The sequence below is a fragment of the Zalophus californianus genome, chromosome 3 (genome assembly GCF_009762305.2).
Source record: "Zalophus californianus isolate mZalCal1 chromosome 3, mZalCal1.pri.v2, whole genome shotgun sequence".
Lineage (NCBI taxonomy): Eukaryota > Metazoa > Chordata > Mammalia > Carnivora > Otariidae > Zalophus > Zalophus californianus.
In genome coordinates this window covers 60,441,401-60,513,489 of record NC_045597.1, presented here as the reverse complement: position 1 = coordinate 60,513,489, position 72,089 = coordinate 60,441,401, and the positions used below count along the sequence as shown (strand labels likewise).

At 38.7% G+C, this 72,089-nt stretch overlaps 1 protein-coding gene across 1 annotated transcript; it reads left to right on the top strand.

Annotated features, from left to right (window-relative positions):
- The first annotated feature begins 24,302 nt into the window (after positions 1 to 24,302).
- On the top strand, positions 24,303 to 42,033 carry DLEU7 (deleted in lymphocytic leukemia 7). Its single transcript, XM_027590680.2, has 2 exons — positions 24,303 to 25,020; positions 41,119 to 42,033. Exons 1-2 carry the CDS (start codon positions 24,562 to 24,564, stop codon positions 41,323 to 41,325), a joined length of 666 nt encoding a protein of 221 aa, XP_027446481.1. The 5' UTR covers positions 24,303 to 24,561; the 3' UTR covers positions 41,326 to 42,033.
- The last annotated feature ends 30,056 nt before the right edge of the window (positions 42,034 to 72,089 follow it).

The following is a 72,089-nucleotide window of genomic DNA, read 5'->3' as shown; positions in this document are numbered from 1 at the left end:
CATGAGGCAAAAACGACTAAATTGACTAAATTTTAGAAAGAATCAAGTACTTTCTGGAAGAGTCCCATGCTGCTTTCATCTCTAGGACAGTTTGGAAGGGTCATAGAAAAGGAAGGAAGAGACCAGCCTACTTTTAAACACACCTTCAATGATTATATGTGGGCGGGCATAATGTTAAGAATCACGAGGTTCAAAAGAAAAAGAAGAAGATAGCAGGAGAGGAAGAATGAAGGGGAGTAAGTCAGAGGGGGAGACGAACCAGGAGAGATGATGGACTCTGAAAAACAAACTGAGGTTTCTGGAGGGGAGGAGGGTGGGGGGATGGGTTAGCCTGGTGATGGGTATTGAGGAGGGCACGTTCTGCATGGAGCACTGGGTGTTATATGCAAACAATGAATCATGGAACAGTACACCAAAACAAATTATGTAGTATATGGTGATTAACATAACAATAAAAAATTTAAAAAAAAAGAATCACGAGGTTCTCCATGAGAGACGATGGACTCTGAGAAACAAACTGAGGATTCTCGGGGGGAGGGGAGTGGGGCGATGGGTCAGCCCGGTGATGGGTATTCAGGAGGGCATGCTCTGCGTGGAGCACTGGGTGTTACGCGCAAACAATGAATCATGGAACACTACATCCAAAACTAATGATGTAATGTATGGGGATTAACATAACAATAAAAAATTTAAAGTACAAAAAAAAAAAAGAATCGCGAGGTTCTCATGAACAGTCTGCCCCCACTCAGCCTGCCCTGAGTACGTGGGAGTAGTACACTGAGAGTTGGTGCCAGGGCAGAAGGGCTGAAAAATATCCTCCAGAGGTCCATCAAGTCTTCCCCAATACAAGAAAAAACACCCGGGCACATCATAGTCAAACTGATGAAAACCAAAAATAAAAAGAAAATCCTAAAAATATCCCAAGAAAAAAATACATGTTACATTCAGAATATCAATAAGAATGATGACTGCTTTTCTTTAGAAAGAAAAATGGAGGCCAGAAGATAATAGAATAACATTTTTAAAAAGTGGAAAGAAAAGAAAAAACATCAACATAAAATTTGCTATATATTTCAACAGTGTCTAGTAGTTTTAACAATGTGTGTATGTGTAGGTATGCCCACTGCTGATATATACATATAAATTTATCTATATATTATCTACATATTAGCTAGCTATATATTTATCATATATATCATATTTATGTTTATCTATAAATTATATAAAAATTTATATATTTTTCTATGTAGATATTTATTATATATCATATATATAAGCAGCATTTGATAGTTTTAACAAAGTTTAAGATAGATACTGAGACCATGTTCATAGATGAAAGATTTAATACTAAAATACCATTATCTCCAAATTGATCTACAGATTCATCACAATCCCAATTGAAATCCCAAAAGGCTCTTTTGTAGGAAATCACAAACTAATTCTAAAGTGCATATAGGAAAAAAAATAATAAAGTACGTATAGGAATGCAAAGAGGCTAAAATAGCCAAAATAACTTTGAAAAAGAAGAACAAAGTTGGAGAATTAGCACTACTTTATTTCAAAGCTGAGTATGAAGCTGCATTAATCAAGACAGTAGTTCTGGCATAAAGATAGACAAAGAATAATAACACAGATCATTTTAGTATGTATTATACATATATACATGTTATGTATTATACATATACATATATGTATAATGTATGTGTATACATGTATGTAGATATGATGTGTAGATATATAGATCTATAAATTTATCTATAGATCTGTCTATTGAGCTATCTAGCTATCTAGCTATTCAATTGTTTCCTTTTACTCTGGAGAACTCAGACTAATACATACTCCTAGGTGTGTACCCAGGAAAAATAAAAACAAGTCTACACAAATATTATACAAAAATGATAACAGCAGAGCTTTTCACATTAGTCAAAAACTAGAAATGACCCTAATGTTCCAGCAGGTGAATACATAAATAGAATGTAGTGTATCTATGTGATTAGATACCACTCAGCAATAAAAAAAGAACTGCTTATATTACAACTACACAGATGAATCTCAAAACCATAATGATGAGTAAAATAAACTAAATACAAAGGACTATATACTGTATAATTTCATTTATATAAAGTTCTAGAAAAAGAAAATCTATGGTAACAAAAAAATGATTAGTGGAGGGACCATTGTGTCACAGAGGGACATGAACAAACCTTTGGGGGTGATAGGAATTTTTTATGTTTCGATTACAGTGCCAGTTTAATAGGGATGCACATCCGTCAAATTCATTAAACTGTACAATTTAAATAGATGCAGTTTATTGTATGTAACTTATACCTCAACAAAGTCATTTTAAAAATATGGATAGACACCTTTATGCATATGCAAGTACACAGAAAATGGTTTGGATAGTCACCTCCGTATAGGGACATAGGGTGGAAAATTTAACTTTTTACTCTACACAGTTCCAGATCTTTAAAACGTACTGTAAAATGTATAGCTTCATAACAAAGATTGGTGAAGTATAGAAACTTATCAGAAAAATTACAGATTACTCATAATCTCATGACTCAGAAAAAACCTTCTTGACATTTTGGTTCAATTTAAAATAGTATCATGTGTGTATATTCCTTGGGAGCATGATTGCACAGATGCACATAAAACTGAGATCATTCTGTATGTAATTTTTGCATCCTGCTTTTTCATTGAATATTATATCATAAGCATTTCCAAATGTTTTTAGCTGTTGTTTGAAAACATGATTTTTATGGAAGTGTAGCATTCCACTATAGGGAAGCGGCATAATTTATCTAACCAATTCCTTATTGTTGGATTATTGTGGATTATTTCCCATTTTTTATTATAAATAATGCCCCAATAAATATACTTATAGTTAATCTTTCCATGCATCCCTATTTAATATCTAAAAATAGATTCTTGGGAGTTGGGATTTTTTTATCTAAAGCAATACAGACACTATATGGTTCTCATATGATTTTCAGTTAAGCATGACCGCATGAAAAAGAGAGGGCCACCCGCATTTTTATGGCTAGATACATATGCCACATTGCCCTTCAAAAACTGTACCACTTTATGTTTCCATTAGCAACCTATGGTGCATCCTAGCCAAATTCCAATAATATCACTTAAAAATGTGATAATTTGAGAGGAAAAGACATGGTTTCTAATTTACAGTTTATTTTTCTTTTGTTATTAGAATACCTTAACTTCTGTCATATGTTTGTTTGTCAGTTGTATTTCTTCTTTTGGAAACTGCTTTAAATTTTGAAGTAAAATGCTCTGTAAGGGCAAAATGGAATTTTTAAGTAAACTTTATATCTCTATAATAATCCCTCTAGTCTCTATCAAACTTTCAAATCTTTACAATCACCACAATATAATATTAAAAACCTCTTGGATGGTATCAGCAAGGGTGGGAGCAGTAAGTCAATCATCCATGGCAGACAACTTGCCAGAGTAAAAATAGGCGAAAAAGGAATATAAATCTCATTATCTTTCTTCACTTTAATGGCAAAGCTTTCAAACCCATACGGTTTTATTGGACTCAGAATTCTAAATCAAATCATTTCTCAGATACACAATTTCTATTTCCTATGGAAATAAGCTACATCTTGTTTCACACTGTAGTTGCTGGGAAATACAAATGCTTCAGGTTAATAGTATATTTATAATATGTAACTTTCCACTATGGATGTAATAAAGACCTGTTTGAAAGTATAAAATTTGTCATTAAGGAAGGGAATATGTCTGGTTTGAAGCACATTTATCAGATAACAGGATAGAGAATGTCAAAACAAAAGGGTCTTCCAGTGTGAAGGCTCAGCATAGGGCTGGACAAATAGTAGACACTCATTTAACTACATTGAGAGTAAATGCTAACTAAATAAATACTCCCCCTGCCTCCTTAGGATTTTTTTTTCATTTTTAATGATACAATTGCCATATATAAATAATGCACAGAATTTAAGTACTCAGTGTAATAATTTTGGTGGTGGTGTTAATTTGAGTGTAATGCACAACATTACATTAGTTTCAAGTGTACAATTTAGTGATTTGACAAGTGCTATTAGTCTAACAATTATTAATTACTTACTCCTGTGTCATCATTACCCAAAACAAAATGTAGAATACTTCCATCACCCAAAAGTTTCTTTCTGATCCTTTTCCATTCATTACCCATCTCCCAAGCCCAGAGGCAACCATTCTCTGATTTTTATCACCATAGCTAGTTTTTACTGCTTGTGGACTTCACAAAAATTGAATCAACAGTAATCATTCTTTTGTGCAGAAATTATTTTGCTCAATATACCATTTTAAAGATTCATCCATGTTGCCATATCACTCTTTTTTGCGGCTGGGTAGACATTGTGTTCATGGTACGGATATACTACAAATTGTTTTTCCATTCTCCCGCTGGTGGACATTAGGTTATTTTTTCAATTTGGGGCTATTATGAATAAGATTATTTTGAACACTGTTGCACAAGTCTTTGTGTGGACATGGCTTTCAATTTTCTTAGATAAATTCCTATGAGTGGAATTGCTGGGTTATGGGGAGAATGTATCTTCAACTTTATGAGAAGTTGCCAAACATTCTCCAAATTGGTTGTACCATTTTTACTCTCGCCATCAATGCTCCACATTCTTGCCAACACTTGTCAGTGTTTTGTTTGTTTGGTTTTTGTTCTTTTTTTTTTTTTTTTTGAGCCATTCTAGTGGGCATTGTGTTTCTTTGTTGTTGATGGAGATATAAAGTTAATGAGTTTTGATAATTTTATAACCATACAATCACCATGTAAAACAACATACAGAACATTTCTTTTACCCCAGAAATTTTCCTTGTGCCCCTTTGAGTTATTCCTCTCTTTTTACAGGCAACTATTTTGTGACTTTTATTATTGTAGATTAGTTTTGCTCTTCTAGTAATTAAAATAAATGAAATCATACAGTGTATTAGTTATACCTATTTCTGCATAAAACTTTGCCACAAATGTAACAGCTGAAAACAGCAAACATTTATCATCTCACAGTTTCTGTAGGTAAGAAATCTGTTCTGGCATGGCTCAATTCTCTGCTCAAGGCCAAAATCAAGGCGTTGGCTGAGGGGGTTCTTATCTGGGTCTCAGGGTCCTTTTCCAAGCACCGGTTGTTGGCAGAATCCATTTCTTTATCACACTTTCCACATGGGCTCCTCCACCTTCAAACCACTCTGAGTTCCTCTCAAGCTTCAAATCTCTCTGACTTTCCCCTTCAGCCTCTGTTTTTAAGGGCTCATGTGATTAACTGAGCCTCCCAGGATAATCCCGAATCATCTCCTTATTTTAAAGTCAACTGATGAGTGACCTCAATCGCACCTGCTAAGTCCCTTTGCAAAGTAATGTAATATATTCTCAAGCATAACAATATGACCAAGGTCATGGAGCCAAAATTTTCTCACCTACAGTAAGGTTCTTTTTTTTGTTGTTCATTTGCTGCAATCAGATTAATATCTGTAAGATTTAGGCATATTTTGCAATTATCAATAATTTTAAACTTTTTTTTTCTTGAGAAGTATTCCATTCCATGAATATAACATAGTTTATTTATCCACTCTCCTAGTTGATTGACATGTGTGTGTTTTCAGTTTTTGGCTATTGTGAATAAGAATGCTGTGAATATTCTTTTACAAGTCCTTTAGTTAACATGTGTTTGCATTTCTCTTGGTAAGTACTTAGGAATGTAACTGCTGAGTCATAGGGGACATGTATGTTTAATTTTATAAGAAGCTGCCAAATATTTCTCCAAGTTGCTTGTACAAATTTTTACACTTCCACCAGCAATGTATGAGAGTTTCAACTGCTCCATATGCTTCCTACATTTGTTATTGCCAGTCTTTTTTTTTTTAAGCCATTCTAGTGAGTGTGAAATTGTAGCACGTTGTGGTTTTAATTTGCCTTTTCCAGATGACTAACGATGTTCAGCTACTTTTCTTGTGCTTGTCGGCTATTAATGTCTTCTTTTGTGAAATGTCTGTTCAAATTTTGTATCTATTTTAAAAATAGGATTTTCTCAATTGTTAATATGTATATATCAGGATACAAGTCTTTTGTTAGATATTAATTGTAAATATTTTCTCCAGTCTGTGACTTGCCTATTCATTTTCTCAATAATAGCTCTTGAATAGCAGAAAATTTAATTTTCATGAAGTCCAACTTATCAATATTTTTGCTATTACTGTTAGTGTTTTTGGAGCCCTAAGAATGTTTATTTTTTTCTAGAAGCTGTATAATTACATATTGTTTATATTTAAGGCTATGATTATCTTAAATTAATTTTCTTCTACTGAATGACATGTGGGTTGAAGTTTATTTTTAAAATATAGATATTAGTTTTTTCCTAGCACTTTCCTTTATTAGAAAGACTTTCCTGGGGTGCCTGGGTGGCTCAGTTGGTTGAGTGTCTGACTCTTGGCTTCTGCTCAGGTCATGATCTCAGGGTCATGGGATTGAGCCCTGCTTCAGGCTCTGTGCTCAGCTGGGAGTCTGCTTGGGATTCTCTCTCTCTCTCCTTCTATCTCTGCTCCTCCCCCTCCTCACACGTGCATGAGCACACTCTCTCTCTCTGAAATAAATAAATAAATCTTTTTCTTTAAAAAAAAAAAAAGACTTTCCTCTCCCCATCGATAGATTTTTGTAAAAAATCACCTGGAAAAAAAATATATAATACATATAGTAAAAGTTCTCTAGTTTCATTCTTCTTTTTCAGAATTCTCACTATTTTAAATCATTTGCAAGTATTCCAGCACCATTTGTTAAAATGATTTTCTTTCCCCACTTAATTACTTCAGCAATTTTGTCAAAAATCAATTGATTATATGTATAAGTCTATTTCTGGACTCTATTGTTTCATTGATCTATTTGCCTAGCTTATTTCAGCATCACACCATCTTGACTACTGTGACTTACAAAAAGTCTTGAAATCAACTTTATTCTTCATCAAAGTTGTTTTGACTATTTTAGGCCTTTATATTTCCATATAAATTTCAGTGTCAGTTTATCAATTTATACAAAAAAAGTAAATTCTGAATGAGATTGTGTTAAATCTGTATATCCATTTAGGATGAGTTGATATCTTAATAATATTTAATGCTTTCAATCAATGAACATGGTATGTCTCTCCATTTATTTGGATCTTCTTTAATTTCCTTGACCATTGTTTTATCATTTTCAGCATACAAGTAATGCATATATTTTGTTAATGTGCATTTTGTTAATTATCCCTAATTATTTCTTACTTTTTGTTGTATTATAGATGACACTTCTTTTAAAGTTTCAATTTCTAATTATTTGTTGCTAATGTATAGAAATACAATCGATTTTTGAATATTGACCTCTCTCCTGTAAACATGCTATATTCATGTTCTAGTGATTTTTTTTATAGGTTCCGACTGGATTTTCTACATAGATGATCATGTTGAATGCAAAAAGAAAGATAGTTTTACTTTTTCCTTTCCAATCTAGATGCATAATTTATCTTCTTGTCTTGTTAACACTGACCAAAATCTCTTAGAACAATATAGAATTGAAGTGGTAATAGTGAATATCCTTTCCTTATCTCAAATCTTAGTGAGAAAACATTCAGTCTTTTACCATTAGTATGGTGTAGCTGTAATTTTTTCATTTTCAGATTGAAGAAGTTCTTTTCCGCTCTTAGTTTGAGGCAAGTTTTATCAAGAATGGATGTTGGATACTGTCAAATGCCTTTTTTTCTATCTATTGATATAATCATATAGTTTTCCTTTTTTAGACTGGTAACATGGTGTGTTTCACTAAATGATTTTTAAATATTCAATCAACCTTGCATTCCTGAATAAACATCAATTGGCTATGATGTGTTACAATTTTTGTAGATTATATTGCTAAAATTTTTATTAGAATTATGAGGTTTATTTATGAAAGACATGGTCTGCAGTTTTCCTGTAATATCTTTGCCAGATTTTGTTATCAGGATAATAGTTGCCTCATAGAATGTATTAGAAAGTATTCTGTACTTTTTGATTTTCTGGAAGAATTTGTATAGAATTGATACTTTATATTCCTTAATTGCTTGGTGGACTATACCACCTGAACAAGGAGTTTTGTTTATGGATAAGTTTCTAATTATAGACTAATTTTCTGTAGTAAATATATATTAATTTTTTGAATACTTTTCTCTAAACAGGTTATCTGTTTCTTCTTATGCACTTCGGTAGTTTGTGTCTTTCAAGGAATTTATCCATTTTATCTAAGTTGTTAAAATTGTTGGCATAAAGTTGTTCATAATAATTTCTTGATATACTTTTTTAAAATATAGTTTTAATATTTGTAGAATCTGCAGTGGTATAATGGTGTAGTGGTTTTATTCAGGGCCGCCATTTTGATATTTGTTCTTTTGCCTCATCTATGTTTGTTTCTCTATTCTTTCTTCATTTTTATTTTAAAATCAGATATTCTATAGTATTCCACTTTTATTCTTTGTTTTCTAGCTATAACCCTTTGCTTCATTTTTATTTTTTACTTATGTATTACAATATTTAACATAATCCTGGCTACTTAGAGTTAATATTGACTGGCTTCAGGTACAATATAGGAATCTTACAACAGTATATTTCCACTTATTATCCCTCCATTTTTTTTAAAAGATTTTATTTATTTATTTGACAGAGAGAGAGAGAGAGTGAGGGAGAGCACAACCAGGGAGGTTGGGAGAGGGAGAAGCAGGCTCCCCAGTGAGCAAGGAGCACGACATGGGGCTCAATCCCAGGATCCTGGGATCATGACCTGAGCCAAACAAAGGCAGATACTTAACCGACTGAGCAACCCAGGTGCCCCAACCAGCCCTCCTTTGAGCTATTTTAGTCACATACATGACAGTTATGTGTTTTAACCCATCTACATATTATAATTAATTCTTTAAATAACTCTAGCTCTTTTAGTGACTTCTTTTTAACTTAGAGTAATTTTTATTTACCCACATATTTTTGTTGCTGGTGTTCTTCATTTTCTTCTATATATTTTAATTGTTATCTGGTGTTATCACCCTTCTGCCTAAAGTTGTTTCTTTTTTTTTTTTTCATTTACTATAGTGCAGTACAGCACTACAACAACAAACTCTTTTCTTTTACTTATTTAAAAGGGTTTTTGTTTTGCATTATTTTTTGAAGGATAATGTCAGTGGATATACAATTCTTTTTAAAAAAATATTTATTTATTTATTTGAGAGAGAGAGCAGGAGTGGGCGGTGGCAGAGGGAGAGAGAGAACCCACAAGCAGACTCCCCACTAAGCATGGAGCCCAATGTGGGGCTTGATCTCAGGATCCTGAGATCATGACCTGAGCTGAAACCAAGAATCGGCCACCTAACCGACTGAGCCACCCAGGTGCCTGGATATAGAATTCTTAAGCTGACATTTTTTTACGCCTCAGCATTTCAAAGCCCTCTGGCTTCCATATTTTGGTTGTTAGATAATCTTTTAATATGATTTTATCTTTCAGGAGTAGATGTCCTTCTGCATGCTTGTTTATTAGATCCCTAAGGTCTCCTCCAATATCTGTAGATTTTAGCCATTATGGATTTAGGAAGAGTTTATATTCACGATTTGCATTTCACTTTTTCTTTTGCTCTCTTACTGCTAAGATTTCCCCTTTAAATTTCCAGCTGCTTTTCCATCCCTCAATCTTATCTCTGGCATATTTACCTATAAAGATGTGGGGTTTTTAGGGGCGCCTGGGTGGCTCAGTTGGTTAAGCAACTGCCTTCGGCTCAGGTCATGATCCCAGGGTCCTGGGATCGAGCCCCGCATCAGGCTCCCTGCTCAGCCAGAAGCCTGCTTCTCCCTCTCCCACTCCCACTGCTTGTGTTCCCTCTCATGCTATCTCTCTCTCTCTCTCTGTCAATTAAATAAATAAATAAAAATCTTAAAAAAAAAGATGTGGGTTTTTTTTTCCATAATTTTCTACAGCCATAGACACTGGGATTGGGCAGTGCCCTTGGACCAGAAAAACACAACCTCATAATTCTTACCCTTCCTAACTGAAACTTTAAATTTTAAATTTTAAACTTGAACTTGCCTGCAAGTTCACAGTCCACTTTTGGATGTCCCACTGTCTTAATTTTTTTATTTTATCCAATTTGTGTAATTTTTATTTTTATTTGAAGAGAGGATTCATGTAACCAGTTTACTTTTTTGCCATTAGCAGAAGTAGCAATTGATATATATGTTCTTGTAGAATTTAAAAATTATAATTGGGATCATTGTATACAAGTTCTGTGAGTTTTTATCAAATAAAATATGCCTTGGTTATTTTTCCATGTTAACACTATATCATTCTTTTTAATAGTTTCCATGTATTTCTTAGTATACTATGCTATAATTTATTTACCTATTTATCTAAATAGAGATATTTAGTGGATCTCCAAATGTGTGTTTTTAACAACAAACACTGATATTATAAGTGAAACATATTACAAGTGATATATTTTTGTGAACATGTGTGATTATTTCCATAAGAAATATCTTACAGAGGGAATTGCTGGATCAAAATACATGTGCATTTAAAATTTTGGTAGATAACCTCCAAACCATCCTCAAAAAATGGCTGACCTAATTTACATCCTACCTATAGGCTGAGACTGTTCATTCCTCTTTCCATATCCCCACTAATCCAGGATATTATCAATTGAGGATTCATTTTAGACACAGAAAAATCAAGAAATGTAAGTCACAGTCAACTAGGGCATCATGAAATTTGCATACTGACCAGTTATAATTTATATTTTGTTAATGATAGAGAAGCAGATTCAGAGAATGTAAGTTCCAAGAAGTATGGATTTTGTTTTTGTTCACTGCTATATCCAGAACAGTGCCTTACACATAGTAGACATTCAGTAATAGTTGTTGAGTAAATGAATAAAAGAATGAATAAATGAAAAAAAATGTGAGTCAGAACTAGCAGGGATATTGGAAATTACAAATGTAACTGCTGCAAATAGGGAAAATGAAGACTAAAGAGCTAATGAGCTGTTTGAGATCTCACATGTGATGAGTTGCAGGGACATAACTGGACCACCGGCCTTGTGAGAACTAGGGCACTGGAAAGTCAGAGGTGATGTTGACTTTTTGACTATTACTTTTCTCTGATTGAAACCTCTTCAAGCCACATAATGCCCAATACCCTATCTTAGGCAAAATACTTAGCCATGTCTTTGAAACCACAACATAGACTAAAATTTTAGGTTGGAGCTAAAATTTCATAACTGAAAGCACTTCACATCCCTACGGGACCAAAATGCAACACCTACATCCCTGAGATTGAAATCTGCACTCTAGGGCGCCTGGGTGGCTCAGATGGTTGAGCGTCTGCCTTTGGCTCAGGTCATGATCCCAGGGTCCTGGGATCGAGTCCCACATCAGGCTCCCTGCTCCTTGGGAGCCCGCTTCTCCCTCTGCCTCTCTCTCTCTCTCTCTGTGTCTCATGAATAAATAAATAAAATCTTAAAAAAAAAAAAGAAATCTGCACTCTATTCCTGTGAAGTTTTCAAAGTGACTGGGAGTGTTAAAGTCCCCACAGTTATTATTTTCACTGGTACATAAAATGCATAGTGAGCGTCCTTCTTCCTTGTCCCCACTGACCAGGAGCATCTTCATTGGACGGTCATTCAATCAAGAAATAAACTGCTATTTTGTTAAACTACTGAATATTTAAAATTTACTTGTTTCAACGTTTAACATAATGGTATGATAGGGGTTTTTGAGAGCATGTAGAAGATACAATTAGCCATCCTTAGAAGGTGATAGAAGGTGTCCTGGAAGTAATAATACTTAAGATAAGCGCTGATGAAAAAGAAGTTAGACTAGGAAGAGAATGGCTCCCTGTAGCTGACAAAAAGAACAGCATGGGATGGGATGGGGGTGGGGAGTGGGGGGAAGAATAGCATGGAAAGAGCTCCAGTGGCAAGAAAAAGTATACTGCATCTAAGGAACTGGGTGTGGATGTGACACTAAGTGGCCACAGTGTAATAAGTAAGAGAGACAGAAAGATACAATACTGGAAATTGAATAGGGACAAGTTCATGAAGATCTTACAAGCTGTCTTACTGTGTTCGTACTTTATCTTCAGGGTAATGAGAAGCTAGTGAACATTTTTTTTTTAATAGGAAAATATCTTTATTGGATTTGTATTTTAGAATGACTATTCTGGGTGCCCTGTGGAAAATGAGTTACCTGGTAGTAACAACAGAAGCTGAAAAAACAGGAGAAAGTAGTAGCCACCCAGATGTCAGATAATGATGATGGTTTAGAGTAGGGTGTAGGCAGTGGGTGGAGAGAAGTAGGTTGGTTACAGGGATATTTCAGAGGCAGATGGACCAATCATAATGCCTGATATCATGGAGAAGGTGAAGGACAGGGAAGAGTCAAGGATGACACCTAGCTTTTTGTCTGGGACACTGGAAGAGGAGCTGGAAACACAGGAGAAAGAACAGTTGTAAAGAGTGAAGAAAATTAGGTTAGTCCTGAACAGGTTGTGAAGGGATTATGATATTTCCAAGGGATATCTCCAACATCTCCTAGCAAGTCGTCATGTGTCCACAGAGCTCTAGAGAGAGCTAAGTCAGTCTTATTTGGGGATGTCATTATCGTGAAGGTGGTATGTAATGCTGGAAATAAAGAAATGGCTCAGGAAGAATGTGCAGAGTTCACTCATTCATCAAATTGGTCATTCACTGTCAGCACTGGGGAAAAAGCACTGAAAATGCAAGTTATAATCCGGAGGGGGATCCTCTGGGGATAGACAATAAACATGTAAACACATCAATAAATAAGTTTTTCAGATAGTCCTAGTGCTAAAAAGAAACAGTATGCAATGACAGAGAATGACTCTGTGTTTTAGACCAGGTGTTCAGGGAAGGAACTCTCTGAGGAGATGTACTATTGGAGCCAAGAGACAAGGGGGTCAAGGACTGAAGCCAGAGAAAAGACTGACATTTAAGGGCCAAAGAGACAAAATATCCCACAAGGAAGACAGGGAAGGCCTGGCCTGAGATTTGGGAGAGCATCCATAGACAAGGTAGCAGAAGCCATGAGAAGAGAGCTTTCCAAGAATGGAAAGGTTAAGGGACTGACAAGCGGCCACTGAATTGACAACAGGAGGATGACAGGACCTTGGGAAGGGTCCATTTCTGGAGTGGAGGAAGGCTGGCAGGCAGATCCCTGCAGCGTGGGGATGAAGTTAGAAGTGAGGAGGCAAGCACAGGGAGAATAGGCAGGTCTTTCAAGAAGTGAAGGAAGGAAGGAAGCTGGACTGAGGAAGATAGAAATTTTAAGCTGTGAAAAATAACAAGCATATCTGATAGAAAGAAGCCACTATAAAGAGTGCAGTTAGAAATTTATGAGGGAAAAAAAAGACAACAAAATAAAAAAGAATTCAGAGATTGCTTTGTGTACCGTTTTACGTATTTTTTTCTTATTTAATTCATACAAAACTAATATTACTCCCAGTTTGCAGATGAGGAACTTATATCACAGAGAATAAATAAATTCTTCAATTTACACAGCTAGTAATAATATTTTGAGCCTAAATTCATAACTTTCTGACTTCAGATTTTATGTTTTTTAAAAATTGTTTTTACACTATAGAGTTCCCTCAAAAATTTTAAAATAGAAACACTAAGGTATCCAAATTGGTAAGGAAGAAGTAAAACTTTCACAATTTGCAGATGACATGATACTATATATAGAAAACCCTACGACTCCACCAAAAAACTACTAGAACTGATTAACGAATTCAGTAAAGTCGCAGGATACAAAATCAGCATGCAGAAATCCGTTGCATTTTATATACTTATAATGAAGCAGCAGCAGGAGAAATTAAGAAAACAATCCCATTTACAATTGCACCAAAAATAGTAAGATGCCTAAGAATAAATCTAACCAAAGAGGAGAAACATCTGTACTCTGAAAACTATAAACACTGATGAAAGAAACTGAAGATGACACAAACAAATGGAAAGACATTCCGTGCTCATGGATTGGAAGAACAAATATTGTTAAAATATTCATACTACCCAAAGCAATCTTAATGCAATCCCTATCAAAATACCAACAGCATTTTTCAACAGAAATAGAACAAAGAATCCTAAAATTTATATGGAACCACAAAAGACCTGAAGGGCTAAAGCAATTTTGGGGAAAAGAAAAGCAAAGCTGGAGGCATCACGATTCCAGATTTCAGGTTATATTACAAAGCTGTAGTGATCAAAGCAGGATGGCCACTGGCACAAAAATAGACACATAGATCAATAGAACAGAACAGAAAACCCAGAAATAAACCCACAATTATATGGTCAATTTATCTTTGACTAAGCAGGAAAGAATATGCAATGGGAAAAAGGCAGTCTCTTTAACAAATGGTCCTGAGAAAAATGAACAACGACGTTCAAAAGAATGAAACTGGACCACTTTCTTACACCATACATAAAAAAGAAACTCAAAATGGATTAAGAACCTAAATGTGAGACCTGAAACCCTAAAAATTCCAGGAATAATTTCTCTGACATTGGCTGTAGTAACATTTTTCGGGATAGGTCTCCTGGGGCAAGGGAATTATAAAAGCAAAAATAAACTATTGGGACTACATCAAAATAAAAAACTTTTGCAAGGCAAAGGAAACAATCAACAAAACTAAAAGGCAACCTACAGAATGAGAGAAGATATTTGTAAATGACATATCCAATGAAGGTTTAGTATCCAAAATATATGAAGAACTTATACAACCCAAACCAGAAAAAAACAAAACAAAACAAAAATCCAATTTAAAAATGGGCAGAAGAAATGAACAGACATTTCTCCAAAGAAGACATACAGATGGCCAACAGACACATGAAAAGATGCTCAACATCACTCATCATCAGGGAAATGAAAGTCAAAACTACAAAGGGATATCACCTCACAGCCGTCAGAATGGCTAAAATCAAAAACACAAGAAAGAATGAGTGTTGCTGAGGATGTGGAGAAAAAGGAACCCTCTTGCACTGTTGGGAATGCAAACCGGTGCAGCCACTGTGGAAAACAGTATGGAGGTTCCTCAAAAAATTAAAAGTTAATTACACTATCATCCAGTAATAATGCTATTGGGATTTACCAAAAAACTGCAAAAAAAAAAAAAACCCACTAATTCAAAGGGACACATGCATCCCTATGTTTACAGCAGCATTATTTACAATAGGAGCTTCCATAATTTGGTTATTATAAATAATATATATGTATATAATGATATATATAATGTAAATACGTATAATATATAATATAAATATATATATATAATGGAATATAATTCAGTCACAGAGAGAATGAAATCTTGCCATTTGCAACAACGTGGATAGAGCTGGAGAGTATAATGCTAAGTGAAATAAGTTGGTCAGAGAAAGACAAATACCATATGATTTCACTCATATTCATTCCCATGGGAATGACTCTTGAGCTCAGGTTAAGGAATTCAAGGCCCATGTTGGGTGTAGAGCTTACTAAAAAAAGAAAAATAGTCCCCCGCCTGGAATGCTGACCTATTGCATCACCAGTAGCCTTTTTGTAACCAAGAGGACAAAAACCACATACTGAGGTTGTTAGAGCAGAAAGCTGAAAGGACTTCATTCTTTGGTAAGCTACCCCCCAGATTCCATCTCTCTCACCTGAATTTCTGTTATACATGATAAATAAATCCTTATTTATTTAAGCCTCGGCTAATTGGGTTTTCTCCTACAGCTGAATGCAGTAAAAAATGACACACCATGCTTTATTTTTCTTCACAACACTTATTGAGCATTATCAATTACATTCATTTGTTGGTTTGTCTATTGTCAAACTGACATTAGAATATAAGCTGCTCAAGGGAGGAACTTTATCTGTTTTACTTATGTCTATATCCCAAAATCTACAGCAGTGCCTGACCACTTGAGATAGTTAATGAGTATTAATATTTGTCAGGTGAATGCTGTGTGGCTTGCTCCTTTCCATGTTAATGACTATAGGTCTACCTATTTTTTGTATCAGCTTTCTTTGTGACAGGGATATATATGGTCTTGGTGTCCCATGATTTTATTTATCCATTCCCCTATAGATAACATTTCAGTTATTTGTGTTTTCCCAGTATGTACAACTGTGCTTACATGTGATATTTCTGTAGGATAAAAGTTATCCTCCAAAAGGACTGACTTAGTATACTCCTACTAATGGCATATGAAACCAGCCATTATCCAATATTGTTGGCCACGTGTATATTAATCAGCTTTCATTTCTGCCAGTCTGAGGGTTGAGGAGTAGGAAGCCATATCTCAATGCAGATTTCACCTGCATTTTCCTGAGAACTTGTGAAGTTGACTATCTCTTCATATGTTTATTAGACCACTGATTTTCTCTATATCTTTTGCCTATATTTGGTCAAAATCTGTATTATTAAAAATTGTATAGTTGTTTTCTGTATGTTCATATATTGATCCTTTGTATTTTTTTTATGCTGCGAATATATTTTTTCAGATTGCACTAGTTTTTACATGTTTTTTATGGTCTTTCATCAAATAAAAGTTTTATAATTTTATATAATAGAATATATCCAGGTTTTCCTTTGTGATGTACACATCCTGTACCTTGTGTATATTTATGAGCACTCAGCACTTGGGGTAGGGAAGTTGGAGCCCACACGGGGTCCACCTGACTGCAGAACAGAGCTCCTGCAAGGCCGTGCCAAAACCTTTCTCTGGAAGTCCTTCCTCTCTCACATAAATCAGTTTCCTGCTCCTGCTGACGGCCCTTTCCACATGTGCAGCCCTGGTTCTGACTCTTGAACTCTTTGTCCATTTTAGTACCATTATCACACTGTTTTTAAAAAAACATTTTATTTAAATGAATTTAATTAACATATAATATATTCAGAGGTAGAGGCCTGTGATTCATCAGTTTTAATATAACACCCCGTGCTCATTACATCACATGGCCTCCTTAACGTCCATCACCCAGTTACCTCATCTGCCCACCTCCCTCCCCTCCAGCAACGCTCAGTTTGTTTCCTATGATCAAGAGTCTCTTATGGTTTGCCTCCCTCTCTGATTTTGTCTTGTTTTATTTTTTCCTCTTCCCCTATGATCCTCTGTTTTGTTTCTTACATTATCACACTTTTAAAATTAGTATAGCTTACAGCACATTTTGATACACAGTAGAGGAAGTCTTTCCTAATTGTTCTTTTTTTAAAGATTTTATTTATTTATTTGAGAGAGAGAGCGCGCCCCCAGGCATGTGCAGGCTGCATATGATTGGGGGAGGGGTAGAAGAAGAGGGAGACACAGACTCCCCACTGAGCAGGGAGCCCGGGGCAGGGTTCTATCCCAGGACCCTGAAATCATGACCTGAGCTAAAGGCAGAGGCTTAACCGACTGAGGTGCCCCCTAATTATTCTTATTTCAAAATTTTCTTAGCTATTTTGATGTTTCTCTTCCAGATGAACTTGAGAATGAGCTTGTTAATGTCATAAAAATCCTATTGAGGTTTTACTGGGATTGTATTGAATTATTTAATTTAGAGACAATGTATAGCTTTATAAATTCAAACTTCAATCAGAAAGGGAGTATTTTTCTCCATTTATTTAGATCTTCTTTTACAGTTTTTTAAAAAGATTTACTTATTTTATTTTAGAGAGACTGGGAGGGGAGGGGCAGAGGGAGAGGGAGAATTTTCAAGCAGACTCCCCTCTGAGCATGGAGCCGGATATGGAGCTTGATACTGTGACCCTGAGATCATGACCTGAGCCAAAATCAAGAGTCGGACACTTAACCAACTGAGCCACCCAGGTGCCCCTTCTTTCACAGTTTTTAATAATTTTGTTTTATATACAGTTTTTATCATAAGTCTTGAAAATGTTCATGTTTACTGTATTTCCAGCTATTTTGTAGGTTTGTAGTTATTATGAATTGGACCATCTTCCCCTGATATTTCTAATCAGTTATTGTGGTATACAGGAAAGCTAATCAGTTTTTGTATGTTGACGACATACACCTGAAGTAAACTTTCGTTGGTTCTTACAGTTTTTAAGTTGATTTCTTGAATTCCCAGGGCAGATGTTTCTATCATCCATAAGAGCCCAATCTGTTAGCTTCCATGCTACATTGCTTCCCTGTGAATGTTAAATTTGGGAATTTAAATATTAGCATGGAAATTTAAGAAAGCTAACAAAAGTTTTATTTTGAAGCATAGTGTAAATTGTGATAAATAAAATAAGATATTTTAAGGTATATTTTTGCCCATCATATGCATTTTAAGTAAGCTTTATGCCCATGGGCCTTGAACTCATGACCCTGAGATCAAGAGTCACATGCTCTCCCGACTGAGCCAGCGAGGCAGCCCATCATATGCATTTTATATTCTATGCTGACTTTAAAACTAAGTTTTTGTAAAATAGAATCGTGTATTAAAATTAACATCTACATGGAAAGCATTAGATTTTATTCTTAGCTGAAATGAATAGGATTGTTAAGAAATCCATCACTGCTTTAACAGATTATCTACCATTATCTATGAATGATCCATCAAAGATTACAATTTAAGCCAGTGTAAGCTTAGATATTTGAACAGAGGCATTAAAGATCCTATTGAAAGTGGTTTCAATTTTCAAATGGGAAGTACAGACCAAATAAAATTTACATATGTTTTTTGAACAAATGCTTGAAATTTGATCACTTCTACAGGCCGTTTGCATTTTATGGTCAGATTCGCATCTATAAGACCCCACTTGCTAATGAACAGTGAGCAGTAAAAAAAAAAAAAAAAAAAAGCCAGATGATGAGAATTAAAATACAGACATTCTTTATACTAAAATATGCAATGTCATATTTTTATGTAAACATAAGTTTTAAAATAGTTTATATCTTTTTCCTCCAATGGGAAAAAATGGATCACTTCAATCATGTTCAACAGATCTTCATTTTTAAAATGTCTTTTACCTTATTTCAACTCTTCTGACTATTCTCAATAATATTTTGAAACAAAAGGATTGAAATGACCAAACAAATAAAACAAGCAGATCTGTCGGCCTCTCTTGTTTTCCTAACGCAGAGAGCCAATGTGGGAAGGCACTAATCCAGTTCCCAAAACTGCATGACCTCCCCCTTGCCGCACTCAGGGTTTAAGAGTTGGAAACTGGACCAAAACTCCCAGTAAGAAGTTTTTACTTCATGGAAACATAAGCATAGTGATCTTGCTACACAGAAGAACCCTGTGCCTCCAAAATCCCTCATCCCTGCCCCCTTTTCTCATTTTTCTTAGGAAAGAAAACTCTGGAAAAATAGAAGGGAGAGAGGAGGAAATGAAAGGATGGATAAAACCTGAATGTCTGTTTCACCATAAAGCCTGACAGAAGAGAAATTGGGGAACAAGAGCAGAAAATTTCTTTTTTTTTCTTTTTTTTTTTTTTAAGACTTTGTTTATTTATTTGCCAGAGAGAGAGAGTGAGAGGGAACACAAGCAGGGGGAGCAGGAGAGGGAGAAGCAGGCTCCCGGCTGAGCAAGGAGCCCGATGTGGGACTCGATTCCAGGACTCTGGCATCATGACCTGAGCCGAAGGCAGATGTTTAACCTACTGAGCCACCCAGGCATCCCAAGAGCAGAAAATTTCTTAGAGGAAAAAAGTACAAAAGGGAATGAGGATAAATATAAGGAAAGGAATCGGGGAGGTTCTTTTTAAGTTTTCAGTATATTAACCCAAGTCAAGCATTTCTTTCAGTCATATTAAGAGAGTACTTACTAGAACTTGAAAATACGAGGCGATCACAGGAAGTGATGAGGGTGGTCACATTTTTTTCCCCCTACTAAGATTAAAGAACCTGCAAATAGTTCAGGAAATTAAGCAGCTTTTAAATTCTTCCCTCCCAGGGAAAGGATAGTTATTTGTAATCAGAAATTGAGAGCAAAGCCCAGCAAAGTTGTCATGTTGAAATTACGTGTAGGCAGCAGGAAAATCCCTGGCCACCCCATCACTCTCCAACATAAAATCATCCACCAAAGCTAAAAGAATTAGGAAAAATCATATCTGTTCTTTTAAAATCCCTTTCTTGATTTTTTTCTGCCAATATCAAGGATTCCTCCTGAAAATAAACTTATTGGTAAGACAGAACCAAGTAAAATGATTTATACATCTGGAAAGGATTGCATTTTGTGTTAAGGAGGTGAACCGCACATCAGATTATGTTAGCACATGCAGGTGAGCTTCAACATTTTAAACTTCTCTTTTCCCTCCCTTCACTACACTTGCCTACTTTTCTACATTTAGTTGTACTAAACCTCACTTAGCGTCACCAGTTTAGTAGGGTCTGGGCAGGCAGTGCGTATATGATGTCCTGAAAACACAGTGCCCTATGTAAACAATTGTTTTTGGCAATTCAGAGGTTTCGTGGCAGGATTGCATTTTTTTTTTTTTCTTCTGAAAATCAAATGTTTAGGCCAAAGCTGGAATTGAATGTGCATTTTTATGACCTGGCATATTCAAACATCACCATTGTATGTTTAAAAAGGCAATTTGATCTTTTTTGCTCTTTCTTCTTTGGGCTTCCATCTTTTCTGGTGCCATTGTTTTCTTTTTTACAGTACATTTTCAGATCTTGGTATATCTCTTCAGCATCTGTTTCTCCTCAACTATAATTTTCATTCAAAAATAATAACTCTTTGGTCTCTTTGGACATGTTTTGTTTTGCTCCTGCCTGTGAACTTTGCCAGGGTGTGCTGAAGGTTAATAGTTCCATTTCTGGAATTCTCTTGGATCCCTTTTGGAGAAAAGTGCCAAAGTATATAAGGAGGGTTCAAATGTATCTGGGCTCTGCCGAGTCCGTTGAGGAAGGCTGAATTCACATGGCTCCGCCCTCTTCCATCTCCCTTCTGTTCTCACTGGGCCAGCCTTCTTCAGGATTCCGTGTTCAAGTTCGTATCTTGCTACACTTGTGGTGAGCCTGAAACCGATGTGATGTTGTGTGTCAACTATACTCAAATAAAAGAAATAATAAAAGGAGAAAAAAAGAAAGAATCCTGTGGAAAAGAACCTTTAGATTCACAAAAGGGCCAGAATACTTGTTTCTCTAACCACACTCTGTCATGTTTATTAACAGGTAAACATTGCTTCTCACTTCACCGAGTTTTCATGTCACATTACCCAGGGCCATGAGTATTTCCATTGCTCATTTTTTAATGCTCCCATCAGTTGTCGGGAATGACCACAGTTGCTCAAAGAGGTTTTCCCACAATTGCTGAAATAGTGGAAAGTTTAGGTGAATGACAGAAGTGTTGCTGGAAATGGCCATGAGGGACCTTTTAGGGATGTTTTGCCTGAGGGGCTCTGGGTCACAGATTGTTCCATTAACATCATATCTGTGCTACAGTGTATGTCAAGCAGTTTGCTTTAGTTGTGACTTTCTGTTGCAAGAGGCCATACAATCAACCTAAAGTGGCTCAAGCAAAAAGAGATTTTTGTGGCCTGTATAACTGAAAAGCTCAAAGGTGGGGCTGTCTCCTTGTGCTGCTAAATGTAAGCCTCAGATGGTGTTGTAAGACCACTGGCTTCTCTCTATAATCTCTTGTTTTCTCTCTTTAGTGTTGGCTCATTCATAGGCAGGCTCTCCCCTCGGACTCACAAAAGGGCTGCAGAAGCTCCAGAACTTACATCTTCTTAGTTTCACATCCAGAAGGGGTCATTGCAGTCAGCCACTTGATAGTGGAAGGGTAAGCTGCATGAAACTGGATTTCCAGAGTATCTGGAAGGAGGAGCATGCCTGGAGATCTGACACTCCTCAAGATTAACCAGCCCCGGAGCCATCCTTCCTTAAGACTTGTGATGGGAGACAATAATTTATTCTTATTGATTAAATGACATTATATTAAGTTTTCTTGTTAGAAAGGCTTTTTTTTTTTTTTTTTTTTTTTTTGCTGTTTCATCTTTTGGCCTACACTTTCTTCTAGTTCCATTATTTTGTTTTATACAGTACATTCAGCTGAAAGCATCTTAAATATTATTGTCATATTTGCTCCAGGTGGGTCACATGCCCCTTCCTGACCATTCACCATGAGAGTATGATGTGTAATTGGCCCCAGCCTAAGATGCCCCAGCCCACTCTGCAGTGGGACAGCCTCCTCCTTCCTGACTATATGGACTGAACATGGAGGAGGAGGAATATCTCCTGGCAAATGAGGGTATGTTTCCATAAAATAGTGAAATAGATACTGGGAAGCAAAGATATCAGGTGTCCAGGACTGCATCTCTTTGAGTGTGCCTTCTATTACACTGTGGCTTTGACCTGTCAGTATGGTGAGTAGGGAGTGTGTAACTCAGCACTTGGTCTGGTAGCCCAGTGTATATAACTTTGGAGGTGTTCAGGTCAAAGGCAGATCTGCTGTGCTACTGACCCGTCTCACTAGCCCACGAATACTTTTCCTCACTCAGAGCCTCATATCTCCAGCTTTGGAACATCAGCCATTCTAAGGTTATGGCAAAGAAAAATGTGGTCCGTGGCCAAGACAGACAACCCTTGAGATGCTGGATAGTCCAGGCCTCTCTAAAAGACATGAGGAAATCCAGACAGTGATTGAAGCTGCATGTACCATCCCATAGGTCCCATGGTTCTCTCATATTCCCTGAAGTTCGGCTGGTCTCATGGGTCTCAGAGTCAGCCTGGGATGTAGAACAGTGGGGCCTCAGGTCAGGCTGCGTCTAGCGATTTCAATTCTGCTGTTGGCTGGAATTCCATCTGTCAAGAAAGTTTTGCAGTCAGCCATTTGATAGTGGAAGAGTTAGCCCATGAAACTGGATTTCCTGCTTATCTGGAAAGAGGAGCACCCCTGGAGATCTGACATGCTCTGTGAAAATTAGGGGTTAGTTTTTGCTATTCCTGGTTAGTCTCTGCTAAACCTAATGCATTTCAATATTTGAGGATTAACACACACACACACACACACACACACACACACACACTCAAAGAATTTTTCTATTTTTTTTATCATGAACTTAAGTAACTTCATCAAGAGAATCTAATCAGCATCAAACTATTTACCTCCCTCCAAAGTAATTTCCTGTCAATGCACAGACATGCATTTTTACTTAGTTATAACTAGTGTGAACATACTCGTTTTTGTTTAAGAAAGGTTTTCTTTACCTTGGCATTCAGATTTGTTTTCATAGGCGAAGAAAACACTGAGAACTAGAAGGAAACTTCACTGGAGAGTTGGGAGGATTTACAGGGTCATGTTATCCTAGAGTTGACGAAACCTTGAAGGACCCCGAATTCCACCCCATATCTCTGATGACCGCCCTTTAGACTAATAGACTCACTGGAGCAGCTTTCCCTCACAAAGGCCTCTCCAGTTCTTACTCCACCACACCAAGGAGGGACTCTCCCTTCTAAAGGAAGAAGGAAATCCCACTGTCCAGGTCGGGAGGGTCCAGTGTCATGTGCCTGCACCCTTGTTACCTGCTTCACTGTGTTGTGAAGTTATGTTCAATGGTTTCCCATGCAGGAAGAAAGCCAAAACCATGCTACTCTGTAACACTTTTCCACACCATTCTCCTCAAATGTCTGCCGCTTTTTTTTTTTTTTAATAAAATGTAATCACACACAACAGGTTCCAATCTATCAAAGCGTAAATTTCCCAGTCTTTTCTCCTAAGTCAAGGAAGAAGCAAAGGTAAGTTTAATTAAAAGCAGCAACTATTTGTACAGCTGTCTCTGGGTTCATGGCTCCTAAAAGGATTTAGCTTCAAACCCCGCTGCACACGTCCTTGGGCTCCTGGTCTGGGCAGTGCCACACCCGCACTTCCCGAGTCACTTGGGGGAGCGGGCCGCCCCAGCTATGCCCTGATGCTTCTTTAGTCGCCAGATTCCCTGAGCCCGTGTGGCATGAGCAAAGCAGAGAAGAGCAGAACTTCCACATACACAAGTCCCCTTCTTTTGTTTGGGGGACACGAGGCCTTGAAGTTTACTCCAAGAAGTTGCTGAAAATTCTCCTAGGGTTGGGAAAGGGAGGGAGGAGGATCGGGCTCGGTCTTCCTTTTGTGAGCTTTTTCTGGCTTTTGGCACTTTTGCTCAGGGTAGGTCTTTAACCTGCCACCCTCAGCACCCAAGGCATGAATGATCACTGACAGGCATCCTTCAAAGGAGATGGGGGCGGGGTATCCCTGAGGATAGATGCTTCTGCACCCAAGCGGCAGGTTTTCCCAGCAAAGCCCTTTAGAAGAGGAAGAACCCGCGCTCAGCATTTGGCTGATTTTCGAGCGCACCGGGAGCAGTGCCTCCGGCAGCCTTGGGTCCGCACACGCCCATTCCGATAGGAATTCGGGGCCAGCGCTGGCCATCTCCTGCGGGCCTGGGGCGGGGCCGGCCCCACCCTCGAGAGGCAAGAAGGCCAACTAGGGGGTTGGGAAATGTGACCCTGGCTACCCCAAACGCCCCCGCCTCTCTCTCGCTCACTGCTGCACCTGCCCGCGGAGCGCGCGGAGCCGCCGGCAGGGGCGATGGCTAGCCCTGCGCCCTTAGTGGCCTCCATCAGCCACCAAATGGTGGCTCTGCAGACTCTGCAGCTGCTGCAGCAGGAGTGGGGCTGGGGGGACGGTCCGGGCGACCCGGGGATCCCGCGCGATTCAGACCACGTGTCGGCTGCCCCAGCGCGTCGCACAGGCCCGCGGAGGGCACGGCCGGGGCCTGGGCGCCAAGAGGGGGTAGGGGGGCGGGGGGCCAGGAATGGCGGGTCTGGGGCGCGGGCAAGCTCCCCAGAAGTAGAAGTGGTGCGAGGCGCCGAAGGGGGCGCGGAGCTGCTGCCCTTCCCCAGGGGTCGGGGGCCCTGCACCCTGGCCCAGATGGCGATGCGCAGCGCGCTGGCCCGCGTGGTGGACTCGACCTCGGAGCTGGTCAGCGTGGAGCAGACGCTGCTGGGCCCCCTCCAGCAGGAGCGGTCCTTCCCCATCCATCTGAAGGTGAGTCTGGCCTCGAGCACCCCGCTGGGGCGCGGGATCCCGCGGCAGGGTGGGGCTGCCGGGCTGGGATGGAGCCCGGAGGGGCCACCCATTGAAAAGCTGAGCGGTCCAAGGGATTCAGCGTCTGTGAGAGGGAAGGGGAGAGATGACAGCCTTGGGACTTGAGTCCAGGAACTCGGGGTCCACTTGGGGCCCACCTGATTGCGGAACTGAGACGCGGGGAGGCCTTGCCAAAACCTTCCTCTGGAACTCCTTTCTCCCTCTCACATAAATCAGCTTCCTGCTCTAGCCGAAGGCCCTTTCCACACGCGCAGCTCCTCCGGATGGAGGACAGCTGTCCCTGCTCCCCCCTTCGAAATTAATAACCCTTACTCCAGAGCCTTCAATACCCCTATTAAGTCCCCTCTGCCTTTTGTGTGACAAAATCACCTTGATTTATTTGAAGTTCCTTCACACTTAAGAATCAAAATTATTTTTGCATAAACCCAATTCCCCACAGAGTTCAGAGGCCTTACAGAGTCAACCTAAATTCTCATAAAGTGGGGTGAGAGCGGGGTGGGTCCCGGGTGTCAAACCGTGAATACTAATGCTAAACTCCTGCTAAGTCACTCGTATTTGTAGGGCCCATTTCCTCTCATGGTACCAAACTGTGCTGGTCGGTGTAGCCAGGGAGCACAGTAGATGCCTCTCAGGCTGAGTGGGGCTGTGGAAATCTGGAGGTCTTGGGATCCAGTCTCTGCCTTGTCATTAACTAGCCTAACTGGTTTAAGGTCACAGATCTCTTTGAGATCTTCTGGCTTTCCAATTTTGCTTCCTTCCTTCCACTTGGGAGGCTAGCAGAAGGAAATGAGGGGGGAATGATGAAGAAAGCTTAGAGCAGTTCCCCAGAGTTGCTATTCTTGCTCTACAAGCCAAGGTTTGGAAAAAATTGCTATGTTTTAGGTTACTATACACTGTAAAAGACTGATTTGAAATTAAATATAATAAAGCCTATGATACACCCAAAAAAGTATTGTTACTCTAACACGATGGTTTCTCAGTCTCCTGCTGTTGACATCTTGGGCTGGATAATTGCATTATAGGATGTTTAGCACCATCCTTGGCCTCAACCCAGGAGATGCCAGCAGCCTTACCCACCCCACCCCCCAACAAACTGATACAACCAAATATTCCCAAATGTGTGTTGGGGGGAGGGAAAATAAGATCGCCTCCAGAGGCAGAGCACGGCCCCTCTCATGTTAGGAAGTTAAAAAATGAAGCTGCATTTCACTAATGATCTCGTGTAGAATGCACCTTTCTTTGGTGCCACAAAGAAATAAAAATTCCTGCCAATTAATCTATGATGCACCGTCTATTGTAAGATCACGTCAGATATTTTTGAAACGTGGAAAAGGGTGCATCTTAGATTTGCTGAAATAGGAAGGGCTGTGTGATGTTAGGGGCATATACAGGGCACATGTACGTTGGCAAAAGGAGAGACTGAGTGATCGGCTTTACCTTAGGTGATCTCGGAAGGCTTCTTGGAGGAAGTAATCTTTAAAAAAATAAGAATGTTTGTCCCACAGACATGAAAGGGAAAAAACATTTCAGGGGAGCTGTGTGATCCAAGGCCCAGAAGCAATGAAAAGGTGAACTAATTAATTAGTTCACTATGGCAGAAGGTAAAACAGGATGCTGGACAGGTAAGTGGAGTCAGATGGCAAGAAAGGCCTGCATGTCACGCAGAGTGCCTTGAATTGTCTTGCAGGCAAAGGTAACCGTTGAAATGACTGAGGTGAGGACCTGACCCTAGATAAGTCACAGCAGGTGAGGTTGCAGTTTGGGGATCAGGTTGGAGACCACTGTCCAAGGGCCTGGCCCAGCTCAGATGCATTGGAGCTCTCTGCTGTGGCCTACAAATCATGCCACTTGAACATCATGTAGCCATCACTTCTACTTGGTAATCCTTCTAATGTTTTCTACTTGACTTTTTGTCCTCAAATTTGCCACCCTTCTCAAGCTTTGTTTATCCAAACCTCAACCGGCTCACTCCTCTTCTGAGAAAATTGAGGCCATCAGATACAAATATCTTCCTCTCTACCTAAAAAAATCTCACTTCTACTCATCCTCCTTCTTGTCTCTTATAAAGAAATGCTGTTTGGTCCCCCCAACCCCCAACGCAAAGTAGTCTTTCCACTGGAGTCTGCTGTTCACCTGCAGGGGAATAATGAGTTTTGAGTGAATAGCGAGTGCTTTCAGAAGGGAGAGAAACAGGGAGAGGTTTCCCTGGATGATTTGCCTCCTGGCCAACATCTTGGAATTTTGCTTGGTTTTCTGTTTGGAGAAAAGGTAATATCTCTATTTGGTTGTAGATTAGTGATTACAAAGAACTTAGACTTAAGGACACAGTAGTCTGTGTTTCCAGGGGGCTGGTTATCCTGACTTGGCTTCATTATTACTAGTGTTAATTTGACATCAGCATACACTACAAAGGGATCAGCCCTATAAGTCTAGTTACCATCCATCAGCATACAGTTGACCACCTTCACCCATTTCACCCCCCAACCCCCTCCCCTTCTGGGAACCACTAGTCTGTTCTCCGTATCAATGACTTTGTCTTTGTTTTATTTTGTTTGTTCATTTGTTTCGTCTTTTAGATTTCACGTATGAGTGAAATCATATAGTATTTGCCTTTCTCTGTCTGACTTATGTCACTTAGCATAATACCCTTAAGGTCCATCCATGCTGGGGCAAATGGCAAGATTTTATTCCTTTTTATGGTTAAGTAATATTCCACTGTGTGTGTGTGGGTTTGTGTGTATATATATATACACTACCTCTTTATCCATTTATCTATCACTGGACATTTAGGCTGCTTCCATATCTTGGCTATTGTAAATAATGCTGCAATAAACATGGGGTGCATATATCTTTTAAAATTAGCATTTTCATATTTTTGGGATAAATGCCCAGAAGTGGAACAGCTGGGTCATGTGGTCGTTCTGTTCTTAATTTTTTGAGGAATCTCCGCACTGTTTTCCATAGTGGCTGCATTGATGTACGATCCCACCAACAGTGCACAAGCGTTCCCTTTTCTCCACACCCTCACCAACACTTGTTCTTTCTTGTCTTTTTGAAAGTAGCCATTATAACAGGTGTTGGGAGGTATCTCATTGTGGTTTTGGTTTGCATTTCTCTAATAATTAGTGACATTGAGCATCTTTTCAAGTGTCTGTTGGCCATCTGTATGTTTTCTTTGAAGAAATGTCTGTTCACATGCTTTGCACATTTTTTAACTGGTAGTTTATTTTTTTGTTGTTGAGTTGTAGGAGTTCTTTATATATTTTTGGATATTAACCCCTTGTCAGATATTTGGTTTGCAAATATCTTCTCCTATTCAATATGTTGTTTGTTCATTCTGGTGATGGTTTCCTGTGCTGTGCAGAATCTCATTAGTTTGATGTAGTCACATTTGTTTATTTTTTTTTTTTTTTTTTTTTAAGATTTTATTTATTTGACAGAGAGAGACACAGCGAGAGAGGAAACACAAGCAGGGGGAGTGGGAGAGGGAGAAGCAGGCTTCCCGCCGAGCAGGGAGCCCGAAGCGGGACTCGATCCCAGGACCCTGGGATCATGACCTGAGCCGAAGGCAGACGCTTAACCATCTGAGCCACCCAGGTGCCCCATTTGTTTATTTTTTAAAAAGATATTATTTTATTTATTTATTTGAGAGAGAGAGAGTGTGTGACAGAGAGTGCAAGAGGGAGTAGGGTCAGAGGGAGAAGCAGACTCCCTGCCGAGAAGGGAGGCCGATGCCAGACTTGATCACGGGACTCCAGGATCATGACCTGAGCCAAAGGCAGTCGCTTAACCAACTGAGCCACCCAGGCACCCATATTTGTTTATTTTTGCTTTTCTTTCCATTGCCTTTAGAGTCAGATCCACAAAGACATTCCTAAGACTGATGTCAAGGAATTTACTGCCTATGTTGTTTTCCCCCTAGGAATTTTATGGTTTCACGTCTTACATTCAAGTCTTTAATACATTTTGCATTAATTTTTGTGTATGGGTAAGATGGTGGTCTGGTTTCATTCTTTTGCCTGTGGCTGTTGAGTGTTCTTATTACCATTTATTGAAGAGACTGTCCTTTCTCCATTGTATGTTCTTGGCTCCTTTGTTGTAGATTAATTGTCCATATCTATGTGGATTTACTTCTGGGCTCTTAATTCTGTTCCAATGATTTGTGTGTCTGTTTATGTACCAATATCACCCTGTTTCAGTTACTGTAGCTTTGTAGTATATCTTGAAACCAGGCAGCATGGTACCTCCAGCTCTGGTCTCTTTCAATATTGCTTTGGCTATTTGGGGTCTTTTGTGGTTCCACACAAAAGGAATTTTGGAATTACTTGTTCTAGTTCTGTGAGGTAGGCCATTGGAATTTTGATTAGGTATTGCACTGAATCTGTAGATTGCTTTGAGTAGTATGGACATTTCAACAATATGAAAAAAATATATATATATTAATTCTTTGAATCCAAAAATATGGAGTATCTTTCCATTTATGTGTGTCTTCTCCAATTCCTTTCATATTTTCTATATTTTTAAATTAAGAACATGAGGATTGATTTTAGACACAGAATGATTTCAGGAGGATTTGTGCTAATGGAAATAATACCTGTGTATCACTTGGAAGTGTGTGGAAACTATCCCTCTAACATCAATTCTCTCCCACAGTGTTACACTTGCCACAGAGAGGAGGAGGGCTCACTTGAATGAAAGCCCACGGCCCAGATGAAAAGCATTAGGGACCCAAAGTAGAGACAGCGCAGCACAGCCCAGTGATCTGGTCCTGCAGAGCCTTTCAAACCTACCATTCTACTTCCTGCTGTAGGCCCTTGGGCAAAATATTTAGCCTTCCTGTGCCTCAGTCTCCTTACCTTAAAGTGGGGCTAGAGGTATCTAACCTTACAGGGTTATTAGGATAATGCACATGAAGTCTTAGCTAGTGGCTGCCCATACAAACTCTCAATACCTTTAAACTTTTATTATTATTATTATTATTATTAACAGGTTGATGCCTCACGTTCTCATTGACTATTATTGTTGTGAGTTCCAGTCCTGATATTGATGGATCTGACCCATGGACTGTATTGATTTTTCTGAGACTATTGACAAAAGCAAAGTTAGGATGACCCATGGAGAGTTCCAAGAAGCCTCCCCTATCCAGAGGTCGGCTTTAGCACATGCCTGATGACTTAGAGATGTTGTCCCCAAATGACTTGCTGATCAAACCACTGAGGCTTAAGGAAGTGAAATTTTCAGGCATGAAGACAGAGAAACTCTCAGCACAATACTAATGGACATTTTTTTATAGCATTTTACTCTTTTCTTAAAGATACCGACACTTAATATTCTTCTTGAATATTTAGAGATTATCACACATGTGCAAAAACTATATAAAGTGAGTTTCTTTATAGTGGATAAAAAATACTTCACAGTACTGAGTCTTGTTAAATTTGTTGGAGAGGCTAGAGTTAACCAGCTAGAAAACATTTATTACAGGAGAAAACTGAGACTCAGAGGAATTTAGGATTTTGCTAAAGATCTCACAGCTGGGAAGTGATGGCCCATGATTCAAACATGGTTTTATCTGGCTTTTTCTGCCAAATTACAGTGCTGGATTGAAGAGGTGTGATGAATGTCATGCAGAAATAAAGTCCATGAGTGTATGATTGGTAGACAGGGCAGCGTTGGATGGGCTATGCACTGCACACTGCTTGGGCCACAACAGTCACCTTGTAGACTGGGTATCTTGGTCAGCTTGGGCTGTCATGACAAAATGCCATAGATGGGGTGGCTTAAACCACAGACATTTATTTTCTCATAAATTTTGTTTCTAGTAAGGTCTTTCTTCCTGGTTCGTAGACTGCCACCTTCCTGCTCTGTCTTGAATAGTTTTTCCTCTGTGCATGCAGAGAGGGAGAGAGAGAGATCTTGGATGTTTCTTCCTTTTCTTACAAGGACACTGACCCTATTGGATTAGGGCCCCACCCTTATGACCTCGTATAACCTTAATTACCTCCCTAAAGGTCCTGTTTCCAGTGCAGTCAAACTGGAGGTTATGTTTCAACACATGGATTTTTTTTTTTTTTGTGGGGAGACACCATTTAACCCATTATATTGGGTGATTTGTGTGTCTCTTTATATGATGGCCACATTACATAGTGACCCAATGTACCAGGTGAATGTAGGAAATCATTATCAAACTAGTAATAACGATCATGAATGTCTTAGGCACTCACCACTCAAAGGGAGCACAGAAATGTGCACAGGACCAGATGGAAGCCAGTCTAGGATTTTAAGAACTGCTAAAAATGACCAACTCACGTAGACACCATTAACCAAGCCAATTATGAAGTCACTCTGATTGAGTTTTTCTGTCTTCCTTTGAGAGTCAAAAACACTTGTAGCTTCCAAGAGTTCTGCTCTGATGCAAGTTTCATGGAAACTATAGCTGATGCCAACTTTCAGAAGCAGGAGAACTAACTTGCCTGCTATTACAGATTAAACTTGCCTTTGAGTTCACCCATTCCAATTAGCTGATTCTGGTACCAGTTGTTCCATCAAGCTCAGTAATCCTTGCTGGTTTTCTCATTCTACATACCATGCGTGGCAGTTATAAAACCACTGGCTTTGGCTTCACGGTCACTGCTAATGCTCTTTGCAAACTGCAGGTGTGAACATTGGGTCACTCAGAGGAAGACAGTGGTGATGAGTGCTTTTTTTTCCCCATTAACATGAGTGTGAAGACTTTCTGCAAATTTGGGAATCGTATCTTTAAAAATTACTAACAAACTATTGAAGAAATAAATGCTCAGTGTTATATGATTAATAGCATAGCCAGCAAATTGCTCTTCATTTGGGATAAAATCATGGTTTTCTGTGACAAAAAGGCCCAGTGACTACAAGTAGCTTAATTATAGCTTTGTCCTTGCTCATACTGTGAATGTTAGGAAAATCAGGACATTTGCAATTGCCAAAATGAAAATTTGGGGAAAGATGTTGCAGGAAGGCCCTAAAACAAAACTACTTATGTTTAACATCTTAGTGGGAATGCTGCCGTGCTTTGTCTTATAATTGTGGGGTTTGCCTTGTGAGCATACATGAATTAAGTGCTTATATCCATCACAAAGTGTTTTTAACTGGACTTTTCTAATGAAAATGGTACCATACTCAAAGCAAATGCATAAAATCCTTAGTTACTTGTGAGCATTTACACTGGGTACACCACAAGTAAAAATGTTTAATTTCCTGTGGACGATAGACGTTTTATGGTGACTGGCAGATACTTTAGTTCTTCATTGAGTGTTTTATTAACACACAGTTACATATCTATTTTGAGATTGACCTTGGGTTCAGGCAACTGGTGGCTCCTCTGGGCCCTGTGAATTTGTAGTTCAAAGCCAGATGTTGATGAACCAAGGGGGCAATTTGTAGTACACTGTTTCTGATAGCGTGGTTTTCACAACATCCCTCTAAATAGAGAAATGGCATTCCCATTTTAGGTACACATCCAGTATGGAGGATTGTGATGGGTCTGGGGAAAGCATTTGTGCTCCTTTGGGGGGCCCAGCACTGGGCACCTGTGGTGGAGAGTGGTCTGTTGAAGTTCATTAAGGTCAGGAGGCCCCATCACAGAAAGCTGGGAAGAGCTCTTTCTTCAGTGCTCTCCATAAGGGGGCATTAGGCATTCAGGGGGAGCAAGAAAGGAAAATGTGAGAAGAAACAAATTTGTGGAGGCCATTGTAAGAGAGTATAGCTCAAGATGTGACTGTCTTGAAAAGAACCAACTTATTTTAAAGCCAGTGGTGAAGGGGATATGAGCTGACTTAGAGTTTATGCAGATCAAGCAGTGATTTTGAAGGTGATGAGGTAGGAAAAAAACCAAAAATCTTCCTTGTGGATTGTTTAAAAGTTATCTGCATTGTAGAGCCTATAAAGTCATTGTATTTTTTACTTGATTACCCATTGGTGTTGGTTTCAGAAAATAAGCTTTGAAGCTGACTGTTGATGCCAGATTCTTCTTGCCTTCAAGACTTCAGTTTTGATGGGAGTGTTTATTTTCAGTACAAAGCTAAAAAAGTTCCAGCTTTTCTTCCCTTTTGGACTTTGCAGGTGCATTTGCAGTTGCTCAAGGATTCCAGATGTGTGCATTCCTAATAAACACAATGCAGAATGCAGAAAAGTGCAAGTGTGGCAGTTTTTCTAAGAGACCTCCCTTATACTGGGCAGGAGAGAACAGAATGGAGGAAGAGAGAGCTCCAGCTGGGGGGGGGGGTGTCTCTGATTAGCTAGGAGTGGGCTTGACATGGGGTGTAGAAGGTTCCACGACTTGAATATCTTCCAGACAGCCAAACCCTCTCAATTATGTTGCAGGGAAGAGGGATGGGCCAACAGACCAATCTTCAATTTGGATGTGACCAGTGCCAATTGGAGCTTTGTTAACACTCAGTTAACCTCAAGAAAAATAGTGTGAATATGGCCAAAAAAGAAACATTCACTTGTAGACATTTTTGTTCCATCTCAAAGCTAGGTTGGTGCCTCCCCTGCTTGCTTTCATGGAATCCCTGCTCATCCCACTGGGGCATCTGAGGCCCTGTAGTTCAAGTTCCCCAGTCTGTCTCCTGCCCTGGGTAGCGAGCTGTGCTCTCGGAGTCATCACTGTACCCGGTCCAGTTTCTAAATTTGGGGCAGGTCTTGGATGAACATTTGAGCTTGGGAAGAAAGGATAATTCAAGCTCTGCCCCTCATTTGCTGTGCGACTTGGGTATGTTGCTTTATCTCTCTAAGCCACATTTCTTCATCGGTCATTCACGGACCACTGTGAGGCTTGAGTGAGACAAAGTAGATCAAAAGCCTGGCTTTGGATCCTGCACCTAGCAGGTTAAGCCAGACCAGTGTTTCTTAAAGTGCTGGCCTGTCATGTCATCTCCATGCTTGGAAGTGCTCAGGGACTTTACTGTGGCACTCAAGGCTCCCACACTAGTTTGTGTCCTCGTTCCCAGCACAAAGCTCTGCTCTTTTTGGACTGGCCTCCCAGTCCCAGCCCCTACTTGACTTCAGGCCTTTGCATGTGTTGTTCATTCTAACTGTGAGGGCCATCTCTTCCCTGAGAGGCAGACTGCATTCCCTAGCACCAGCTGTCTTGTAACATCTGTACAGCCTTCCCTGATGGCTCATCCTAACCTTCAGTGCCTTCTGCAAAGGCTGGCAGCACTCTGATGGTCTTGACCACTTTTTTTTTTTTTAATTTTATTGTGGTTAAAAAAAAAGAGCGTAACATAAAATTGACCGTTTTTAGTGTATAGTTCAGCAGTATCAAGAGCATTCACATTATTGTGCAACCAATCTCCAAAATTTTTTCATCTTGTAAATCTGAAACTCTGTACACAATAAACAACAAATCCCCATTTCCCCCTCCCCTTGCCTCTGGCATCCACCATTCTTCTCTGTTTCTGTGAGTTTGACGACTCTAAGTACCTCATGTAAGTGGAATCATATGGTATTTATCTTTTCGTGTCTGGTTTATTTCAGCGAGCATAATGTCTTCAAGGTCCATTCATGTTGGAGCACGTTCCAGAATTTCCTTCCTTTTTAAGGCTAAATAGTATTTCATTCTATGTATACATCATAGGTTCATCCATTCATTTGTCAATGGACCCTTGAGCTGCTTTCACCTCTTGGCTATTGTGAATAGTGATGCTATGAACATGGGTGTGCAAATATCTCTTTAAGATCCTGATTTAAATCCTTTTGAATACATATTCCAGAAGCGGAATTGCTGGATCATATGATAATTCCGTTTTTAGTTTTTTTGAGGAGCCTCCATGCTGTTTTCCGCAGTGGCTGCGTGATTTTACGTTCCTGCCGGCGGTGCACTTGGGCCGCAGTTTCTCCACAACCTCGCCAGCGCTGGCTATTTTCAGGGTTTTTTTTTTCGATAGTAGTCATCCTAATGGATACGAGGTGAGCTTGGCCACTCTTTTGGAGCCTTAATCTTGTGTGTGACATCTCTACTGAACAGCTTGAATAGTTTCATCTCCACCAGTTAGATTCCCACCTTCTATAGAGCATATTGTTGTTTTCTTTTCTGTCTTTCCTTCCCCTTCTCTCCTTCTTGCCGACCTCGCATCTAGCAGAGTACTTTATGCACAACTTCAGATGGATGGAGTGCCTTATAAATTCAGAGCTTGCATGACCATGAGCTTATTTGACCTTCACAGTCTCTCCATGTGGTAGCTATTTGTTTCCATTTTACGCATTAGAAAACTGATTATTCCATAGATAAAATGTCTTGTCCACGGATGGCCTGTCAAAGGGACAGAACCAGGCCTCCAACGGCAAGTCCAGTGCTTGTGAGGGAATAGTACCAGCATCCCGGGGGGTCTTTGCAGGTGCCTGGAGAGCCACGATGCTTACTAACATCTGGAAAGTCCCCTTTGCCGCATAGGGTAAAATGCTCCCAGGTTTTGGGGATTAGGACATGGACATCTTTGGGAGGCCATTATTCTGTCTACTACAGGGCAGAGTTCAGCTAACAATTAAGGAAAAAAATGTTCTGGAAACTAGAGCCAAGAGTTGCCTCCTAAGCACATGGGTTTCTCCTGTGTGGCAAACAGTGTGACACCAGGTATGCTCTAGAAAGGAGTCACACATCAGGAAGAGCTTTGTATGAACTCTCTGAAGTGCTTGGATTATGAGTCTATAAATGTCTGTTCTTCTGTAAGGTTGGGTTTTTGTGTTTTTACCAGAACCCCCATTCCATTTCACTGGACATTTGGATATATGTTCTACGTGCCTCAATCTTCCTACTAGGTTATAAGCCTTTTAGAGACTAGGTACTCGTGTCTTATGGCTTTTTACCCAGTGTGGTCAATCATGTAGTGGAGACTTCACATGTTTGAAAGAAATGTAACTGTTGCATTAACTGAGTCTGAGGCCATTGCCGCAGCAGATTAGTTGAGTCACTATAAAATGTAAATGCCCCCTATCAGTTTGAACCACTGTAACAACCAATACAGTTCATATCCAGAGTCTGAAATTACACAAGGCTTTAGAAGTTCGAAAACCTGTCTTTAGATTGCTAAGTCATAATTTGCTAATTCTGGCAGCATGCTCAAACCCTACGTAGGATATTACATCATTTCTGGAAGCATCTGGGACTTGCTAAATAAAAGCTGCTGGGAGGATGTGTTCTGTCACTGAATGGAAAACACCATACACGAAATCATTATGAATATCGATCATGCGATTTTCTACTGAAAGCCCATGAGCCATTCAATATGCCACTGCCTCAACGCTGTGAATTTTTGGCTCCCGCCTATGCAACAGAATCAGTAGAGGTTTGGTTGGAGGCCATGATCATTGGATCCACAGTTGGCCTTCAGACCCTTCAGAAAGGAAGAGAAGCAACCACCTGTTTTATTTTTCCATCCCCAGGCTTAAGAGGCCCATGGAAAGCCTATGCCTATTAATTTGTTTTCTTTGACGGTTAATATATTTGAGAAAGGATTAAGAAGAAATACTGCACTAAAAGAGTAAAATAAAGAGACTTTGCAAAGCTTGCCAGAGATTTGAAGTTTACCCACGGCCTCAGGGACCAGTACAGGCCAGGAGTGGAATTTTATTATATGTATACTTTCCCCAAACGGTGCCTTCTTTGATTCTTTACAGTAAACGTGAAATTGACTTCAGATTTTAGGCCCACAAACATATTTTTAAAGGCATTTTAATCTTATTTGGGTGATGAATGCCTTTGCAGACTGGCTAATAGGCACACGTCAGCACACATTTCAGTGGTTCCTTCAATTTTGAATTTCCCTTTGCATGTTGTCTTTGATCCTTCCGCTTTGTACTTTGAGTTGGATTACTTCTATAAAGCAAGCAGACAATTTCCCTTGATGTGGATCTAGGGGAAGTAGTCCAGAGGCATATTTTTCCCCTCTACTTTCCCATTCCCAAGCAATATGCTCCAGGAATATAGGTTACTCCATAAACTATGGGAGAGATTATCTAAGTAGCCCCTTGATATCTTCTAAGCAGAAATGAGCAACACGCAAAGGCGGGGAAGCTAGAATGCTTTAAAGAGGAAGAAAAAACAAGAAGCATGGTAGCCTGTGAATACTTGAGTAAAGGAACTATGGCGTGTTGTGTTGAGCTTTCTATCCCAGCACTTAACTCACACGGGGGTCCTGCTGCCATTGTTGGCCAAACTCAAGAGGTGAAAGTTTGTTTTGTTTCCCAGAAGATGTTCTCTAATAAACGCTTTGCCAGAGACCCAGGTCCTTCTAACCCAAGTGACAGAGTCTTTGTTAGGGAGAAGAATAGCTTCTCTTTCTACACAGAATTAGGAAGAAAACTCTAGTTTCAAACTTCAGTTCAGTATTGTATGGTGACTAACATAACATAATAAAATTTAAAAAATAAAAAAAATTTAAAAAAATTTAAAAAAACAAGAAAACAAAAAAAACTTCAGTTCAGCTTTTAGCTCTTTCTTTCATTTTTTTTCTTGGATTATGTTTTTTCTTCTCCTAAGTTCTTGAGTTGAATTCTTAGCTCATGCTTTTTCAGTGATTATTCTTTACTTAAATAGCATTAAGTGTATGAATTTCTCAATGCAGGTGTGTCCCACAAATTTGTGATATAGTATGTCCATAATTGTTCAGTGTAAAGTATTTTAAAATTTCAATTATTTTTTCACTGATCCATGAATTATTTGGAAGTAGATTTTTAAGTCATGTATGTATTGGGAAGGTTATGTTATTGATTTCTCATTTATTGGCATTGTGATTTGTATGATATAGACTTCTAGATATTCATTGAGAATTTACTTTTGGCATATTAAAATACAGTCAGCTTTCAAAAATATTCCATATATCTTTGGGAAAATTTGTATTTGCTTATCTTTATTGGGCCAAGCTTATGATTGGTGTTTCAGTCTTTTTCGCTCCAGGCTGATCATTTTGTTGTTTGATTTACGTGTCTCAGAAAGCTGGGTAAAAATCAGTTTTATGTTTGTGGATTGAATGTAAATTAAGATAATCATATTAGGCACACACAAAGTACAAAATTGTTATACCTTCTTGGGGAATAGTTCCTTTTATTAATTGTAGCTTATTTATCCTTAATAATAATTTTCCTGGATTTGTTTTGGCTTCTCTTTGCTTTGTATATGTTTTAGCATTCATTTACTTTGAATCTTTAGGTATTTTTAGTTTTGAATGTGTTTCTTGCAAAGAACTTATCAATAGATCTTTTAAAATCCAATCTGGTAACCACTATATTTCAAAAGGTGTCTGATTTGGTGTTTTCTGTTCCCCTTGATTTATGTTTGTATATTTCTTCATTTTTACCTTCTAAAAATAGGATCAATTAAGTTTTAATATTCCTTTTGTCTGCTGATTTTGAAGTTTTACATATTATTTCTGTCCTTTAATGATAACCCTTACTTTTCTCACACACATACTGAAATAAGTCTGAAATTTATCAACTTTGCCACCTTTCTAAATATGTACAATGCCTTAGAATGCCACTCCATCCCACATGTTACTGCTATTCAGCATTTTGGAACCATCTTGCTTTTGTAAGTCCCAAGTTAATTGTTATAATTTTGGTTTTGAACAATCAATTCTTTAGATTTACATCATATTTTTAAGTTTCTTTGTTCATTGTTGCTTGTTGTGTCTCATTCTTTCCTTTTGAATTGAATGTCCCCTTTCTGAATTATATCTCTAGGAAAATATGACAGTGAGGGTGGTAACTCCTGTTGTCCTTTTAAATGAAGGCATATTTATTTTGCCCTGATGTTTAAGTAATAGTTTTGTTGGATTAAAAAAAATTCTATGTTGACAATTATTTGAAAAATTATCCCATTCTTTTTGACTTCAGTCATTGTAGCTTAGTAGTTGGCAGTCTGTCTCCCCTGGTTGCTTTTAAGAGTAGTTTTGCCTTAATAAGTTTAGATTTGAATCTCATTTTACTTCCTGAATCTATGTTCATGAACCTGGATTCATGTTTTGGATCAATTTTGAATAATTCTTATCCATTATTCTCTTTAAATATTGTCTCCCCTGGGCGCCTGGGTGGCTCAGTCGGTTAAGCGTCTGCCTTCGGCTCAGGTCATGATCCCAGGGTCCTGGGATCGAGTCCTGCGTCGGGCTCCCTGCTCCGTGGGAAGCCTGCTTCTCCCTCTCCCACTCCCCCTGCTTGTGTTCCCTCTCTCGCTGTGTCTGTCTCTCTCTCTCTGTCAAATAAATAAATAAAAAATCTTAAAAAAAAAAAAAATATTGTCTCCCCTCTTCTCCCCCAACCTCTCTCTTTCTCCTGGAAGCGTATCTGTTGGGCTTCATCATTCTATCATCCATGTTGTTTAACTTCCCACTCATAATTCCTATGTCTGGCTTTTTATCTTGCATTCTGAGTAATTTTCTCATTCATCATCCAGTTTACTGTTCCTCACTTCGAATGTATTCAGGTGTTTAAACTGTCTATTGAGTTTTTAGTCAAAATAGTTATTTCTGGAAATGTATTTGGTTCTTTTCCAAGCCTGTTTTTACTTAAAATGTGTTTTATTCCTTCTTTTATATTTTTAATCACTTTAAACATATTTTATAGTTTCTAGCTGAAATACTTGGAGTTTAATTCTGTCCTCTATTGGTATCTGCTGTATCATGGTGGATATGTTAAATTTCATATTCTGATTTTGTCTTTGACAGAGTATTATGGGAATACTACTGTGGGGCATGGGTTGTGGACGTGTCCCCATGGAATAGGCTTTTATTTCCTTTTACCATGTGTCCATGGATATTTCAGCCCAGTTCCAATTTTTAAATTAATTTCTTAGCATGAGTGTTTCCAGAACATGTATATGGTGTAGAGGGCAGCTCCCAACTTCAGCTGTTGTGTAGTACAGGGCAACAGTTATGCATTGTTGGGGCAAGTTTATCCTCTACCCCAAACCCAGCTCCAGATTAACTTTCTTTTTTGGATGAATATTGGTGGGTACCTAACATAATCTACTTTTCCTTTATCTCTGGCCCTTAGGGATTTCCAGTTTTCTTGCAATATCAGAAAGGATGTTTGCTCTATTTTATTTAGAATTCAGTTTCCCCAAAGGGTTTTGGGGAAACTAAGTGTGCCATGTTACCAGAACTGGAAGTCTGTGGAGAGTCATTTAAACGTATTTAAAATAAATTATATATTCAACACTATCTCTGATATGGAATAATTTTGTTTGTTTGTTTATTGGAATAATTTTAGTGTACCATTTCTATACAATGGATTTTGGAATGTGAAACACTTAGGAATTAAAAATATATTTAGTTATTTTGTTCTTTTAAACTACCTGGGAACTATTCTTTCTAAATTTGCATTGGAAAGTTCTTGACTCTGTGTTCATTAAATACCAAATCCTGTGTTGGAATTTTGAAGACTATGAGTATGGAATAATAGGAACAGAGGCTATCTGTGTATTCTTTAAAGCTCTGTTAGGAACAAATAACAGAAACTCAACTCCAAATGGCTTAAGTAAAAAAGGCATATTTATTGACTCAGATAACCAAAAAATCCTGGGGTTTATTTTTCAAGTATAGCTGGATCAATATGCTCAGAGAATGTAACGAGAATCAATCTCTTCTAATCCCTTTGTTCTGCTTTTTTTTTTTTTTTTTTTTCAGTGCTGGCTTCATTCTCATTTGGATTCTCCCCTTATGGTGGCAAGATGCCTTCCAAAAGCCCCAGTTAAAGGGAGCTTCTCTTTCCCAGTCTAACAGACATTCTAGAACTGTGGCTTATTGGTCTGTGTTCGGTCACCTGTCCATTCCTGACCAATCCAAAGTGACTGAGGGGTGGTAGCCTCTGATTGGCCTTGTCCCTGGAGTTGTAGCGTGGGTGGGGTCAGCTTTGGTCAAAGCACATAGGCTGAAAATGGAGGAGAGTAGTTCTCTCAGAAAATAATTGAGGTCCTGTGATGAGAAGAAATGGGAATGGAAGCTGGGTACACAAAACACAACAAATGTCCCCATAACCTATCTAACTGCTTATGTTTGCTGTTTATTTCAGGATAGTGTTGAGTTTAGAAACATCTGTAGTCATTTGGCTCTACAAATTCAAGGACAACAGTTTGACAGAGATTTGAATGCTGCCCACCAGTGTTTGAAGACAATAGTCAAGAAGCTGATTCAGTCGCTTGCTAATCTTCCTTCAGATGCCCACGTGGTAGCCTGTGCTTCTTTGAGACAGATCTTACAGAATCTCCCAGACATATGATGTTCAAGACACCAGAATTAAAACCACAGCTGGTACTGCCAAGAGAACTGGGTATCTTAGGTTCCTAATTGAATCAGCAGACAATGGATGCTTTTATCCTCAGTAAGGAGACACTTGATGACGTATACAGCAGTCTGACCAATGGCATCTGTACCCTTTAGATTATAGCATGTTGGTGAAAATTTTTTAAAGCAGTAGTTCACATTTTTAAGTATGTTGAGATATTTGCTTACTTTTTGATTGAAATATATTCTACTTTGTGGAACTGATTGGATTATATATGTATATATTTACTAATTCATATTAAGTATTAGTTTTGATCAAATGATACATTTATCTGTACTTATATTAATGTAGGCCTATGTGGTTTAATATGGTTATTTAATATGGTTATTTATATATGGTTATATGATTAAAGCTTCATGGTTCTTAAAATTATCTTGAATAAATAGGATATTTGATAATTGATATGTTCTACTTACTGAGGATTTCATTTTATGTTATGAAAATAATCTTTAGATGTTGTAGGACCACATGTGTCAGTAATTACGAGTTCCAATGCTGGCATTAATAACTTACTGTTGGACAGGAAAAGAGTTGCTTCTAAGCCTTGTGCTTTCATATACTGATTTGTAAATTTACAATGATAATGAGCTATGAAGTACCAAGGATATATGATATGTAAATACAAAGTACAGTATTATTAAATTCTCATGTGGAAACATGTAGCTCTTCTTACTGTTTCTAAATATTCCAATTGAAGTAGGAAATTCTTGTGAAAAACAGAAGAGAGTGGATACCCTGGCAGGTTTCCCTAAATATTTAGAGCTGGGAAAAGAGAGGCTAACTTTTTTTTTTGCACCAATGATCTGAACATGCTTAGGAAAAACTAAATTTCCTGTTGTTTAATGATGACTGTATTGAGAACCAAAGTAAATTGCAATGCTGCCTTTCCCTTAAAAGTTTAATAGAAATGGCATCAGATTTAGAAAAAAAGAGTACACTGTCTACATGCAGCTTATTTTCTGAAGGAATTAAAAACTAGGTCTGTATGGTGAGAGTAGATCGGCTTTTAAAAAATAAAGTGTTAGTAGTAAACAAAGCCTTTTAAATCCCACATATTCTAATCCTAGTTGGTTCTAAAGCTTTATTCCAGGATATAATGATGAAAGGTAAATACATTGCTTCTCTTTAGATGTAACTGACCATTCTATAGAAGAGAATTACATTTATGAGACTGAATTCTAAATGAAAGATGAAAGGTATGTGTTTGTGCATGTGTGTGTGTGTGTGTGTGTGTGTGTGTGTGTGTGTAAGGGTGAGGCGGGCCAGAAAAGAAGGGCATTTATTTCTTGAAAACAGTCTTTGGTATTTAGTTCTCTCATTCCTAGGAAACATTGTATTCTGGGACTGTCACCATATTTTACAGTGAAGTCTTTTCTTCCCTGGGGAAATTATCCCAGGACTGTTCTCTAAAGACCTATCATTATTTATAGGCTGCCTTCCCCATTGTAGTCAATAGCTCTCTCTAAATAAATATTAACATTAAGGCTTTTTTTTTTTTACTCCCATCCCCAAGGAATATTGAACATTTTTGCTTCTTTCTATCTGTTTCTTGTGTTTTTTCCCCCTCATTTTGCAATGTGTTTCCCATAGACCAATTAAAACCCTATTTCATATGTTAAGTCCTGATTTACCTACCACCTCCTCATTGCACTCTCCTGGATCATCCTAGTAGGACATGGGTTCTTCTTCCTCTGAACTCATACTGCTATTATTACATACCATGTTATACCAAAGCTATTGGTATACTTGCAACCAAGATCAGCTTGCTGAGGGCAGGGATTATTTTAGACATATTTGTATATTGTACAACAACTACAAGTCTAAAAGTTCTTTGACTCTACTAGAACTTCTGTTGTCTTTACCACCTTTTCACACTGCCTCCACCTCTTACTTCTGTGGCTTATGTGCTATGCTCAATTTGTATGATCATTTGGTTGTACATGCCACCAGTTCCCTTCTCTTTTCCTTTGGTTAAATGCTGCAGACAAAACTCCATTCCTGGTCAAGACCAACTCTCTGCTTATTCCACATCTCTATATGAGTTCTGAATGTAGCTTGAGTACGACACACAGCCATGCAAATTTCACTTCAATTCATGGCTCCCAATCTCAAGAGGCCCTCATGTTATCCATTAGTACTACTTCATTTCCTAGACTTGCAATATCCAGTATGGTAGCCATTGGCTACATGTGGCTATTGAGCACTTGAATATGGCTGGTCTGAACTGAGATACGCTTGAAAATGTAAAATGCACACTGGCTTTTAAGAAGTTAATACTAAAAAAAAAAAAAGAATGTAAAAGATCTCATTTTTTAATACTGATACATGCTGAAATGATAATACTTTGAATATATTTGGTTAAATAAAATATATTATTAAAAAGAATTTTACCAGTTTTATTTTACCCTTTTAAGGTGGCTGCTAGGAAGTTTGAAATTCCATACACAGCTTGCATTCTATTTCTATGGATAGTGATGTCCTAGAAGATTCACTAGATAATTCAACACTGTGCTTGACAATTTACTTTCTCAGGAAGGTTTTTCCACACCTTCTCACACTTGTTTCTTCTCCATTCTCCTCATTCTTAGCTGAGGACCTTGTCTTTCATTGCATAGGGAAAATAAAAGCCCTCAGAAAAACATGTTCATCTTCACACTAACAGATCAACCATATACTGAGTTCCCCTTTGTTATAAGAAAGACATGTCCCACTCCTGCCCAAAGCTGACTGACCACTCAGGCACTGGACCCTGTTTCCTCTCACTTGAGCGCTTCCCTTTTGTACTCATTCCTTTGCCTGCAGTATCAATTCTTGCCTCTCAATAGGAGCATTTCTATCAGCCTGCTATTATCTTATAGTAATTCCTCTAATCTTTGAAAAACAATTCCCCCAGCTACTACTTTATTTCTCTCCTCCCCTTAAGAGGAAAACTCATGGCAGTTGTCCAAAGTAGTTGTCTACAATTCTTTTTTTCCCAATTCCCTTCTGAGCTCACTCTAGATGAATTTTGTGCCCACACTCCACCAAAAATGTTCTTGTCACGACTCCCATTGATTGCCCACTGATAAATTCAATGGTAAATTCTCAATCCTCAACTTACTTGATCTATCAGCAGCTTTTGACACGGTTGACTACTCCCTCCTTGAGTCATCTTATTTTGGTTTTCAGGTCAGCAGACTTTCCTGGTTTTACTTCACTAACTCACTCCCAGAACTGTTTCTTATTTCCTCCACATTGCCCTGACTTCTTAATTTTAGAGTTCCTCAGTCTTGGTCTTGGTCCTTTTTCTGTATTACACTTACTCCACAGTGATTTTAAATACCAGCTATTCACCAATGATGCCAAGACATATGTCTTTCACCCTGAACTCCAGATTCCTGTAGCCAAATCACTACAGAGTATCTCTACTTGAATGTTTAAAAGGGTTTTCAACTCCAAAACAGAATTCTTAGTCCCCAAATCTGCTTCTCCCCCTCCATCTTCTAACACTTACTTGGTGGTGACTTATATCCTTCCAGCCACATACACAAAAAGAACATTAAAATCATCCTTGACTCTTCTATTACTCTCACATATAGCCACTCAGTCAGCAAATCCTAATGGCTCAACCTTCAAAATGATTCCCAAATCATATCACTTCTCACCATCTCCATGGCTACTACGCTAGTCCTATTCCTGCCTGGAGTATCACAGTACTTTCTTAAATGGTCACACTAGTTCAGTGCCCTCTCCCTGTTATTTATTCTCTATCAGCCACAGTAGTATAAATCAGACTGATTACTCCTCTACTGTCAATCCAATGGCTTCCCTTTTTACTCAGAATAAAATTCAAATTCTGCCTCTGATCCATCTCCTACTACATTTCTACTCTAACAGCATCGGTTCTCAACTCTTCAAACACAACTAGTTTTAGGGCCTTTGTGTTACTCATTCCTCTGCCTGAAAGACTTCTCTCCCATCTACTTCAAGTAGGTCTCTACTTCAATGCCCCTCATTAAAGAGGCCCTCCCTTATCAAAGATAGCATCCCCTGTCACTCTCTTATCCCTTCTCCCTGCTCTGTTTTCTTCATAAGGCCATCCTGGAATGGCCTAAATTTATGTGCTTATTGACCATTGTAGTGGATTGAATGGTGGTCCCCAAAGGGTATGTCCGTGTCCTAATCAGTAGAATGTGCGACGATTACCATATATCCCAAAAAAGTAAATATGACCTTAGATAGTAACAGAGGTGATTACATTACAGATAATGAAATTAGATTTTCTGAGATTATCTGAGTGGACCCTAAATGCCAACAGAAGTGGCATTTTACTGGGGGATTTGATCCCTCCAGTATTCTCCAAGTCTTACATCTTTCAGTAACTACCAAAACACAAAGAAAAAAGTTAAAAGGACAATTTTAAGGATTAAATTATTCAGAACATTTTGGTTAAGTGTTGGGTTAAAAACAGTCATGTAGCTACTATTCAATAAATGGTTAATGGTCATGCTGCTCACTGTAACAATGACGGGGCCAGCCAAAGTCACTCTGAAGAGTAGTCCTTTTTTCCTCAGCTTTTCCTTGTAGTGCTTTTCCTCTTTCCCTTTCCCTCGAACGTTACATAAGTGTCTGTTTACAAAGGCACATTTTAAACTTTATAATTGTGGGCTATTTTCTTCCATAGCCATATCATCATTATCATCAACAACAACAACAATAACAACCATCTTAATAAAAATTCCCACATTTTTGTGACTCCAGCAACGTCTGGAGAGATTTGGCATCTTGGAGTCAAGCTGTAGTTTTTTTGTTTGTTTGTTGAAGACCATGTAGTGCCTTGAGCAGTATGTGCTCTTTGCATAAGGACAGGTTCTGGATGTCTCTTCATAATGTTGAGAAAAATTTGAGTCATCTGGTATTTTCTCTGTTGGATTTCTTTGGATACTTCATTCTTCTATTCCTCTAGACTCTTATGTTTCAAAGCTCCATAACAGATTTCTGGATGGTGGAAACACATTTGCTTATGGAATAAAAATAGGGGCCATACTGGGAACTTCCTAAGTAGGGATGGGCAAACAATGACAAGATGGTATCTACACACCTTCTCTCTTCCTTAGATGGTCTCCTCACTGCTTTCTCTACTTCTCTGGAAGTTCCACGAGCTTCCAGATCAAACTCCTCTACATCTTTTGATGGCATGCCTTATGCTGACATAGAAACTATCTTCAGGTTCCTTTGGCTGTGTTCCATTTTCTTTTGCCTCTTCTGAATCAGTTCTCTTCCCCCATATAAGTGCTCTCTCACTCTTCTAACTGGCATAGTTTCTCTCCAAAGTAGATTAGTGTTCTTGGTTTAAATGAAGGCCTTTGGAGAGTAGAAAACTGTAAGATACTTGTTTCATACAGAGCATAGGACTGCAAGAATCAAGTCTTTCACATCTAAAAATTCCCTCCAACAGTCAGCACCATTTTTCATTGTTCTTCATGCTCCAGTGCCAGATACTTATGTAGCAAATCTATCTGAGAGGAGTATAAATTCTTTGGACCCATGAGTTTCAAGACACATTTAATTTAGCAGAACTTCAAATAAGAAGTGTTCCATATGATCTGGGTATCCTGATTAGGGATCCCAGTATTCTATTCTACAGCCAAAAAACTTACCACAGTCCTGGTTGCACTTAAATACACATAAGAACCAAAAGTCTAGGCTGTGATAGCCCTGGCATGTGTTACCAGAGAGCGTACCTTTGTCTGATGAGACTTGTTTACTACTATACTGAAGAGAAGTGATATTTAAAGCTGAGCCATAGTTTATAAGTTTCTCTTCTTATAGATAAGCTCATATCTGATCTTAGTCATAAGTCCGGAGATACTTTCAAGATTGGCAGAAATTTTTCCAGCACAGAAGTAACACTAATTGTTCCCCTTGCCTTGGTGAAGACTTTGATAATCATTATGGATTCATTTTCTTTTTCCTTAAAAAAGCATTAAGAAAAGTCTATGGAGCTTAAAGAGTATCTGGTACAGAAGTAAATTCACAGTGATTCTAGATACAAGTCACAGAAAACCACTGACTTAAGTTTGATCCAAAGAAAAGAAAAGAGGTTCTACAAAATCCCCTTCTCTTTCCTGCATGTGTCACTGCAGCTCTGAATGTAGCTTAAGAGTACAGGATACGCTTGAACAATCTGGTGTGTGTGTGTGTGTGTGTGTGTGTGTGTGTGTGTGTGTGTGTGTGTGTGTGTGTGTATGTGTGTGTCTGGGCTAGTGGGAAGGCAAGGAAGTACATCTGAGGTGACGTGCTGTAATCCCAAACATGAAGAAAGCGATAGAATAATTTGGAAAGTTAACGTCCTTGGAGATATCCACTGACTCACCTTGAAGAGTTCATCAAATGAGTTTGGTTCATTTGTTGATTTGCTCAAATGAAAAATATAGTGATTCTCACACATGAAACTGTTCATGTCACCTTTATAGTTTGGGTAGTGCTGGTGTGACAGGTATTTTATACACAATCTCATTCAATCCTCTGTCTTTAGCATCTTGTCCTCTCAGTCTCAATCTTCTCCATGTCTTGGACCATATTCCATAGAATTTGAGGGCAAAGGCATTCATAAGGCTATTAACTGCCTCATGGTTTTTGTATCTAAACACTATTTTATACATAAATAAATGGATGTTGGTTCCTGGTTCTTTCTCTCAATTTTTCATATTTTCTTTTGCCTTTCATATAGTCTCAGACTATATGACATTTGTTAGTCACCTATTTCCTGTGCAACTCAGAATTGACCTATATATCAGAGATACTGTTTACACTCACATTGAATGAATAGTTATACCTAAAAGAATATGAATAAAGCTCTTCTATCCATTTTCCTGCCTTGAGGCAATGTTGTTTGAAAGACCAAAAAAAGGGAGAAAATGAGATAAAACCTTGTAGAGCTTTTAAAACTCTTGGAATTTTCTAAGTGTTGAGAACTGTAAAAGTGTATTATGTTATGTTAATGAGGTGACTTTTGGAAAGCACCACAGCACGGGGGCTAATTGCCAGTGGAATCAATCTTGTGTTTAGAGATTTGGAACTTTCAGTCCCACCCAACCTTCTGGGAGGAGACAGGGGCTGGAGGTTGAATAGAGAGGCAGTGGCCAATGACATACCCAATCACGCCTATGTAATGAAGACTCCATAAGAACACAAAACGTGACAGAGTTCACATTTTGAACGTGTCTCAGAATTGAACTATATGTCTATGGAATACAGGAATTCCTTCTACATACACATATATATATAGTTCAATTCTGAGACAACATTCTGAGAGCTTCCAGGTTGGCAAACCAGAATGCTTCCATGTGCCAGGCCCCAAACTTCATGAGGGCAGAGCTCCTTTCCTTGGGACCTTGCCCTGTGTATCTCTTCATTGGGCTATTAATTCATATCCCTTAACATCCTTTGTAATAAACCAATAATCTAGTGAGTGTTAGTTTCCTGAGTTCTGGGAGCAAATTAATAGAACCCAAGGAGGAGCTGATGGGAACATCTGATTTTCAGCCAGTCAGTCAGAAGCACAGGTATCAACTGGGGCTTGGGATTGGCATCTGAATTGGGGAAGGCAGTTTGTGGGACTGAGTTCTTAACCTGCGGGTTAACTTGATGCTTTCTCTGGCTGGAAGTATCAGAATTCAGTTGAATTGTAGAACACCCAACTGGTGTCAAAGAATTGCATAGTGGTGTGGGGGAACCCCTCCACCCCCAAACATACATACACAGTGGAACTGGTTCTCAGAATTGATGTAATTTCCCTCACATTTTTGCTTAATTAAATGTAAATGGTTGCTATGTTACCCACACGACTCTATATTATGAAATTCTGCATTTTTTTTGTAGCCACTTTAACAATACTTTCTGTTCTCAAAACCAAACTTTTGAATTTTCTTATAAAAAGGTGGGTATTTTTGCTATTTAGTAGTATCGGGAGCTATAAAGTTAATGGGGCTGGAATTACTGTTATGAAGTTGCATTGACTACTGTTTTGCTCCTGTTATCACGGCTTGCTTCAATATTAAGTCACAAAACATTCTCAAACTCACATGCAGCCTAAGTGGGCCTGTGGGACAGTTTACTTCAAATTTATTCATTAACTTTGGTCTAACTCTATGCAAAACAGCATCTATTCTAAATGCAATCTGTAGCTGTTCAATTGTTTCCAGGTGTTTTGATGACTGAAACTGCTCAATAGTTGATCTGGTCAGTATGGAAATATGTCAAAATAATTGACAACAAAGCCAATCATGTTCAGTAGGAGTGTGTATGTATGTGTATATATGTAATTTTCTATATCAATATATACATAATTTTAGGTGTCCCCTCTCATTTTCTTTTATTCCTTTCAGTAGGCTCAAAAGGACTTTGAGTGGAAAGATTTCTCTATTAGCAGTGGGCACCAGTAAAAACAAGAAATTCCAGAGTGACATCTAGTTCTAAGCAACAATTACTTATCTAACACGTTCCCAAGTGGGTTTTTTGAGCACTGACTAATTACTACATCACAATTTCCCAGAGTGCTTTAGCTACAGGTTTTAAAACTGTTTATTACAAATGAAGTGAGTTCCTGGGAAAATGAAAGGCCCTTAGCAAAATCAATATCACTAGTGAAGAAAAGAATTTGCCAAATAAATAACTCAGGTGCTTTTATATGTATTCAGGTTACTCTTTGTCATGCATCTATTTACTTGTTAATCTTTTACTTTGAAATAATTCTAGATTTATAGATTATATTCATAGATTATCCAGAGACTACAGATTCATAGGAAGTTGCAAAATACAGCACATGGGTTTTGTGAACTCTTCACCCAACTTTCCCCCATGATGCCATCTTATATGATGTTGGTACAACAGCAAAACTAGGAAACTGCCATTGGTACAATAGTGCTAACCAGATTACAGACCTTACTCAGTTTTCATCAGTTTTTACATGTCCTTGTGTGTGTGTGTAGTTCTATGCAATTTGATTCCATTAAAAGTTTCTGTCACCACCACCACAATCAAGATACAGAGCTGTCCCATCACTCCAAGGAACTCTCTTGTGCTACCCCTCTACAGTTGAATCCACCTTCTCCACTCACTATATCTCTGTCCTCTGACAATCACTAATCTATTCTCCAGCTCTATAATTTTGCCTTGCAAGACTCTTACATAAATGGAATCATACAGTATGTCACCTTTTGAGATTGGATTTTTATACTAAACATAATGTCCTTGAGACCCATCCAAACTGTTGCATGTATCAGTAGCTTTTTCCTTTAAATTGCTGAGCAGAATTCTATTTCTATTTATTTTTAAAACTGATTCTTGCCAAAGCACATTCCAAAAATGGGATTTAAGGGGCTCACTAAAATAGAGGCAGTATAGCAAAATAAAAATATGTAAGGAGAAAATCAGAATCAGGAATAAAAAAATAATATGCTCATGGATTGGAAGAATTAATATTATTAAAATGTCCATATTGCCCAAAACGATCTACAGATTCAATGTAATCCCTAGAACAACTAATCCTAAAATCTGTATGGAACCATAAAAAAAACCCAAATAGCCAAAGCAGTCTTGAGAAAGAAGCACAAAGCTGAAGGTATCATAATCCCAGATTGCAATACAAAGCTATAGAAATCAAAACAGTAAGGTACAAGCACAAAAATAGATACATAGATCAAGAGAACACCCTAGAAATAAACCATTGCCTATATGGCCAATTAATCGATGACAAAGGAGGCAAGAATATACAATGGGGAAAAGACAGTCTTTTCAATAAATATTGTTGGGAAAACTGGACAGCTACATGCAAAAGAATGAAACTGGACCACTTTCTTATACCATACACAAAAATAAACTCAAAATGGATTAAAAACCTATATGTGAGACATGAAACCACAAGACTGCTAAAAGAAAACATAGGCAGTAATCTTTGACATCAGCCTTAGCAACGTATTTAGAAATATGTCTCCTCAGGCAAGGGAAAAAAAAAAAGCAAAAATAAACTTTTGGACTATACCAAAATAAAAAACTTTTGCACCAAAAAGGAAACCATAAACAAAACAGAAAGGCAACCTACTGAACTGGAGAAGATATTTGCAAATGATATATGTGTTAAGGGGTTAATATCCAAAATATATAAAGAACATATACAACTCAAAAAAATATCTGATTAAAAAGTGGGAAGAGAACCTGAGTAGACATATTTCCAGAGAAGACATACAGATGGCCAATAGACACATGAAAAGATGCTCAACATCACTAATTATCAAGGAAATGGAAATTGAAACCATGAGATATCATCTCACACCTATCAGAATGTCTAGTACTAAAAAGATAAGAAATAACAAGTGTTGGCGAGAATATGGAGAAAAGGGAACTCTCATGCACTATTGATGGGAATACAAATTGTTGCAACCACTGTGGAAAACACTATGGAGATTCCTCCAAGAATTAAAAATAGAAATACCATATGACCTAGTAATTCCATTACTGGGTATTTACTCAAAGGAAATGAAAAAATTACCAAAAAGATATATGCCTCCCTGTGTTTATTGAGCATTATTTATAATAGCCAAGATATGGAAGTAACCCAAGTGTCTATCCATGGATGAATGGATAAAGAAAATGTGGTATATATAAATATATATGTATATATATATATATATATGTATATATATATATATATGCAATAGGATATAACTTGGCCACAAAAAAGAAGAAATCTTGCCATTTGTGACAACATTGATGGGGCTAGAGTGTATTATGCTAAGTGAAATAAATTGGTCAGAGACAGACAAATACCATATTATTTTACTTATATGTAAAATATAAAAAGCAAAACAAATGAACACACATACAAACAAACAGACTCTTAAATACAAAGAACAAAATGGTGGTTGCCAGATGGAGGTGGGTAGGAGGATGGGTGAAACAGATAAAGGGCATTAAGAGGTACAAACTTCCAGTTATAAAATAAGTTATGAGAAACAAACTGAGGGTTCTAGAGGGGAGGGGGCGGGGGGAGGGGTTAACCTGGTGATAGGTATTAAAGAGGGCACATACTGAATGGAGCACTGGGTGTTATACGCAAACAATGAATCATGGAACACTACATCAAAAACTAATAATGTAATGTATGGTGATTAACATAACATAATAAAAAAAAGAATAAAAAAATAAATTATGAGAATGAGAAGTACAGCATAGGAAATATAGTCAACAATATTGTAATAATTTTGAATGGTGATCAATGGTGATTATATTTATCCTAGTATCACAATGAATTGTTAAATCAATATGCTGTACGCCTGAAACTAACACTGTATGTCAATTACACTTCAATAATAAATTTATGATTTTTCAAAAAATTTAATATGAAGGCAGGACTAAGACAAGCACACAAAATACATGTAAAGAGTTGCTAGAAAATTTGGCTGTCAGCTTCTTGGCAGTCACCACAAGAGAAAAACGGCCGGTTATACAGCTCATAGTCTAAAGATGTAGGCAAACAAGTTTCTTGGGGTCAACTTAGCCACTTCCAGGACTCCAGCTGGAAGGAAGATTCTTTCCCAGGGGGTCCATCAGGAGACTGTGGCCAGCAGACACTTAACTTAGAAATAAGTTAAGACTCCATCAAAGGATGCGGGTTAGGAGCACAAAGAATTTTCTTGCACAGTTCAATGTTCTGATCACCCAACTTTGTCACTCTGCTACCTTAGGGCAGTAAGAATGTAGATACTCTGTTCTATGTTCAGAAAGTCATTCATGTGATTGGATGTGAACAGAAGGGCAGACGAATATGAACTGAAAAGCTATTATGCTTTCCTTTGAAGTCCAGTGAGTTCTTTCCCTTACCTGGAGGTGCAGAATAGAGTCCCAAATAATGGTCTGTGTGCCCAACTGGGATGTGGATGTGCTCTCCCCACCCCAGCCCCCTCCTAGTCTCCTGGAGTTCAGGGTGCTCCCTCCTTCCAAGAGGATGCGTGCTTTCCATTTTCCCATGGTCAAACCTCAGCCTGCTTCTTTCATTTAATTTATGAGGCTGGCTCCAGAGCTTGTGACCTCTGGTCTAGACAGTGTTGAGGGTTCACCTTATGTTTCTGGGATCATGTTATGGGCACCATATGCTATGGGTCCTTAATTGGGTTGGCAGACTGGCTATTTATTGCTCAGCCTTACTGTGTGTCACCCAAGGGGTCTAGTGACCACAAAGCTGGGATTCTCATAGGACAATCAATAGAGACCAGTAAACTGGCTACTTTACATCAATGTTTATTGTCTAGCTTGTTCAATCTTCCCCTTTATTAATAAAAAATATCACCCACTTATTCACTTGTTATTCACCACATGCCAGAAACTACGTTTATGCATTTTTTAAATTTTATTTATTATTTGAGAGGAGAGAGAGAGAGAGAGAGAGAGAGAGAGAGAAAGAGAGCATGAGTGGGGTGGGAGGAGAGGGGCAGAGGAAGAGGGAGAAGCAGACTCTCCGCTGAGCAGGGAGCCAGATGCGGGGCTCAATCCCAGGACTCAGAGATCGTGACCTGCGCTAAAGGCAGATGCTTAACTGACTGAACCACCCAGGTGCCCCGAAATTATGTGTATGCTATAAGCACCTCATTTGATTATTACTTAAAAGCCTGCAAAAATAGTATTACTATCCTCATTTTAAAGATGGGGAAACTGAGGCTCAGAGAGGTGTAGAGACTTGCCCAAACTCTTGCTGAAAGCAGTGTCGATACCAAGATAAAAACCTTTTTCTGCCTGATTCCAATGCTTATGGTTTTCATACCATGTCACATTGTTTTACTCATTACTGATTCCAATGCTTATGGTCTTCATACCATGTCACAATTTTTTACTCGTTACTCATATTATGACTCATAGCTAGTTTTTTTCCCCTCCTCACAAGAGGGCATGGGAGAGATCATATGGCTTCTTTTGTCTCCTTGAAGTAAAGATGGAACCAGGGAATCAAAGTAAGAAGTAGACAGCATCAGGTGTCCGAAAACATGAGTTCTAGCTCTGGTTCTAGGGCTAACTTATAGAGTGACTGCAGATATGCCCCTTAGCTTTTGGCTTTTCAATCTTATCTGCACAAGGGGAGGATAATCACTCCATTCTAGATCCCACTGACACCAAGCTTGGATTAGCTGACATGAGTAGGACAAAGGACTTTGAAAAGTTGTGATTTATTTATAAATGTTAAGTATAATTGTTCATTATTAGTTTGTTGTAGAGACAACATAATTTATAAGAATAAACAACATATCAATAAATATTCATTTACTGAATATTAATGAATAAACCACATAATGTGTATGAATAAATTAAAACTCAATTCAGTCACCATAATTGTTCTCTCAAAAATATTGTGGATGGTTGGATGGGTGGATGGATGGATGGTTGGATGGAGAGTCAGGTAGATAGATGGGTGGATGGATGCATGGTTGGATGGAGAGTCAGGTAGATGGGATGGACAGATGGACGGACAGTCTGGGTTGCTCAGTGCTCCATCAATGTCAGGCCTGGCTTTTTCTAGACTGAGACTAAATTGGATTGTAGAGGAGAGCTAAGGACTCATGGAGTCAACTTCTATTTGTTTCACTTTTTGTTTTCAAAATTCATTTCTTAAATGAAAGAACTTTGTAAAATCCATACAATGTTCATGTCTGGAAATTCTGCTAAGCTGGTAAATTCTAGGTGACAAAAATGACTATCATCATAATCCTCATCAAAATCGTTAGAGTAAAAGCATTTTCCTTTCTTGGGCTGGTAGAATGAATTTCCACATGTGGACTACTCTCCCAAAACCCATATGACACGTATCATGAACTAAATATTTCCAAGTGTGGCTCTGTCCTTTTAAGTGATTTCCCACATTTTTACTTCATAGGAGACCTCTTAAAATATTATAGTGGTGACAGAGACCTTGCTCAAATAGATGCAGAGCAGCCTTTTACATTTCTAATACATTTTTCTGGAGTTTAAATTCAATTGTAAAATATTGCCTGTTTGATCTTACCAGGTGTGGCTGGTAATACTTAGCTAATTTAAAAACTTGCCATGTTGAAGCTCCATTCAATGTAAATACATATTGCTTAAGATGCCATTTTTGTGTTTTTGTTTTTCTAGCCATGAGATATAAAAGCTCAGTCTCTTTAATATAAATTGGTATTTCAAAGATCAAAATATGGCATTTGCTATTTCATTGTAAAATAGATAAGAATGCTTTTATAGACAGAAGTATCTCTTAGAAAATGTATTTCAACCTAATCAGAGGGAAATTTTGTATAATTTGTATAAAGTAAGTATATCATGGAAAATAAATAGAACTTACATAAAATAATGCATATTGTCTCCTAAGATGGCTGAGCCATAAAACATAGCCCTTGTTTATTTTACCATGTAATTCCAGAATCATCACTTTAATATTTAAAACAAAGATCTCTATTGTTTACCTTAAAGTGTTTATATATTGGATATAAAAAATTGCAAAGAAATTATGGAGATGTTTTAGTTAATTCAAGAAAGAATATTTAAACTCTTAGTTATCCCTCTTCCTAAGGTTAACAATATTTTCGGTAAAACTCAGATGCATAAATTTAAGTGTGTATTTCACCTGACATAGCTATCATATCACCACATTGAAGAGTTCTGATATCTGTAGATTACTCAGTGAGAAGAATAATTTTTTTCATTTTTATCTTTTCAGAGAATTTGCTTTTCATAGGCAACAACTCATACTTTGAACAGAAGTTTTGATTTTAAGATATTATTTTTACATTCATTCTATAGATTTTACTACATTCATATCAAGATTTTCTTCATTACTTTAAATATCTGTATTTATCTGTAAAGTAGATTTATGCACATAAAACTATATATAACTATTCACATATATCAACTAGTTACACTCTGAATCCTAACTGTAGTTGGTTGAAAAGCATTTGTTTTTATTCAGTAGGCTAAAGTTTATGCCTTTCTGCTGATATGACTTATGGTATTGGGTCTGTGCTAGACCTCAGGACCTTCATAACTGTTTTTCTTGCGCTTATTTAGGAGTAAGCTGTTTATCTTGCCATGGCCTTTCTTGCCACCTACCCTATATCTCTATGTACAGACTAAAACTCACCTTTGAAACGTTAACCATACACACCCAAATCGATTTTCTATTGACTGGAGCATAGCATTAGCTGCTGTGGGGGCTGGAAGGATGTCAGATCTCATCTACCCCACAATTTCAACAAGAGCTTCTCAGGACGGATAAGACGGGCTAAGCCCACTGGGGTTCCTCAGTGTGGCTTCCAGAACCCATCCCCATGCCATTCTCCACATTATCAGGTTGGCTTCATGCTTATTTATTTATATCCTTTTGCAAAGAGCATTTCTAGTGGAAACAGGATTCTGCTATTAAAAAACTACCAAACAAATACTGTACTTAATAAAAACAAAACCCAAACCACTGACAAACACCAGCTTTCTTTGTCGTATAGATTTTTAAATACAAGGCTAGAGAATTTAGGTGACTTTTTCAAGATTATTGAGACTAACCCAGTTTTTCTGAGTCCTGATCCAGTCTTCCCTCTGGTAGACCCTAAAACTCAAACACATCAGGCTGTCGAGGTAGCCAGTCTTTCCTTACTCTGCTCAGCATTCCCAGGCCCCATGGCCGGTGGTGGAAAAGCTGGTGAGCGGCAGAAGGGAGCATTAATGCTAAACCCGTCAGAAGGGTCCATTTTCTCCCTGGGCCTAACCATAAGTCTTTGCTGGGAAATTTTTGTAGCTGAGCAGATTTCCTTCTCAGAAATGCCAATCATTACAATCTTTTCTAGGACAGAAGGTTCCAACCAACTATAAGCATTTCTGTTGAACAGGAGTACTACATAAAAAATAGAACCCACGAGGATCCGCTCAGTATAGCCACGCATCCATGGAGGCCTGAGGACTCAATGTAAGAAGTTTGTTGTAGGTGCTACTTTCCCTTGGTGTTCTTCCTCCGTGCACATCTCTGGTTACTTCCCCTTCTAACTGCTTTCTCTGGGTACTTAACATTCAGTTTCTGCCTATACTCCTCCAATCTGCCTTTTCTTTTTCTGTTTAGATGCCCCCTATAAAGGACCAAAAGCATGAAGTTAGTCTATTAGGGTCATGGCAATAAGTTTCTGGGGCCTTGACAAACAAAAGCAGGGCGCTCCCTGGCAGGTGCTTCCAGCTGCCACACACATGTGCACATGTACACGCACATGGGCGCACACACACGTACACGTGCATGGGCACACACACACCTCCCTGCATGAAAGCACCAGGAAGTCTATGTGCTCTCACTGGTACAACAAGTTGTCCTAAAAACCTCCAGAGCCCTTTTTGCAGTAATACTACTTTTAAAATTCATTTTCTAGGGTCCAGTCATTAAAAAGAAAACATCTTTATTTAAGCTCTTTGAAATTCCACTGGGCTTTAAAGATTTAAAACTTTTGGTGTATTTAATATAAATTTTGCCATACCTTTAAATAAACTAAAAAATTCACAACTGTTGAATCCCCCAGGGCCCCTTTAAACACTTAGAGATTGCTGAGATATGGGGTAATGATGGATGACCATGAAAGGGCCAGGCATGGGCAACATGCAACCAAACACCTCCCCTTTCTACAGCGCTTGGCACTAGAAGTTCTCTGTGGCTTTTCCCTCATGTAGTGAATTCCAAATGCTAGTCATGGCCTGGGGCCAGCTGTTGACATGGTCTTCAACTTCCTAGTGAAATGAGAAGAATCAGGAAAGTAGATTGAGTTGTCTCCTATAGTTAAATGTATTCAGCAAAAGACTCCGTCTTTTATTTTGAGATTTTTATGCTTGCTTTTCTTGCCTTTCTCTTTTGGTATTAAGAACATTCATTTCTTCTAAAAAGTGAGAGTTATAGATGATAGAAATATTGTTTTATTTAAATGACCTTTCTTTATAAAATTAAAAGATGGAAACTCTGTATTTGTTTTAAAACCAATTTTAAGTCTGCATGAAATTTAGTCTGGAAAACATTGCTCTAAGTCTGAGTCAAATCCCAAGACCAGGAGTGAATGCCTACAACCACTGAAGTTCTTAAGAGAATTGTCTTTTTTTTTTCTTTTTTAAGGAGAATTTCTATTCCAGAAATCATAGAGAATGAGGATAGTGAAGGATCCATAACCCTACCCTACTTTCTTTTCCCAGCATCCAAAGAAGTATAGGTCTTCTTGAAATGTGAAACAGAAAATGGGTAAAGTAAAAAAAAAAAAAAAAAAAAAAATGCTGCTCCAAAACATTATGAGAAAGTTGTCTCCATTGTTGATCTGTTTCTTGTGTTGGCTGGCTCAAAGGATCACAAAGTGTGACACTGTCACCAACAGTCCCCAGTGTGTTTATTTTTTCCTGACAAATACTATAAATTTCCTTCTTGTAGTGAACATTGTTTATGCAGCTGTGATTTCTTAAGTGAAAACGGACTTTCTACCTCAATGTATCTTTGTTTTAAAGACACTTAAAGAGAACTCTCTCCTGGCATTTGGGGAGGACTTTTCAAGTAAGACCGTCTAATTAGGACCAATCACTGTGCATTAGATCCACGAGAAAGAAAGAAAGAAAGAAAGAAAAAGAAAGAAAGAAAGAAAGAAAGAAAGAAAGAAAGAAAGAGAAAGAAAGAAAGAAAGAAAGAAAGAAAGAAAGAAAAGAAAGAAAGAAAGAAAGAAAGAAAGAAAGAAAGAAAGAAAGAAAGAAAGAAAGAAAGAAAGAAAGAAAGAAAGAAAGAAAGAAAGAAAGAAAGAAAGAAAGAAAGAAGAAAGAAAGAAAGAGAAAGAAAGAAAGAAAGAAAGAAAGAGAAAGAAAGAAAGAAAGAAAGAAAGAGAAAGAAAGAAAGAAAGAAAGAAAGAAAGAAAGAAAGAAAGAAAGAAAGAAAGAAAGAAAGAAAGAAAGAAAGAAAGAAAGAAAGAAAGAAAGAAAGAAGAAAAAACTTGGCCTCGTTAAGTGTTTCCATCTTGGGTTACAGACCTCATCTAAAGCGGCTTCTCCCTGGGCCTGCATAGTCTTTGCTGTGGAGACTGAAGGTAAGAGCCAATGCTGGCTGGCTGACAGAGATCTAGAACAAACCCACAGGAAATCTCAGCCCCACTCCTCTGAGACCAGCTGAGATTATTTTACTTCATTTAACTAACCAGATGATAGGTTGACTGATGGGGTCATTATGTCCAGTGCAAGTAATTTTAGAATGAAAATTATGCAACAGGATAGACCACAGCTCAATTTTTATCACCCCAAATGCATGCAATGTCCCTAATGTGATTGCCTTTGGGCCAAGACTGAAAGAAATGTTCAGTCTCAAGGTGCCTATATTTTCTGAAATAGATTGAGTGAAACCTCTCTTTTTTTTTTTCAACCTAAACACATGCAAGTGGATTTCTTAGGTTTTACTTTTAAAATATCAGATACAAGATAAAAACTGCAGTGATTAATATCCCCTATGGGGCTAGTGGCTGGTGAGGAAAAGTCACCAAGCTTTATCCATCTGTCAAGTTGTTACTATCATTTTCATCCTTGGGTCAGTCAAATAGGTAGGTAAGCTTCTTGACATGCGGAATTGCCTGGGAAACTGGAAATTGATCTTAGTTTTTTACAATGTCCTCACAGAAAGGACATTTTGCTTAAGTGCCTTCTAATTTAAAATGCACCTCCAGATACCATAGTTGTTTCTCTTTGTGGCTTTTTTATTTCCCTTGTTATTCCCTTTGACCTTTCTTTCTTTTCTTTTCTTTCCTTCCTTCCTTCCTTCCTTCCTTCCTTCCTTCCTTCCTTCCTTCTTTCTTTCCTTCTTCCTTTCTTTCTTTTTTGTTCTGAAATGAAGAAAGAATTTTAATTTCATGATCTGATAGAAAAGCTCAGTTTGCAAAGAATATCAGCAATTTCTCATTTGAATACCTTATTCTATTCCCAGTTGCTAGACCTTAACTTTTGCCTCCTAAACCTGATTTACAAGTCAGTCCTCCTCTTCATTCCTACCCATCCCAAATTGACTCCCCTTCCTGGAGTTCTTATCTCATCTTTTGGCATCACTACCTACCCATTAGTAAGACCTTGTAGCTGGAGGCTTGCCTTTCCACCCCTTCACTCTGCACATGGATATTGGGTGCCTACTATGTGCCAGACCCTGCTCTGGGTACTGGAGATACAGTTGTATACAAGAGAGATGTGGACCTCTGTTCTCATAGCAATTACATTCAAGTTACATTTCCTCCAGAAATAGTCTCACCTTTCGTGGACCCCCCCCCACAACCTCATATAAATGTATATATTTAAATATAAAATGGTTATATCATAAAAAGTACTTTAAAATTAAGGAGAAAAAAAAATCTACATATATCTAGGACAAAGACATTTAGGACACTGGAATCTCTCTCCAGTGACCAAAAACTAACCAACCAACCAAAGAAGCAAACAAAAACAATTTCTTGGAATATCATCCGAGGACTTCTAATTTTAAGATACAGAGTGAAGTGAGCATTTTCTCATTCATGTCTCAGAAAAACCATCCAAAAGCAGAAAGGAAAACAAGAAAACCGGTATTGCAAAGGCCATCCTTTATAGATCTAGGAAACGACAGAGACCTCCAAACAAAAAATAAAATAAAAGACTTGCAAAATCAGTGAAGGTCAACCCATTTATCTTAAACCCAGCAAGCTCCAGAGTGAGGCTGTCCACGGACGCGAAGCACAGAAAGAGATGTAAGAGTCGTAAGTGACACATATTGAAATGTAAACCCAGCTTTTTACAACAGGGGCCAGCACACGTTTTCTTAAACAGCCCAATAGTAAATATTTTAGGCTTTGTAGACATATGGTCTCTGTCTCAACTACTTGCCTCTGCTGCTGTCGAGCTCGAGCAGCCATAGACAGCACGGGAACACATGGGCATGGCTGTGTTTCAACAAAACTTTATAAAACAGGGAGCTGACCTGTGGGCTGTCGTTTGCTGACTCTTGTTTTATAGTAGCAAGAGTACAGCAGCGTGAGCAAGAGCTCCTCTGGTCTGGATCTCAAGCTGGTGAGGTTTCTAGAAAAAAAGGAGAAGAGACGAAACTGAATGAAAAGTTGTACAAAAAAACCATGCTTGCTGAAAGCTGTCGATTGGTGTGCCAGTGAGGAGGAATGTGACTTTGCTTTACGAATGGCCCAAATCTGCTGCTATCAATTGGGTGGACAAAGTTAAAGGCTAAAATAACCCACTTTCTCATAAGAAAAACTCTTGCTAGTTGGAACATGGTCCACATGTCTCTCTCTCTCTCACAGAAGCCTTTTGAAAATAGTGGATTTGGAAAAATTTGCCTTATTCTAATGCGATTAATCAAAAAGGAATCAACTCAGGGTCTATAAAAAGATAATAAGAGAAGAAAAAAGGCAGGAAAAAAAGGAAAACTAAACGATGACCAAGAAATATTTGCCAGAAAAATGTCTAATGAGAGTGATGAAAATGGTGGCCAAATATATTCCTAAATTTTTAAAACCAAGTGAGTAATCATCTATATTCAATTTCACAGGAAACAATGACAAAGCAACAGAAGTAGATTATACATATACTGGCAGAATTAAAGGAAGATATGAAAAAAAAATCACAGAATGCTGGTCAAGTGCAGCTTGGAAGCTGCACAAAGGATGGGCACTGATGAAAGACAGCTAGAAATGTGGAAGACAGGATCAGAAAAAAAGTATAAAAAATCAACACATGAGAAGTTAAAGGGATGATGTGATAGATACGGAATACATACAAAATAAATTAAACATATACATAATTGATGTCCCTAAAGAAGAAAACTGAAATAATAGACACCATTCTAAGGAATATTACACAAAAATAATCAATACAAAACATTATTAAACAAGACCTGGTAGCTCATTAGAAAACTAACACACCATGACCAAGTGTGACTTATTCCAGGGATGCAAGGATGGTTCAATAGTAGGAAAGCTATTAATTTATTTTCACTATACTAAAAGATCAAAAGTCATTTTCCTAGATGCTGAGAGGCATTTGATAAAATCAACATCTATTCTTCTTTAAAAAAATAAAAACAACCTATCAATAAAATGGCAGTTGATACTTCCTTAACATAATTAAATACATTTATCTGAATCCCAAACTTAGCATCATGTTAAGTGGGGAACCTCAAAACTATTCATATTAAAATCAGGAACAGGACAAGGATGTCTATTATCACTACTACTAGTAAACACTGACCTGGAGATCCTGGCCAATTCAGTTATATAAAAGAAAGAAACAAAATGTATATAATTTAGAAAAGAAAAAGACAATAATACTTGTTTGTAGATTAGAAGATTTAATATTGAATTACAATTGAAATCCAACTGAAAAAATATTAACAAAAAATAGTGGAATGTATTTAGGCCCTTGATGATAAAATTAATATATAAAATCATCTTTCATATATTAAAAAAAGTATTAATAGAAGAAAAACCTTCATTTTTAATAACAATATGACTAGAAAATAGAAATAAATTTATCAGATGTGGAAGATCTATATGAAGAATTTTTTTTCTAAGACTTTATTTATTTGAGAGAGAGTGAGAGAGCGAGAAGCAGAGGGAGAAGCAGGCTCCCCACTGAGCAGGGAGCCCGATCTGGGGCTTGATCCCAGGACTTCGGGATCATGACCTGAGCTGAAGGCAGCCGCTTAACTGACTGAGTCACCCAGGCGCCCTATGTGAAAGAAATTTTTACAATGCTACTCATGGACACAAAAAAGCACCGGCATAAATGTAAAGATATATGATATTCTTGGCAAGGGAAACTCAATAGCATACAGCTTTCATTTCTCTCCAAATTAATGTAAACATTTAATACAGTTACTATAACAATGGAATTTGAAATCTCTATATGGTTCTAAAGTTCATGTAGAAAAATAAACAAGCAAGAATAACCAGGAAAATTCAGAAAAAAATATGTAGTACTAGCCCTACCACATGTTAAGATATATAGGATGTAATAAGGGTGACATTTTATTTATTCTGACTCAGTTATTCTGTTGGGTTGCCTTCTGGACAAAAGTAATACTGGATTCTAACCTCACACCTTGCATCAAAATAATTTTCTGATGAATCAAAGATTTATATGTAAATAACAAAAATATAAAAATATTAGGACACTCCATGGGCAACTTACAAAAGGACTATAGCGGAGAAGATCTTTTGAAGTATATCACAAACTCAGAAGCCATACAAAAAAGACTAATAAATCTGACAACATAAAAATATAACTCAGCAAAACTTTGCAACTCATAGCTAACACTGTCCAATTAAGATATAATGCAAGATACTTTTGTGATTCTAAATTTTCTAGTAGCTATGTCAAAAAAGTAAAAAGAAATCTATCTATGACAAATGGACGTTTTTAAAAAATTTCTGGTTAAAATTCACCTCAACATAGGAGTTTTAAGGCAACATCCTGTTCCAAATGCAGGTCTTAAACCAAATAACACAGGTTTACTCCCAGAGAGTTACATTTTTTGGCTCTGGTTTTTTTCAATAGTCAGGAACAGCTGTTTTATTGTTTACTTAGATCTTTCTGTTCAGTGGGACCAAATGGCAGTTATTTCCAAGTCAGAATCTCCTCCACCAATTGCTCCCTTCATCTTATTGTAAGCTCTTGAGTGGGGAGGCCGCAGCTAGGCTTCCACTATAATCAGCAAGCACCCAAATTTCTGAAGGCCTGTTCTGGATTTGAAGGGCATACAGTAAATATTTCTTGACATATTTCCTGACATATTTCCAGGAAAGACAATAAGCTTGCACTTTTTTCAGGGGGCAGAGGCCCCCTTGCTGACTTTGACCTTCCATGTTTCCAGAAAACTCTGGCTGGTTCCAAACCCTGGCTCGTTCCCATGAGGAGAATCACAACACATCCATGGTGGCACTGATCCAAGAGAACCTTCCTTGCCTACCTCCTAGACAATAAAGGCATCTGCAACATTGCATCTAGCACAGCTTGTGTTTGCAGGTGAGGTTATTACACCAAGTGAAAATGGGGTTACAACTGCCAATTTGAGTTTAAGGTATTTAAAGGAAAAAAAAAACATCGATTGGCAATTGAGTAGACACTGATAACCACCATGGAAACAGATTGGCCTAGATTTCTCAGATCACTGTGAATTCAACCTTGAGCAACCAAACCTGGTGTAGGCAAAATGGTGGCACATCCTGTTTTGGTTTTGGCAACATGGGGGGCCCAAAGCACTCCAAGGTTTGTGGTCCCATAGCTCAACATCGTCGGACCAGAGTTTTTCAGAATCTGCATATATATTCCGGGGAGGTAGATTTATAATCATTTTAATTTTCAATCCACGGTGAAACTCTAGCTTCTTCCCGCACTATGCTGGTGGGCTCCCTGTTCATCCAGCGAAAGAAAATGTGCAAAGTCTGGAGAAAGGGATTAAGGATTTCTATGCCAGCCAGTGGAGGTCAGTGTTGAGTCACCGATCTCTTGTGTTAAATAGATGCTGAAGTTACTAAGGTAGACAGGTTTTTGCACATAAAACAGAGAGAAAGGACACTCAAAGATGAAAAGTGTGGGCCTGTGACACTCTGCAAAGGGCACACAGCAGCTCCATGCTGCTGCAGGGTGGCCGCCGGGAGTAGCTGAGGATATTTGGGGCAACCTCATGGAGGGTGCTGCATAGTGAGAAGGTAGATGGAGGACCGACCCTGTTTACATGCAGCTCTAGCTACTGAGAGTGGGCCCTGTCTTTTCGACTATTTCCCCACATTCCTCTCTGCTGGGATCCAAAGGGAGCATGCTGGTCTCCTTATTATCTATGTGAGTTTTTAAAAGTGAGGAGAGGCTGAACGTGACTCCCAAGAATAAAGGTAACTTCTTGCCGGCAAAAATTTCGCAGGGTCACAATCCTTCTTTCCGTGAAGTTTAAAAGCCTCCTCAAATGATCATTCCAAATGGAGAGCCCAACCCCATCGCTGGCTTGCTAGTGGTCACTCTCTGGGTGGGCCGGCCTTATTTACTTCTGGATACCGCACCCGTGGGAAAATTTAAAGGATGAGGGAGGAGCCTGGGACCTTATGCTACCAAACTACCCCGCTGACATCAGGAGGACGTGGTGAGGAGACAGAAAACTCCAAGGGACTGTTGACAGCTCTCACCTCTTCTCCTTAGGACCACAGTTTTCTCTCCATAATTTGGGGGTCTGATGTATAGAGAACTCGTGGAGCATTTGCCCAAATCAACTACTCGAGCTCTCTTGGAGTTTCACTGGGCACTGTTCTTTTGGTCTTCATTACTGAAGTGATTTGGCTGAAGCGGGGGGGGTGGGGGGGGGGTGGGGGGGTGGGGGGGGTGGGGGGGGCTGGGCAGGGTACGGGAAAGCCCCACGTTGTATGGTTTTAACATCCTGGTTGATAGCGGTTACATTTTCAGATGCTAAGGCTCTTCATCAAAGGGCAGCTAAGGAGGATGGAGGGCAGCTCTGTGTGTGCTCATGCCTTGGGGTGTAGGTAGCAATTAGTCACTTAACATAGTACTTAACAAAATGCTCTTTATTCCTCAGAGCCTGTGATTCCCATTCAAAGCTCTGATAAGCAAAAGGCATTGCTCGAAATAGAAGGGAAAGGAGTGCTTTCTTCATTTCTGAGTCTGGTGTTCTTTTTCTACATTTTGGTGTTTACTTTTGGAAGATTTTCAGTTTCTGTTCTACATACAGTCGGCCAGGGCTGAGCCCGAGATACTTCTCTTCTGACACAAGTACTCCGCGCTTTTCTTACCAGAAAGTGCCTCTGTTCTTTCCATACCACAGCCTCTCCTGCTTCGATGCCTTAGCTCACACTCCTTTCCGTGTGTCACCTCCTATCCTGTGTTCTCCATGATTTGCCGCCTCCAAGACAAGTACCTTCCCTGAATGGTGACATTCTGTCCATTCTTCAAACCTAGCTCCAACGTCACCTCCGGCATAAAGCCTCCAGCGCCCCCAGCCAATCCTCTCTTCCGCAGGCGGAATGAATCATTCCCTTCTCCATCCCCCAAGAGGGTTACACTCATTTTGGTGGTGTTTACGCACATAGGTGTAGACTTCAAATGGTTAAGTAACAACACTTTAGCAATGCAGGAGAGAGATCAGCACCCCCCCCCCCCCCCCACATTACTGCCCTTGGGGATGGAAGACAGTGTAATGCTAGCAGTCATCACGGAGTAAATGACTCCAAATGAGTGAAGGAAAGAGGAGACCTTTTTAAGTCGTTTCTTTCTTTCTCTCTCTCTCTCTCTCTCTTTTTTTTTAAGATTTTACTTATTCATTTGAGATACAGAGATACAGAGAGAGAGAGAGACCATGAGCAGGCGGAGAGACAGAGGGAGAGGGAGAAGCAGGCTCCCCGCTGAGCAGCGAGCCAGATGTGGGGCTCCATCCCAGTACCCCATGATCATGACCTTAGCTGAAGGCAGAGCTGCTCAGGCACCCTCTAAGTCGTTTCTAAACAGAAAAATCTTCAACTGCTATCCCCAAGTCAGAGGGGCCGAGGATGCCACTTTCCCTGTAACAGTGCAGAGAGATAAGACATTGTAGCAATCATTTCATAGAATCTGTTTTAGAAGCCACTCCAGCCTCCTCCAGTTTCTGCATTGGCCCATACCTGTGCAGGATAAACTAGGAATGGAATTAGCTAAGTGCTATAGAAATGTGGGTGTTAAAGAATCTGTTTCGAGCCTATACTGGAACGTCAGAACTTTGTACTTATGGCAGGCAGGCAGGATTTTCTGTAGTTAAAACCACTCTGCCTGGTTAAGCTCGGGCATGGACCAAAGCAGAACAGAGAACAGCCATCAGCAAAGAAGGCAAAACAGTAAAGCCAAATACAAGAATGCAGGCTGGGACAAGGCAAAGGTGTCATTTGTGATGCAGATTTTATCAATGCATTGGTGATGAGGGGCATTCAGTGAATCCACATGGCAGTTGTCTCTGTGCTGTTTGGAGGCTGCAGTATGTGTATGCGGGCACTAGCTTATAGTAGAATTATATTGTTACAGCTTGGCCTCTTTGCTGCTGAACCCCCAATCACACAAAGCTCACTGTTGCTTGTGGGTTACTGGTCTGGGGAAAGGAAGTGTTAACCAAAAGCAGAGAAAGGAGAGCCTCTTTAGAGAAAGGAGAGCCTCTTCTGGACTTTGAGTTTCCAAAACCAAAGCCCAGAAAAAAAGCTGGGAAGATTAAAAGCAAAAAGCAAAGGTTCCAACTTCTAGAAGAAAGATAAAGCTTTCCCAGCTTGGGTGAAGGAGAAGAGTGGGGGGAGAAGCAAGGAGTGCTTAGAGAGGGGGCATCTTTTCAGCAAGCGGGGTGAGACCCAAGATCAAGTGGGGACCCAAGATCCCACTATGCACGAAGGCTCCAGAAAAGCAAAGGCCACATGGCACCAGTGCTTTGACAGTCCCATGGAGTTCCCAGCACTCCAGTGCAGATAGTAAGTAGCAGAATTGCCCTGCTTGTAAGTTCTGTCATGGCCTAGAAGCAGAGATGGGACCCAGACAGCCTCCAAGAGATTTTCATGCCTGGGTGCAGTTTGGTAGTAGCCAAATAATTTCTTGAGAGCTCAGAATGGCCCACATATAGCATATAGTGATCCTAGGCTGGATGAGACCTTGTACATGTAATTGATGGATGGGGACTATCTCAGTAGAAGCCAGCCCCGTATGTGGTGATGAAGAACCAAATGCTTTGTGGGACCCCTAGCATTGCACTGGACCCCCTTCCCCTTCTCCCATGCTGCCCTGAACTTACATGACATCACGATTTGCCAAGGTTTCAGTTTATGTCCCACGAGCTGAAAGGGGACTTAAAGTATGAATTAAAGTGAGTAATTAAAAATATAAAGGTTTATTTTTTGCACAGTTGAGTATGGGGTGAGCTTTGTGAATTTTTTTGTTTTGTACAATTGCCTAATTCCTCATCTACCCACCGGATAGACTGCGAACTTCTTAGTCATCTGTGTTTCCCTAAGCCCAGACAATGTGTCCCCAAAGAGAGGCTTCATTCATTCGCTGAATGAATTAAAGAATCTTCCTAGTGATAGGGGGCAGTGTTTCATCCTTACAACTCTTTTGCACCCCCTCAGATTATGGCAGATTTGGGGACAGAGAATCAGGGCTCAATATTTGTTGAGTGAATGAACAACTAATTAAAAAAGAGAGAGAGAGAAAATATGTGTCACTTAAGGGCTGTTCAGTGTCTTCAACACTTTACCAAAGAGACCGATTCTTTATCTCTGTCCATTTTCCTTGGGTATATGTCTAAAGATCTTTTCTTATCTTTTCCTGCCCTGAATAAACAATTGCTATTGAGCTCAAGACCTAACAAAACAAGAAACTAACACCTGATCTTTTTCCATCTCCCATTCCTACTTCAAAATCTTTGTGATTTTTTTTTTCACTGAAATATAAAAACTTGCAAAGAAGAAAAAAAAAAGGCCTATTTAAGAATTGCTCTGTGATTCAAGGCTTGAAAGCATGATACAAGGCCCCTGTGTCTGGAACCCTTATTATATTAGCGTGTTTCAGAAAAGGATTAGATTTCTCTCAAGACTGACTTTGGCTGAGTTTCCTCCCTCATGTCCTACCCCCCCAGTGACCCGGCTTCCTGCCCTGGACTCCAGGCTGGGATTCTGACTACAAAGCCCCAGTTTCCGGGAGGATGAATCCTTGCATGCTTTTTAATGCCAACTGCTTCACTTGGTTTGAATCCAGATTCTAGGCCTGCTGTCTGGGTCCAGCTTGGGTCCTGCATGCTTGTCCCAGAGCAACCAGCTCCATCTAATATGCTCTGTGTTCGGGCCTTACATCCTCTCAAACCTGACCAGGCCCTACATCTGTTTCAAAGCCTCTAATGGATCCCATTTTCGACTGCAGAATTTTCCTTCTACATGTCTGTAGCACATTTTGTTCAATGTCTGAGCCAAGATGGGCTACCTGCATTAACAACACATCCCAAATTTGTGGCGGCTGAACGCAAAACATTTTACTTCTTGCTTACAACACAGTTCAAAGCAGATCAGAAGGGAAGTTGGGACTCTGCTCCATATGGTCTCCTAAGGACCCATTTCCCTTCCATCCGGTGGCTCTCCTATGCTCGAGGCCTTCACAGACTTCACTGTTTAACCAGAGGATGGTGGAAGAACAAGGACCAGACATAGGTTTGTGTGAGCAGGACTTGTAGTGGCACTCCTCACTTCTACTCATGTGCCATTGACCAGAACTTGGTTACATACCCACTCCCAAATGGCATAAGTATTAATCTGATCATATATTGAGAAAGGAGAGGAGAGCCCTTGTTGGTGAGTCCTAGTAAACTCAGTCACAATTGTATAGCTTCCACTACTAAAGATACATAGGTCCAAAACTTTTTAGGCCCAAAGTGTCTCCTGATGCGTAAGGCAAATTATACCCTAACTAGATATGGTTTAGTGATCTAATCTAACTCTTATTTGCAGCCCCATTTTTTTAACTGCAAGAAGAGAGAAGTGAGTGAGCACAGATCAATGACAATAATCATACCTTCAGTGTCCAGTTTATGTATTTGATCTCACTTCTGTAACTTGCTTTAAAATAATTTCAATATGAGTTAACATTTTAGATTGCTGATAAAAGCATATTAGGTAGCATTTGCTATTTATTAATGAATTTAATAGAAGCCCAAATATGTGTAACATTCTTATAGTATTGAATGGTTCAAAATGGAGAATGTCAATATGTTAACTATAATTTGAATTAAGAAACACTGAACAAAACCAGGATAAATGTTATGCTCCTTTCTAATCTTGCTTCATCCCACATTTCCACTCTTCCTTTACTGTCAAGCTGCATTTGTTGACTAGGACATGAGGCATATTACTGGACACCAGTGGTGGGGGGGGGGGCATGAGGCATAGGCATGAGTTTGAGGTGAATTTGCTTCTTTCAGCTCACTGTAGTCAAGGGTTCTTGGGAGAAGGCCACTGATGCCCAGGAGGATCTTGTTCAAAAAATATATAACCCATTAACCAGAAGCTGGTTTTCTGATATAAGCCCCCTTCTAGGAAAGCAAGTGTAGATTCCCTACGGGTGATATGAGCTATATCTGTAACTTCTGGTTAATTATGGTAATTCACAAAGCAAGCCAAGCACACCACAGGTTGGGACCACTCTACTTTTCTGAAGCCAGATCCATGGGTGATAAAATACTTAATTCTTAATTTGATGGTGATCATATGTCAGCCTAGCTTTCATCAAATAATTTTATTGTATCTGATAACCATATACTTAATTCCCAACTCAGCCAGTCAGCTTGTAAATGTAGGCTTTTAATCTCAAAGGGGTTTATGTGTGAGAGTCATTGGTGGGGGCGGGGGGTGGGTTTATTGTGCCCTGTAGCAAATTCACCAGTTTGAGTCTCAATGGGACAAAACTACTAAATAATGTCTACACCACAGGTCATTGTGAGTTTGGATGAGAACATGTGAGGGACACCGGTTTTTTCTTTTTGAGCACAATCTACCACTATTATCAATTCCTCCTGCAACTCCAAGTACAACTCCAACTGGTAGCAAGTCAACACCATGATCCTCAGGTAAAAAGAGTTAAACATCTTTACCACATGCCAATGGCAGTTGGACAGCCTGATGGTAGATAAAACACAGGAATAGGGGTCAGAATTCTGGGGTTCTACCACTAACTTGGGTTCCACTGAGTTGTATGCATATGGACAAGTCAACCCTTTAGCTCCTCATATGTAAAATGAAGACCATCATCCCTGCTCCAGTCACCTCCCCTTCACCTCCCAGGGCTTATATAAGACAGTGCTTGCAATTCCATCATCATCATTGATGACTGCATGTTAAACCGGGTCCTTTGATGCAGCTTTAAAAAACACCCAAACGCTCATGACAAGGGCCTAGGGGATGTGACATGTTCATTCAACAAATATTTACAGGGGTGCCTGGATGGCTTAGTCAGTTGAGCCTTCGGCTCAGGTCATGATCGGGCTCCTGGGATCGAGTCCCACATTGGGCAGTCTCCCTGCTCAGCGGAGAGTCTGCTTCTCCCTCTGCCCCTCCTTGCCCCGCTTATGGGCTCTCTCTCTCTCTCCCCTGCAAAAATAAAAAAATCTTAAAAAAAAGTTTACTGGTCTCTGCTATGCTGGGCACCACTGAGGAGCTGGGACACAGTGGTGAATATGCAAGGTGGGTAGTAGTGTATAAACAATAAGCAAGTAAACAAATAAATGAGCTAGATGATTTCAAATATTTCTAAGTTCAAAACCTAAGCAATGTGAAGAGTGATAAAGGAGAAGAGGCCTGGCTTAAACTGGTCGGTGAAGGAAGACCTTTCTAAAGAGGTGACATTTGAACTGAGGTACAAAGGACATGGTTGGTTATTGGACTCTTATAAACAATAGAATGATGAAAAGTGATTGTGCGAGCACCATTCACAAATTTTAATTAAATTCTCTTCTTGGAAATGGGTAGAGAAGCAGGATGGGAAAGAGAAAGGAAGAAATGGAGCAAGAAAAAGGCGGCAGAAGGGCACCAACGAGAGATTTTTCTCATCTCACAATTTGGCTATTTACTACCTGCCTCTCTGTGACTGAGTTGTGGTCTTTCTTTCTCTCTCTCTGTATCCAAATCTCC

Bases quoted from the DNA above. Each gene is read 5' to 3' on its own strand.
- DLEU7 (XM_027590680.2), top strand. From the start codon at position 24,562: ATGGCTAGCCCTGCGCCCTTAGTGGCCTCCATCAGCCACCAAATGGTG. The intron at 25,021-41,118 runs GTGAGTCTGGCC...TGTTTATTTCAG, and splicing joins CCTTCCCCATCCATCTGAAG to GATAGTGTTGAGTTTAGAAA.